The sequence below is a fragment of the Tachypleus tridentatus genome, chromosome 2 (genome assembly GCF_004210375.1).
Source record: "Tachypleus tridentatus isolate NWPU-2018 chromosome 2, ASM421037v1, whole genome shotgun sequence".
In the NCBI taxonomy this organism is placed as follows: Eukaryota; Metazoa; Arthropoda; class Merostomata; order Xiphosura; family Limulidae; genus Tachypleus; species Tachypleus tridentatus.
This window is the reverse complement of record NC_134826.1, coordinates 34,180,258-34,241,205: the sequence shown is the minus strand read 5'-3', so window position 1 is coordinate 34,241,205 and position 60,948 is coordinate 34,180,258. Positions and strand designations below refer to the sequence as shown.

At 30.6% G+C, this 60,948-nt stretch overlaps 2 protein-coding genes across 6 annotated transcripts; one reads left to right on the top strand and one right to left on the bottom strand.

Moving 5' to 3' along the window:
- Positions 1-971: 971 nt before the first annotated feature.
- LOC143240647 (PP2C-like domain-containing protein CG9801) lies at positions 972-30,155 on the top strand. 4 transcript variants are annotated; one of them, XM_076483419.1, is made up of 6 exons: positions 972-1,297; positions 8,954-9,225; positions 13,315-13,488; positions 15,129-15,310; positions 21,353-21,554; positions 25,257-30,155. In XM_076483419.1, the coding sequence occupies exons 1-6, from the start codon at positions 1,167-1,169 to the stop codon at positions 25,952-25,954; spliced, it is 1,659 nt and encodes a 552-aa protein (XP_076339534.1). In that variant the 5' UTR covers positions 972-1,166; the 3' UTR covers positions 25,955-30,155. The 4 variants fall into 4 exon arrangements, with proteins under 4 accessions (XP_076339534.1, XP_076339543.1, XP_076339562.1 ...); XM_076483428.1 differs by lacking the exon at positions 972-1,297 and adding an exon at positions 2,380-2,469; XM_076483447.1 differs by lacking the exon at positions 972-1,297 and adding an exon at positions 2,432-2,566.
- A 3,739-nt stretch (positions 30,156-33,894) lies between these two features.
- Positions 33,895-53,755, bottom strand: LOC143240661 (inactive tyrosine-protein kinase transmembrane receptor ROR1-like). 2 transcript variants are annotated; one of them, XM_076483468.1, is made up of 4 exons: positions 53,629-53,755; positions 50,357-50,823; positions 46,722-46,955; positions 33,895-41,616 (listed from the first exon to the last, which is right to left on the bottom strand). In XM_076483468.1, exons 2-4 carry the CDS (start codon positions 50,778-50,780, stop codon positions 40,427-40,429), a joined length of 1,848 nt encoding a protein of 615 aa, XP_076339583.1. In that variant the 5' UTR covers positions 50,781-50,823; positions 53,629-53,755; the 3' UTR covers positions 33,895-40,426. The 2 variants fall into 2 exon arrangements, with proteins under 2 accessions (XP_076339583.1, XP_076339574.1); XM_076483459.1 differs by lacking the exon at positions 53,629-53,755 and adding an exon at positions 53,034-53,259.
- Positions 53,756-60,948: the final 7,193 nt, after the last annotated feature.

Genomic DNA, 60,948 nt, shown 5'->3' with positions numbered 1-60,948 from the left:
TTGGCTTCATACATAAGTTTTATCCCGATGAAAATATCTAATGTCCTCGTAGCAATACTAAAACCCAAAGTCATTCCACTAAAGTATGCAATGTACTAAATCTATAAACATTCCTGATCAATAATTTTCAGTTTTCCGATTAATAAGCGTTTATCACAGTTATACCTTCCGAGGCTTACAGTATACTGACTGTAACAGACCAACAATATTATTTATCTGTCTCTCGGAGCGTCGATTTATAAATTTTAAAGCGACATTCTTGATAGTTCACTTATCGACAATATTCGTAAATACGCTAGTACTTTTGTAAAACACATTTTGTTGATTCTTAACCTAGATATTCTTCTACAAATTTAGATAACAGGCAAGACATGCGTAATACACATTTAACAATATAAGTTACACACATTTGTAATTATATATTAAAGAGAAATAAACATAAACATCAAAATAAATTGTTGTAGTTTTGTAGTTTTGAATAAAGCACAAAGCTACACAATGAGCTATCTATGCTCTGCCCACCACGGGTATAGAAACGCAGACATACCGCTGAACCACTGAGGGGCTCAAAATAAATATATAATAGTAAATCCATTACACCACCCTCCTTAAAGAATTAAAAACTGGGGTTAGACAATTTTTAACTAAGACATTATACAAATATAGCCACATTGATAAATGTACATTAGATACAAAACTCTGTCAAATAATTATACACTTGCAAAAATCATGATAGTACATAACACAATCAATACAATACCCTTATTATAATAAAATTTCGTATCTCGTAACATGATGTTAATTTTATTATAATTAAATTTCAACAATAATTCGAAACTTATAAAGGAGAATGAAACAAAACATAATTAACAAATAAAATATATTAATGTTTTATTTTTCTTTAAAATAGCGCTAATTACCCTAAGCGATAATAGTATTTAGTTTCGTAAAACCCTACTACGTGGCGCAGTGAAACACTTGTTTTTATTAGTAATTCAAGTATGTTAATCGTGAAATGAGGTTATGATGGTTTAGTAGCAGTGCATGCTTATTTGTGTCTTCTGTAGTACAAGGTTGATCAATAAGGCCAAGGTTTAAGAAATTGGGCCTACTACAACGTTAGTAGGTGCATTTAGAAAATAGCAGCAACATCTTATTTTTAACCAATGCCGACTTTGCGAGAAAAAGTTGCAGAATTTCTAAGGCAAGTTTCTTCAGGCTCAGAAAAAGGATGCGATGCAAATTCAAGTTGTACGTCTCCTACTACAGGAACATTCATTCAAAAATACTTAAATGGGTAAGATGAACATGCTAAATTTCCAAGTAATAGTAATAGTTTTGTATTTCCAACTGTCTAGTTATTTCACCCATATTAATAGCAGTTACTAGATACATTAATATACTATTAATACTAGTATGTTTCTTGATTGCTTAAGTTATACGGAGGGAGAACTGTTTCATCACGTCAAGTTGTACAGATTTTTAACATGCATTGATACAAGGAATTTAGAACAGTAAAGAAATATAAATTTAGTTTAATATTTGTTGTCTGTCAGTTGGCCTTACTATTTTTATTTCTAAAAAAACTTGTGTCGTAGAAGTTTGCTACAGAAGGTAAGAGGTATTTGCATTTGCAAAAAATTATACAAATTGTAATGATTATATTGCAGAAGTGAATCTTCTGCTGGTGTATTTTCCCTAAATTGATTCGTAAAAAGAGATACTTCTGGAGTCATTAAAAAAGATCCTACTCTTGTAAAATGTTAGCTGCTAACAATACTCTTGCATGTACACAATTTCATTTGTTTTTTGGTATGAATTTGAAGATTATCTATTTTTAAATTTACAAGAAATTTAATATCAAGATAGTTATAACATTCTGGCTTGATGTCAGTAAGTGAAACCTGTAATAAAATAGTGTTTACTCTTCAAACCTTTTAAAGATTCAGATAATATTGTGTAAGTATAGTGGGAAAAGAAACAAAATATTTATATAAATAAAAGTAGAGGCTTAAATATGTATGATTAATTAAAACATGAATTTCTATAACTATATAGAAATGTTTAAAGGCTCAATCTGTGCTCATAATTTAAATTTCAGTGTTGATCATAGTAGGTAAGTGGTATCAGTTTTCACTTAAATGCATATAGGTCAGCTTGTTCATTTCTCCATATTGAGTAGTAGCTTTTTACAAAGTTTTTTTTTCTGTATGTGCCAAAAATGTATTAATTAATATTTGACCCATAATTAGTTTTCTATTACAATAAAACTAGGGCAACACATTATATTAAGTAGCTTATTTTCAGTTGAATTATTAATGAGTATTGAATATTTGGTTCAAGGGCTATTAACTTAACTGTAAGATCAGCTTTAGACTAGGACTAGAAAGTGGTAGGTTCAGAATGATGAGGACAAATTGAGATTGGTTTTAGGGTACTAGTCACTGCAGAAGATTTTGATGTAATGGGGTAAGATGGCTAAATGCAGGATATTTTTATTACAGAAAGTTATTTGAAATACAGGTTAATGAGTTGTTTAATAGGAATAGAGTACTAAAAATAGGGGGTAAGTGCCTATATGAAAAATGTCAGTCATGTTCTTTTTAAGTTGGGCATTATGAAGCTAATAGCAATAAGTTAGATTTACATTGATTTCTGTTAGTGGTTATAAGGAAAGAAGGCTTTTAACTGGAATTTATTTATTAAAGCCTACCAGATGAAACTAAAGAGAAATCCAAAAGTAAGTTAAAGAAATCAGTTGCTAATGAGGTTATAATTATGGAATTATTAATTTTTAGGTATACAGATTTGGAAATGCCAGATCCTAATTATAAAAAAAACAGGTTTAAGGAAATATTAAAATGCTTTTTTTTACCAGCTGGTCCAAGAACATACTTGGAACAATTTTATTTTAGATATATATTTAATGTCTGATATAGAATTGATTTATAGGATGAATATAGTACGATAGTTGGGTGAAAATTATCATTCCTTAGTTTGTTTTGATGTTTTATTTTAAAGAATCTCCTATAACAGTAATCTCATGTTTTTCATTTCCATCCCTATCTGTTCCTTTTGTTATTTTTCCCTTCAAAACTTTGGCTGTAAGATGTACAAGTTAAAGGCTGAAATCTATTATTTATTAGTACCTTCTCATCACAATTAAATCCACTACTAATAGTATCATTGGTACTGTTTTTATGTAAATGAAAGACATTATTAGCCACTGTGTACCTTTCATGTGTATGAACTTGATTTTAACGTTAAATCCTTCTGCCATTTCCTGAAGTTTACTTTTCTCTTTATCTGTAATTTATACCTTATTTGTGACAGCTTTACAAACTGTAGCTACAAATTGTACAGTTGTACATATTGCATTTAACAAACTGTGTGATGAAAATTGTCTATTGTCAAGATTAGAATGCTCTTTATAATAAGAAAAAAAGGTGGCTACAAGTGAAAAGAAAATAGTTTTGTGCACAAAAGGTACAAAGGATAAGATTAAATAAAAGTATCATAAGTTTAAGTTTAACTTGACTACTGTGATGAGAATTTAGATAATTATTATAGAACAAGAGTATTGGTCAATAGGAAATTGAGAAAATGATGGATGAAAATTTGTAAAGTAATATTAAGGGTTTCTTTGAATACCTTAAGGATAATTTGAGTGAATTATAGTTTTATTTATGCATGCCAGTTGCTAGTTTTGTTATTTTAATTTATTATATAAAACAATTGTAAAAGATGTATTTAATCAATTATTGAACTTCCATTTGATCTTTTTTAAATAACTACTGACAATAGGTGTTGTAGTTTTGGTTTGACTTCCTTGCACATGCCATCATACCCTCATATCTTATATTTCCACATTCTGTTTATCACTGCTTCCTCCATCATATTGCCCATTGCATTTGACAAGATACACATGACAGGCTTTTAGAAAAAGATCTCTAATTGTGTGGAATAGTTTGACTTACTGGATGTAAAATTGGATGAATGGAAAAAAGTAGAGGGTTGTTTTAAATGGAGTTCGTTTAAATTGGATTAACATCACAAGTGTGGTATGTCAAAGCTCAGTGATAGGACATTTGATAATTTTTATTTACATTGTCATAATTGAAGGAATGGTCAAAAGGTTATTTAAATCTGCTGATTAAGTAATAGCTTTGAGTATTACTGGCTGAAAGGAGGATGCTTCTGCTTTACAATTGGATTTGAATTATCTGTTGAGTTGGGCATATAAATGGCTTTTAAGTATAATAAATGCATGTGGGATATTATTATTTGAAATATGAGAATAAATTTGATAGGAATAACCTTAATGTTATTAAATAAAAAGACCCTGGCATTCTAGTTGATTAGTTTCTTAAGCAATCTGAGCACTGTATTATTATTATTATTATTATTATTATTAGTGACAGGACAACTAGGATTTTAGGTGTTATTATTTGCACAAATATTGAATACAAGTCTAAAGAAGTTGTATCAATGTAGAAATCATTGGTAAGGCCATATTAGTTGTATCATGTTTAATCTTGGATGGCCAAACTTTGGATAAGCATTGAATTTTTGGAAAGGTCTCAGAAGATGGTTACTAAGGAACTCCTGAGATGAAAACATTATCTTACAAAGACAGGTTAACATCTCTGAAGGTGTTTTTAAAGAAACAGTCAGAGGGAACCTGAGATAATTTTATGGGAATAAATAGCATTGATGCACCATCTTTTCTCTGGAAAGAACAGATGGCACAAATACAAACTTTAAGGTTGGAGTCATCTTCAGTTTAGACAGCTCTGTTTTTTAATAGGTTTGTTTGTTTTTGGAATACATTACCTTCAGATGTGATGACTGCTGAAGGGAGCTTAAGGGGAGGTTTGATAAATATTTGAAGAATAAGGGCTGGCTTTGAGTTTTGTTTTTATTTTAAAGTTTAACGAATGGTATGGTATGGCTTCAGTTGACCAACATGCCTCTTGTTATTCTTAAATTTCAAAGATATGTATAGGTAAGTTATTATAATTGTTAAAAATCTTCTACTAGTTGTGGCAGGATATCATCCAATGTTTTATTGAAACATTTTTAATAATGATTCCAATTAATATAGGTCTTATAATTATTAATATATTTAAATGTGTTCAATACGTTTAACAGAGAAAGAGTGGAAATCTTAGTTCACAAAATTATAATCTACATATGTATTGTACTGATACTAAAAATGGATTTAATGCTAATTTTCAGTTTGTTACTATTGGTGTCATGTAGTGAAGATAACTTACATGTACTTGTACACATTATAGTATAATAAGAATACAATGGATGGAGGGTGTTAGTTCAGGAAGTTCAACTTGCATGGGTTTCTGAACAAGACAGCTTAGAAGTAAATTGTGGGTGTTTTACTTAGAAAATGTAGTGAAGAGTAACTTGAGTTTTTTTCATGTTACAAACAAATGAATAAATTAAAGGTGTTTATTTTTAAAGTTTTTGTTGTATTGCAGCAAACAGTGACTTGTAAGCTTGTTTGCAGGGCAGTTTAGTAAAGGTAGAATAGAATGATGTTGCTAGTTTCTGAACACTTTTTTCTGATAAGATCTAGTGAATAGTAAATTTCTGGGCTCTTTCACAAAGCAGTGTAGTGAATGAAACACTTCATTAAAGTGTTTGAGACTTAATTTTTCCCATTTGTAGAGTATAGTGGTAGTATTTTACATTTCTTGTAAAGTTAACAGAAAGATACATTTCATGTAAGGAAAGTAATGATAAAATTAACTAATTTTGGTTAAGAACATTGTATATTTACTTTTTTACCCTCTTTTGTCCACTTTTTGCCTTTTTATAAGCAGTCTGATTGTACTTACAGTTGAAAACAGATTAAGTACATAAATATGAAATAAACACCTTTGTTTTAGTATATCCATTCATTGTTTTGCATCTTTCCACTGATCAAATTATCCAGAATATTAATGTTACATAGTATTAGTGACTTTAAATATTAAGACTAGTAAGCTGTGTAGGCTATTGATCTAAAGAGTGAACAAAATGGATCATTTGAGAATCCCGTTAGTCACAATCTCCTGATTGGAAAAGTAAATTTATCTCCATCATTTACTTTCAACTCTCTAGTAAATTTTCTAGCCACTTAAGTATCTAATTATAAAAGTGATACTATATAAGATGCTTTCTAAAATTTGACATGTGTAACACCAACTAACATGTCATGAACCAAAATAGAAAAAGCAAAATCTGTGACAAGAAACTACTAAATTGGTTATGAAAGCAAACTTTATAAAACCATGCTTAGTATAGTTACTGACAATTTTCGAAATTAATTTCTTCAGATAAATGGTCTGATATATTATATTCCAGTATCTTGGTGTTAATACACCTGCTTATACATTTGAAGAATCTGTTTACAGAGTTGTCAAACAAGAAAGTTATTTTTTATGATAATAAAATGTGTATATGTATATATTTCATTTATATAACTAAAGATAAGTGGCATTTAAAAGTACCAAAAGTATTCCAAAAATAAATACAAGTGAAGTGATTTTTGTATTGGAAGAAAAAATATTACTGTCAAGTAAATGTTAATTGTTATTAAAAAACATAAAACTGAAATAAAGAAAATAGATATTAACATAGTTTTTAAAGTTTGTAGCAAAACATAAAAGGAATGTTTGCAATTCTGCTAAAATTCAGTTTTTTTGCACTGTGATGTAAACACTATTCTGTATATTGAACACTGAGAACCTTAACTATTGATTTTAAATATTTTGTGTTAAATTTCTTTTCTATAGATGGTCACAACTACATTTAAGTATTCTTTTATAGATTGTTTAGGCAGAGTATTCATGATGAAACTTTGTGGAATGGACAGCAACTGCCTGTTGTGGAGACAAGTTTGGAGGATGAAAGGCGGAAGACTTTTGAAACGTCGCCCTCTTCATGTGTGTCCTCACAATAGGCAGTTGCCGTCCATTCTACAAAGTTTCCTATACTTAAGTATTAGTTCTTAAACTTTAAGTATTATGAAACAAATTATATATATATTTTGCATTGTGGCTAATTTTATTGAGATAGTGTGAAATAAAAACATTTCTATAAGACTATATACAATTGTGTGAACTTTAAGTCTGAATTAGAGTAATATAACAAAGCGTTGTGTACAGAATAGTACTTGAATACTTAAACTTTACACATTTAATCAGTAAAATATTGTCTTGTCTATAAAAAATGTTTAATTTTAAAAATATTTTCATTAAAAGAGTATTATTAAATGTACACTTTATCTGTTTTTGATGTTACTTTTTTATGTGCTATACAATACTTACAGTAAAATATATGCTCTTGAGTTATAACCCTTTGGAAAGTTTTAAGTCATGAATGACACCCTTCCACAAATGGATAATAAAGGTCTGCATGTAAAAAGTTTGATACAAAACAAGTAAAGTTGTTTTATAGTGTCTTTAATTAGTTTAAAACATACTTTGCAAGTTATTGACAGTTATTTATAAGTGTAGAAAATAATTCATTGAGCATTGACATTGTGTTGGAATATCATTTTGATTTTTAAACTTAATTTATCAAGTAGCATTATACATGCATGCATTTTCATACATAAACATGTTTAAATAAAACAGATTTCTTGTAAGAAATGTTAGTTTTCAATAGTGAGATTTTTAGAACTATGGAATCAGGTTATACAGCTAACACTTTACATAAAAAATATCTAATTTTCATTTTAACATTATTTCAACAGTAAATTTGTTTGAACTATATCCACCCCTCTGGCCATTTGTATGCCTATAAAGTGGTAGTGTATCTGTGTTTCCCAGTATTACTGAATTAAATTTTAGTTCACGTGAATAATCTATTGTTGAGACTTCCTGTGCATGACATATTTTAAATGTATTATTTTACAACAACAATAAAAAGGAAACAAACTAATAGATCTAACATTGAAAGCAGTTTTTATGTAAAACTACATCTAACATGATCTGTAGTTATTACATACATAGCACATGTATATTTGTGCACCAAATGAGCTCTGTGCATCAAGTAAATATGCTTTGTTTCTTATTACTCATGAGTTGCAAAAGTTGTGTCACTTGGCTATCTTTCGGAAGTTATTGTTCACATTCCAGGAAATGAAACGTAGCCAGTGTAAGCTACATAAAAACCAAGATTAAACTTCAATAATATTTAGGCTAGCTATTACTAATAATAGAAAGAAGTTACTTTTGCTGATTGTAGAACCTGTGTAATAGATAAGAAATTAATAAAAAAATGTACTTTTTGGTATACATAACAAAAAAACTGTCACCATAGTAAAATAAGTTGCATATACTTGTATATGTAAATGCAATTTCTTTTATTATTTTTTCAGTTATAGTAATTCTTAGTGTTTAGATTAATTAGTCCAATTAATTAATTAATCAGTAATTGAATAGTGCCAAATCCTTATGATACAAAATATTTGATTTTAGAATAACTGTTTTTTTTAGTAGATAACATTACAATACTTTTGTCATATGCTTTTACTGTCTGTAATATTGCATGTTTTTAAAAATTTCCAACATAAAATAATATAGAATAATTTTAATTTAATGCACATATGCAAAGATCATTGAGATGTAATTATATTCTTTGTTTTAGATATATTTATTTCAAGGAATACTCACTTGCACATGTACAGTAATAATAATAAAAAAAATGTTTGAAAGTAAACATAAATTTCAAAAATTATTACTTCTCTCAGAGAAAAATAATCTTTCTAAAGGCTTTTTATACAGCACTTAAATTTTACTATGGGAAATTAAATTGTCAATAGCTAGTATTTGCTTACTTACATTATGAACATAAAATTTATAGTAAATTATACTTAGTTGGTTAACAAACATAAAACAATTAATCTAAGTTTAAAAAAGTGAAACTAGTCTGTTTATTTTCTGTTTAGAGAGTCAAGAAAACAACAACCAGAGATCTTCTTTGGAAAATCTTGTTATGAATTACCGGTGAAAGAGATTAGCAAGCTCTCTGATCATGAAATAGCAGCATTCACTGGACCATCAGGGGGCTTGATCAGTGTCAACAGAGTCCAGCGAGCCTTTCAGTCTTTAGAACCTGATGTTGACTTTATTGATGAAGACTCTATGGATAGTTATAATAATATTGAAAATGTGGCCACAGATGATCTAGAGGTTACAACAAATGGAATCCACCCTGATGGTAAGCATATTATCCTCCTTTCTTTTTTGTAAACCTATCTAGCTGTTACAAATTACATAAACTATTCCTTATAATTAATTCAGTTCATTTGTGTTAAATAATGTACTGTGCTAATAAGGAAAATAAGTATTACAATGACTACTACCAAAAAAACATTATAGAAAAACTGTTACAATTGTGCCATGAAAAAATGTCAGTTTGAACAATTTAAAGTTGCACAAAATAATGACTTGTATATATATATATACACAAATGATTTGGCAATATAATATTGTGCATTACATGTTGCACATTTTTACATGAATTTGTGGGAATAAATTAATATTTTATGTGTATATTCCTAAAATATAGTTTTATTTCTAGTGGTTTGTGGCAGAAAGTTTGGAAGAATATATCGACAGGTTTGGTGTGTTTATAGGCAACTCTTTTGCAGCTGTAAAGAAATGAAAATATTAATTTTTTTCTTCACAAATTATACTAAATTAGAGTCAGAATATTAAATATCAATTTTAAAATATTTTTGAATCAAAATTGTTTAAATAATTGGAATTAACATAGTTTTTGACAAAAATAGAACCATAGCTAGAGGAAATCCTGTCTTGAGGTACAATAATTTAGAAGTTATTTTGTTTATGCTAAACTATTGTACATGAAAGCAGGTCATATATGCAAAGTAAAAACCAGAAACAACTTTAAAACATTACAGTTAAAAGCATTCTGTTGGTTTTTTTCTACAGATTTTAATGTTAACTGGTTAAACTACTGAATTTTGTTGATGAAAATGAACATTTTGTGACCTTTGTATATGATGTTAGTGAATTTTATAATCCTAAAAACATAGAAATAAAGTAAGCCCTTTCTCAATGGGTCATGGGTCAAAGGCCATGTCATTGCATTTATTGACTTGAATTCAGAATTTTAATTAACTACAATTTTATGAATTTGTCAATAAGTTTGGAATCACATTGTGGATTATAATTCAAAATTTAATATTATATACAAGTTGTTTTGTTAATTTAAAAGTAAATATTAAAATAACACACCTAAATATAGATTTTAGTAAGTCGCTTGGTATTTTGAATGCAGCACTGTTTAAAATTATATGTTTATGATGTCAAAATACTAAGTATATAGTTTTCTACAAATTAGGAGCTTAGATTACCAATATCAACAAACTATAATATAAATTAAGAACCTCGTATCTTTTTTGCTGAGAAATGGCTTATTATTGAACCAAACATAATGACCCTGTTTACCCCTTTCTGTTTTTGGAAATGGTTTCTTATTTCATTTATAACATGGGAATAACCAGTTGACAGCTTAGAATGTTCCCCTAGTGGTTTTCTCAGCCATTTTAATCTGTGAAAAAGGTACTGCATTCTTTTGAACCAAGATTTGAAGAAGGTAAGTTGTCTTTAGTCTGTTAAAAGTTTTATATTTTTTAAAACCAAAATACATCTTAGTTACTAAGCTTAAAATATTAGTGTAATTCTGTGGTATTAGTATAGTTGATTTTTAGTTATTCAATTGTGTGTATAAAATCTTAAAAATAAAAATATCCTCCATGTGCAAAACTATAAAAGGCTTAGCAATCTCTGCCCAGTAGCAACTAAGTTCAAAAGTCATAGCTAGAAGAGAACTGTTTGCTTTATTTCTTTATTTATTGTTCTACATTTTAAGAAGGGTATGTTTAGTAATTTATTTCTGAATGGTAATTATCTATATCTATATATGTATGTGTATAATAATTGAAATGTGACCATATTACAAAATACTTGTCCACTAAAACCCAGCCAAGATAGGGAAGACAAAAGGGTAGTTTTATATTATGAGATACATACAATGACTTCACATGCACTCCATCAATTCCAGTTATGTAATGTTAGCTAGACATGATTGGAAGGTCAATACAATAACAAATAAAAAATGTATATAAATATACAGCATTATGAAAGTTGGGTACTTAAGACTAAACATTTGTATTTTTGTATTATAATAAGCTCAATATAGCATGAAAAAAGCCTAATTTATATTTCCTAATTTTTTTTAAGATGGCTACAAGGTCAGATGAGACAGACCCAACACAGTAAGAGTGGGAAATAAAACAAACTATAAAGTTAATGAAAACAAACATTTGAAATCTGTTTAGGAGGTTTTAGAAATTTTGCAAATAACATTTGAGATATTTGGGATGAAGAATAGAACATGAAATTACTTTGCACTCAGACTACTAATGAAACTCTTCTTTCACAAACAACTCTAGAAAAATAATTTATTAAAAATCTTATTTTAATCTTCACTAAAAGTCAACCAAATTTTTTGAAGATTCACATGCTGTATCAAAACTTCCAGCAAAAATACTTATGTGCAAATGTGTAGACAAACTCTTGTATATTATACCAAGCCCATTGTGAAGGGGTTTTGGCTATATTGTGAGTTTATTTTCATTGTTGGAAAGAAAACTGTTTTTCAAATTTCAATACTCATGGTGGGTGCAATACAGATAGCTCATTGTGTAGTTTTGTTTAACAAACCAATCAAATAAAAACTTTTGCACATTTAATGCTTTTTGATGTTATTGGTTTTTTATTCACTTAAAAATGTGTAATATTTCATCTGTGTCTATTTTTCATCATTAAATAACATTTATTAATTTCTGAAAGAAAACAAAAAAAGTGTAAGAGTTGGGGATTTCACCCCAACTAAAATCCATGCTACTTGTACAGCATTGCAGAATATAGTTATTAATTTATGAAAGAATGTGTGATGTCTTCTTCCACCCAGCTCTCCTCTACTAGATCCATGCCTGCTTATACAACATTCAAGAATCAATTAATTTCTGAAACACAAAAGGGTAGAGTATTTGGACTTCATAGGTTTCTTCCTCAGAGCTGCACTTGCTCATCCTTCTTTCCATATCTAGGTCAAAGTGTGCAGATCACAAAGTTTAGAGAGATACATTCAAAGTTTGATTTAAGTTACTTTATTATCATTGTGTATAAATAAACTTGGCATTCAAACGTAGTTAATGGATCAACTGTTAATATTATATTCTGCACATGTGTTGTTATTTTGTGTTCTAAATTGAGTATTTGGTATAAATAATATTCAGTAAAATATTAGCAGTAACTGTTCCAAAATGTAAGGTTAATGTTTCTTAAGACTTTGAGTGAAAAAAATATTGGATAATTCAACATTTTGTTTACTGTACCTTAAGCTGTGCATTTGCCAGGTGATAATTCAGGAAAATTAAATGAAAACAAATACAAATGACTATGAGTATGATGTTATACAGTATAATCATTCTAGAACATGCCTCAACAAATATTTTCTTGTAGCTATGTTCAGTATAGAAAAGCTATGGAATATATTTTGAGTCACTTTTGTGATTATGGTATGAGATGTACATTTTTACACATAAAAAATAGACTTTGTCTAAAGGTGAACTTCAATATGTACAATTATTATGATTATATCTATAAGTTAGATAGATTCTTGGATTGAATAAAAGTAAAATAAAAGTTAACACTGAAATCAATAGGTTAAACACATTTTTCAGAATAGGTCTGATCTATTCATCACTAGAGTAGTGTACAATGATAAGCAAAGGGATTTGGTATGCCTAACATATCTTCACTACTGTTTGTATCAGGAAATGGGGGATGTATTTATTTACTTACATGTATGTTCAATTTTGGACTCAAAGAACCTGTAAACAGTGCAAGACTTCCATGAGTTCAGAACTGTTTTACATTTGAGTTCTGGCACAGCATGGCCAGGTGGTTAGAGCACTTGACTTGCAATCTGAAATTTGCAGGCTTGAATATCCATCACACCAAACATGCTCGCCCTTTCAGCTTTGGGTATTATAATGTGACAATTAATCCCACTATTCATTGGTAAAAGAGTATTTGAAGAGTTTGCAGTGGATGTTGATGACTAGTTGCTTTTCCTCTAGTCTTACACTGCTAAATTAGGGACAGCTAGTGCAGATATCCCTCAGTGTAGGTTTTATTTACAAAAATTCCTACAAATGTGAAATGTAAATTTAAATTTAAATATTTTCTGTATTAACTTTTAAACGTTTAGAAAGGATAAAGCATTATGAAGGTAATAACCAAGAAAACACAGTTCAGGAACATGATTTTCCCAATGAAGGAGATTATATAGCTGGTGTGAAGAACTGGAACAAACCTTCCAATGAAGCGTATGGTATTGCTACAACTCTGTATGAATGTCATCCTGTCACAAGAGAAAATGCAGGTACGAGAAAAATTATTAATGGTTATACCAAGTCAAAATATACACATTTATAATGAGAAGGATTGTATTCAAAGCATTAAAGTAAAATTAAAGGAACTAAAATAAAAAATGTAGAAAACAGTTCACTAGAGGAAAAAAATGTTTAGGAAAGTGGTGATAGATGGTGAACTATAAATTAATTCAGAAATGTTCAGGAAAGTAGTGATAAATAGTGAACTATAAATTAATTCAGTAGACTAGAATTTGTTAGAACTTCTGTTAATTCTGCTACTTTGAGAAAAAATAAATTTATTGAATGTACAGTCATGTGAAAAAGTTAGGACACCCTATGAACACCCTATGTTCCTGATAGACAACCCCACAATTATTCCCACTTAAAATGGCTCATCTCACACACAGGTGTATCACACCAGGCGCACATGATTAGAAGATCGTTACCCAGCGTTTTGAATGAGGCTTGCCCTATTTAAACCTCAGACATTTAGTTTGGTGGGCTTGAGGAACATGTGAGTCCATCTGTAAGAAAATTAAAGCTGAAGCAGAACTGCACTCTGCAACATGACAATGACCAAAAACATACCAGTAAATCCACCAAGGACTGGCTGAAAACTAAGAAATTGAGAGTCCTGGAATGGCCGAGTCAAAGCCCATATCTTAATCCCATTGAGATGCTGTGGAGTGACTTGAAATGGGCTGTACATGCAAGAAACCCTTCAAACATCTCACAGCTGAAAGAATTCTGCATTGAGGAGTGGGCCAAACTTTCTTCAGACCAATGTCAGAGACTGGTAGATGGCTACAAGAAGCATCTCACCACAGTTATTTCAGCCAAAGGGGGTAACACCAGCTATTAGGGGGTAGGCTGTCCTAACTTTTTCCTCAGTTAGAATATGCATTTTTGTAGAATTACATTTACAAAAAATCTTGAAAAGTTTTCTTCAGTTTTAATTGTTTAGTTATATTCTTACAATCTCTCAGTAATGTTAAAATTGAGATTAAATATCTATATATCCAAACAAGTTACAAAAATACACAGGCTTTCATAGGGTGTCCTAACTTTTTCACATGACTGTATGTGTATAATAATGGTAATTTCAAGTTAAAACTTGGTTTTAACAAATGTCTGTTGTATCAATGTAGATATTGGTTGTTATTTTTAAGCCTGTCTGTTTATTTTGCAGTACACCTTTGCCCAAGAACAGATTTTGGCAACTAATGTTTAGCGAATTTTTATTAAGCCTCCATATTTAGCAGTTCATTCTATGTGTGTCAGTGAATGACTTTGTGGAAAGTTACTTACAGTTGGGTAGTGTGAAGTTAATTACAGCTTATGAGAAATTTTATTAATATGTTTGTGTACATATATAATTTATAATAAACTGTTTTTGCTTATCATATATATATAATGTTTAAGTGCAAATCATTTGTTTTAATGTTGGAAATCTTTAGATATATTTTACATCCCCAAATAAATTTCATTAGGATATCTCTCCTAATGAAAGAAAAATTGAATTTTTGTTCAGTTGAGTATAATTATATTATCACTGTCTTTAAAATAAACTTAAACACCAGTTGCAAGAACTAGTTTATTTTTTGTTTTAACACTATTAATCATAACTACTTTTATTGCCAAACTACAGGTGAACCAATTGCTGATGCTTTTGGAGTCTGTTTGCGAGAAAACAGTGCCATTTTGGTGTTAGCTGATGGAGTGAACTGGGGAGAGAAATCATGTCTTGCTGCAAGGTGTGCTGTTCATGGCTGCATGGATTACCTTAACAAAGCATTATACCGAGAAGGAGGGAAGATAGAAACTACCTTGGTAATAACTTTTAAAACTTGCATGTGGTACATTTATATTTTTGGTACAAATTATTACATTATACCTTCAAAAAGAAACAAAAAGTGAATGCAAGAGAATTCTAATATGTTCTAAGTAATGTTTATTTTTGTTCTTTTGAATTTGTGTCCATTATTCAATATATTCAAACAAGAATACATTTTATTCACTTTAAAATGTATTTTATTACAAAGCATGTCAGGATTGGGATGAATTTGACTTTGTTATTGTTTGAATTCATCCCATTTACTTCTTGTTAGTAATTAATCTTTTATATTGTTTGAAAAATAAATTGTTAATTAACAAACCTGTTGTTTACAGGATCTTGGTTCCAAGAACAATCATAATCATTTATAAAATTTAAAATGTTATGCTATGTTTTATGCCAATTTTAAAAACATCATAATTATGTATTATTGATATAATATAAATTTGAATCAGTAGCAACAAAAACTTGAAATATTCAGCTTCTTTATATTTTGGTACAAAGATTTTTTTCAAAATAAGAAACTTTTATCTGTGCTACTTCTACGTTTTTCAACTATCATAGGAAAATGAATGAAGCTTTAACCTTCTATAATGCCCTTATTTATATCTACTTTTAGTAAGTTTGCTGCTTATGTTTTGGATATTAAAGACAAAAACAGCATAACATAAATATTTAATAATACTCACATTCTTGTGAAGTACAAGAATCACAGTTATCTTATTCTGAAATGGACTTGCCTCCTCTCACAAAAGATATCTGGATTGTTGTCTGCCCTTTAACCAAATTTGTACCATTTCTGAATGTGATCATATCATGTGACTACTTTCCACCAGTAGCACTTATAACAGGTAACTTCTCTGTCTGGTACATTAGATATTTGTAGGGCTGAGCTAAACTTTGGTTCCTTTTCTTATGTTCCTGATTCTACACTGCTCTGATTTATTCCCATTCAGTCTTAATTTTCTCAATTGGCATGACCCAGCTTAGACATTTAATTTTTTTAGTGACTACAATTTATTCAGCAATTTCTAATTTTCATGTTTGATTTCATTTATTTCCACAAATTTGCAGTCAAAATTTTTCTGTTCCCAAATTCTAGGTGTTTTAGTATCAACTCTTTCACAATGAGCTTGGTAGTATACACAACTTTGTTTGCACATTTGCACATGTTAAGTATTTGCATTATAACTTTTGATACAGCATATGTATCTTCACAAAAGTTGGTATATTTGTACACAAAAAATCAGAATTTTTAATGAAATATTTTTTACTAATGAGTTGTTTGTGAAAATAGTCTTGTTACTACTCTAAGCACAAAGTGATTTCATGTTGTGACTTAGAAAACTATTTTTTGCCCCATAAATCTCAAACATTTGTTTTCAGTAAGACTGTATTTTATTTTCTTTACTCTGTGTGGGGTCTGTTACTTTGCCAACCTTGTAACCATCATAAAACAATTAGGAAATAGATATTTTTTTATGCTAGAATGACTAAATATTATAATGTAAAAATATAAATATTTTTAGTGTAAGTAGCTTAAGTCTCATAATGCTGTATAATATTTATTACATTGTCCTTCTAGTCATGCCTGGCTAATATCACATAACTTGCATTGATGTGGTGCATGTGCATTTGTTGTGTATCCAGTAACATAAAACTGATCTTTAGTCTTCCCTATCTTGGCTGTGTTTTAGTAGGCTAGTATTTTGTAATATAGTCATATTTCAATTATTATATATTATATATCTGTACAGATTATTACTATTTAAAAATAAATTAAATGAATTTTTCTTAAAATATAGAACAATAAATACAGAAGTAAAGCAAACAATTTTTTCTTGCTATAACCTTTGAACTTGATTGCTGCTGGAAATAGGTTGCTAAGCCTTTTAAAATTTTGCATGTTGAGAATAGCAAACATTTTTTTAGGTTTTATTTAAACAGTTGAATCATAAATAACTATACCCAGAATTCCACTCTAATTTATTAAGCTTAATAAATAAGATGTATTTAGATTTAAAAGAATATGAAACTACATGTAGTTTAAACTAAAGCCATTACCTACCTTTTTGAAATCTTGGTTCAAAAGAACGTGAAAGCGTTTTCACAGATTACAATGGCTTAAAACAATACAAAGGGGATATTTTAAGCTGTTAATTGGTTACTCACATTGTATGTTATAGTAAGGGTATATAAGGGATTGACTGTTTCAAAAAATGAAAAAGATTAAACAGGCCACTGCATTTGATTCAGTACACAAGTCGCATCTTAGCAAAATTAAAAATGAAGTTCTTATTTTATATTCTAACTTGTCAGTATTTGTAATTTGAGTTTCTAATTTGTTGGAAGCTGTTGGTTTAGTATTTTGACATCACAAACATCTAATTTCAAACAGTGCCTCATTAAACATACCACATGACTCAATAAAATCTCTAAGCATGTTCTTATAATAATTTTAATTTAGAAATTAACTCATATAACATTAAAGTTTGAATTATAATCTAAATTTGATTCCAAATTTATGGACATAAATTGATAAAGTAGCAGTTCAATAACATTTTGAATGCATGTCAACAAATGTGATGATATGGACTTTGACCTGTGACTCATTGCAAAAGGGTTAACTTGAGATTTTCTGTGTGGTAAAAAAATATTACTGTGGCAAGTGACTGCAGATAATGCAACTACCATGGACATACTGTCAGCTTTATCTACTGAGAAAATGTATGGTTTGGTTCTTGAAGACTTAGTCTTACATTCAGCCAGCACTTTCTTTTAATTTTTAATATAACTGTTTCTCAGGAAGGGGACACTCATTGGGTTGCCACTTTTTCAGACACCTTCTCCCCAGCTGCTGCCACCACATCTTTCAATTTGGAGAGACGTGTTCTTCTCTTCTTTTATTATTTAGCTTGAAGTTCTCTCAGGAGATTTGTGATAAGTTTTCAACATGCATACCTCATACCAGGTTGATACATGCATGGTAGACCTTGTTACAAAGCCTTTTGACCTTTACTCATGAGAGACTTGTGTATTTCACATCCATGCATGGACTTTAAGTTATATCTTCAGGTGTACTCTGCTAGCTATGTTACTTTAATTTAACTGTATGTTTGATATTATTACTTTGTAAGTTTGGAAAGTTTTATCACTGTGTGTTCGTTAATTTTAAATGTTTTGCTACTTTGTTATTGACCAGTACTTTATGTATATTTCAATTGGGTGTTTGTTATATATATCTAAACTATTTGTAACTTCTAATTCTAATTCCTTTTTATTGTATACTTTTCGGCCTGTGTACGTTTAGATAGTGTATCCAATTCATACATATAAGTACTTATGTGTTTAGGGTATGTTAGGTTAGTTTATGTCTTCTGTATCATTACTACACTACTAACAAATATTTTTGTTTTCTTTGAATAATTTTTTCATTGTTATGTATGTACATCTTAATTTTAATAATGTAAAACGTAATTCTGTGTCTTTCTTTAGGTTACTTTCTCTGTCTGGTACCTTAGATATTCATAGGGCTGATTTTATATTTGGTTCCTTTTCCTATGTTCATGATTCTAAACAGCTCTACATGTTTTATTGGGAAATACAAATATTTACCTGTCTTTTCTTCACTCCATGAGTCATACATTCTTCCTTCTCTGATTTGACTGACTCCTGCTTGCTTTCTCCCATTACCTATCCAGAGTCCTCACTCCTCTATTTCTACAAGATGCAGAATGGGTTGGTTTCCTTATGACAAAAAGGAAGTTTGTTCTGACACCCTTTCAATATCCCATTCATTTGGGATATTTGGTTCTTGCCAGCCTTAGTCAAGCTCAGCCTTTTGCTTTGTCTTTGGATTTAGAGTGTGCAGTTCTTGACCTTTCTTATGGGTTGATATGCTCTATCTCTTTAGGAATATTGACTTCCTTAGAAGCTCTCATTCTCAAGGGTTGGTCTCATAGGTGTTCCTTTCAGTGAACACTGAGCAGTAGATTTTCTCTTGGTTTCATGGTTTTGTTCTGTCTATTGTATCAACCCACTGACTGATCCACATTTTGCGTACTTTCTTCTGAATCCATGTAACCTTCTTCCATGTCTCTTTCCCTCTGATGTTGGTATATCTATGACTTTGATCTCTTCATTGTTGTTTCTGTCCTTCCCAACCTTCCTTTCTTCCTTTCTTTCCTATTCTTCACCTAGTAATTTGTCAAAAGCTTGTCTGTGCCTTTCTCTCACAGTCTTTTGTATCTCGTTTCATTTCTTCTGGGTTTTTTCTTACCCAGTCTTTTTCATTCCTTTGCTTTGCCTTGTGGAATCTCAGTGTGGTCTTTTATGCTCTTTCACATTCTACTTTTCAGATTTTAATGTTTTATATATCTTCCCTCCCTCATAATCTAACTCCTTCTTTTCCTTCCATGTGGTTGTCATTGTTCAGATTTTTATACCATTCATGTTACCTCACATCCTTACCATTCCTCTTGTGTCATTCTCTATTCCAGCCTTCTTCCCTACAATGGCACTATTAATTGTATTCTGGCTTTCACACCCATTTCCTTCCCTTCCATTTTCCACCTGTACTTCCATTCCAATATTTATGGGCTTAATTGTGTGGTTTGTTTCTTCAGGTGTTATTTGGCAAGTTTTGCTTCCTTTAGTCTACAGTGTTTTGTATCCTGTTACTCTCATTGGTTAGGTATGTCATCACATCTGGCATACTTGTTTGGACTTGTATGTAGAAGGTTTCTATCTCCATAACATCACTTTGTGCCAAATTTGTCACTTTATTATGTTTTGTGCTGCTTGTCTTTGCCACTCTGTGTAGGAGATCATTCAGTTAGAAAGTAAACTACTCTTAACACCATTATCTATTAGACATGAGTGTCTTCCTCTGACAGACCATTGTCACTCATTATCTGTTAGATATGACTGTTTTTTTTTCTGACAGATATCATTTACTTCCATGGAAATTCTACACACATCAATTTGCCTTTTGCCTGCAGTAACTGTTGTTCCCTCTGTTCATCCTTTGTTTATTCTATTCAGCTTCCCTAAAGTTAGCACCTTTTTATGAATCTTACCTTGTAATGGGTATTGCCTGGTCAGCTATACTTTGTTTCAAACCCACAATAATTGAAGTAATTATTATAATGCTCATGGTTGAGAGGGGATGTTTCTGTAAGACCACTTGGTACTTTCCTGGTGTTGTATATCTGTGTATTATAACTCACTGAAACTATTTTGTGGACTGCAACTCATGAACTTCATGAGTAAAGCAGAGGGGAATTTCTGTCTGTTCTTGCCAATCCTTTGATTTCTTAATTGGGGTTGGTCTGTTTTGGAAAATTGGGAAACAGTCACCCTTTGCACTGTTTCCTGTATGACATTACCCTGAACTCCTCCTGCTTTTTTTGGTCATCTACTCTGGCCTGCTAAATATTTTAATCCTACTTAATATTTTGTCTTTAGTTAGAGAAAGTTGCTATGGATGATTATTTAAAATTCAGTGTAAAACCTTTAAATGCATTGCTGCTTTGTTACCAAACTAAACTAGCTTTCCACTGAGGAGAGTGGTGAGCCAGTATCATATGGAATATATTTAAATGGATATTTTCACGTTTTATTCTACCTTATTTAAGTTTATTATGATATAAATTTGAACTTACTTTGCAACTATTTACACAGATTTATATTCATTGACTATAAGATGCAGACAATTCAACATATTGTGTATCAGACAGAATAAAATATTCTTGCATATTTTAAGATATGTAATCATTAATTTCTATAAACAAAGATACTATTTCTATGTAATTATGATTTTTATTTGTAAATTTTATTAGTGCTTATCATTCTAATGTAAAAAAAAAAAGGTACTTAGATATGTAATACCTAAAGTATACAGAACTTGGTAATTTGCTATTTTTATTGTATTTTATCAGTTATTTCATAAACATGAATGTTATTGTTTTGTGTGTACTAGTGCTATGTGTATCTACTGAACACCATTATTCTAACACTTACCTGTTTCTTAAATACAGGATATTTTCATTTGTCTCTTGCGATCCTTCCATGCTGCTCACAATTTAATTCTTCAGGAGGATGGGATGCTCACAACATTATGTGCTGCTGTTTTATGTCAGATGAAAGATTCCAACAAATTTATTGTTTGCACTTGTAATGTAGGGGATAGTCTTGCCTATGTTTACAGCAAAAAGTATGGTGTAAGAGAAATAACTCAAGGTAAGATGGCATCTGTTTTTAATTATTTTAAGTGTTATTAATAATCAAGGAAGTGGGATAAAATTAATACAGTTTTTTTTTATAATCAAATGTTTGTATGTATTAGCCATTTGTTATCAAAGTACTATAACTACTCTTCAGAAAATGTTTTATATATATATAAATTCTGTCTTGCACATTCTTGTGTTTATTAATTGGAGTGACCTGTGAATTTTGAGACATTAGGTACCATGTCTATGCGAACTCAGATGTTGAATATAAGCATACAAAATTCATGCTAATGTAAAAATGACATTTATACAAGCATATTTTAGCAAATATTATCAATTGTTTGACCAAAACACAAAAAAAATCATCAGTCATCATAATAGGTGTGGATGTGATGGGGGAAATGTTTGCTTGGACAATGGTTAATATGACTATCAGTAGTTAATTGAATTGTTTTGATTAATCAACTTATCTATTATTAAATGTTTTTTGTGATTGATTTCATATCTCTTCCAATTTTATGTGATGCATGATTGAATCGATTTAGTCATTTTAATGAAGAGATCTAGTGAAAAGTTTGCAAATGTGAATGATGCTTACTTTGCTTGTGGCTGACAAATTGCAGAACAAGACTGAGTTACATGACTTTATGTTGTCTAGTTATCGTAGTCAATAGACTGTTTGTAGGGGGTGGTAAAGGTACTTAATTATCATAATACAAAAGTGCACTCTAAAAACTGAACAATGACAGAGTTTTACTTTATACTATGGCTACCACTCACTTTCATTTTTTATTTGTCCAACAGTCCCCAAAACAAGGTAAGAAAACATTGTTAAGATACCAAACTACAAAGTGACCAACTTGTCAAATTGTTCATCTATTTTCTTGTTTCAGTTGAGATAATTCTACAAGTACTTTATTACTAAGATCAGTTTAAACCTAAATCCATTCCATGTTTCTGTGTAGCACATGTCATTGCTTAGTTATAATTACTAGTAGTAATTTTAAAATAAATCATAATTCTAATGTAAATGATATTATTATTATCCCCTGAAGTTAGCTTTTCTTACAGAAACAAATTAAAAAGCTTAAGTACAGGGTGAAACAGGAATTACTAGCCAATAATATTGGAACAGTAAATGACTGTAATGTGTAAAATACTCAATATGTTGTACTCTATAGACCTAGTGTCTTCAGAGAGTCAATCCCTAAATTGAGTGTGAAGTGAAAAAAACAATACATATAATATATTCTATTTTTTACACACTTTTATAGAATACACTACCTTTCAGTCAGGGAAAAACATCACAAACAATAATAAAAAACAGCTATACACAGATCATCCCTATATTCTTGATTACATTCTTTTTGGCACTTCCATTCCTATACCATTTTGCATTTACCATATGCTTTTTGTGACTTGTTTTTATCTTTGTCATTGAGGGTTTATGTTCAAATTTGAATTTGGTTCTTGCAATGTGTACACTGTATTGTATAGCCCAGGTAGCTTATTATGCCTATTTATATCTAACACAGAAACAAAGCAACAAACCTAAAGTGTTTTAGCAAAAGAAGTACAAGAAACTACTGATATCTTTATAATATTTTAATTGAAAATATGAAGATAATGAACTAATAATCTCATTGCTGTTCATTTGGTTTCTTTCTTCTAACTACACTGCACAACAATTTTTTTGAAAAGTTTTTGCTGATTGTGACAGGTACCTGGTGGGTATGCACAAATATAGTTTTGGTTTTGCTTCATCACGTAGGAACTCTGAGAAATAGACATTTAACTGTTTGCAGGCAATAACGTATTTAATTGCGTTTATGTTTCTAATACGCTATTAAGTTCAACGTAATTAAGAGTGTTTTGCTCCAGATTTTCATTTGTATTCAATGTCCGGTGCATCACATTGCAGTGTCCAACAGTAGTCAGCAAGCATTGACAGATTCCAGTTGCCCTGATATTGTTTTTCCATTGTAGCAATGTCCTGGTGAAAACAGATTTTGATGAAACGGTATGTGATGGGCAAATTTGGATGTAATTTTTGTGATCAACAGCCAAGAATCTATAAGGAACACCCAACAGTGTTCAAGAAGCAAAAACTGTTGTGCATTGCTATCAGATCTGACTTTTATACCCAATTTCCATTATTAATAGATGTCATTGTAGGTAAAGACATACTGATATTAAACATGAAACAAATTTGGACAGAATTATTTCCATACCATAGATGGCTTAATCTCTCACCTTCACCTGTAGGAACCAACCTGTTTTAAGGTATATGGGGTTAATTTTTAAAACTCTGTCAGATTCTTTCTGTGCAAACATATAAAGTATAACTTCTTAAAGCTTTTGCACTTTTCAGACAATTCTGAGCTGTGCTAAACATTCATCAATTGTTAACTTCATGCCAAGTTTGAATTTGGATTAGACTGGCTCCAAAGAAAAAAATCAGTTTTAGATATTTTGATAAGTGCTTTTCTCTATTCTGTTTTATTTGTGCATTTTTTTCTACACAGACATTTTTCCTCAGTGTGAAAATGATTAATCTTGGGTCTCGTGCTTCTTTTTACTTAGTTGAGTTGTTAGTCTACATTGTTTCATATAACACAAAACTCTTCTTATTGTTTATAAGATAAAAACAAAACAAAAAACTATCCACTTGGAATTTAAAAGTTGTTTTTTTTCATAGCTTAGGAAGCTAGTGGTTTTCACACTACATACCTTGCCTTGTTATTCTAACTAGGATATTTCCATTATCATGATATACACGTAGAGCATATGTATGCGATTAATGATAAAAAGGGTACTGAATTTTTTAGTCTGACTTCCCCCACCAATAAGAAGTCAAAGGAGCGTGCTTTCTTGATATAATATCTTTAAAACCTAGATATTATGAGACTGAGATACTTGATTTGTTCTTAAAGATTGTCGTCAAGAGTATAGCAAACCAACTGGTCAATCATAAGCCCTACCAATACTTCAAACTCTTCTTTCTTATCCTTACATTTTTCTCACAATTTATGAAAGGCACTAATAACTGTATGGTGCTGACTGCTTCTTTATATACACTGTGTCCTTACTTGCCTTTTTTTTTCAGATTAATACCCTATAACAGGCATCCTTTAATTTGACAGACAGTTTCCAAGGCTGAAATGAAATCTTCCTTTCCCTCTCCACATGCCAATCTTTTGTCTAAGGACAGTATACAATGCAATGGAGAAAACAAGTTTTTTTGCTCTTTTTCTGCAAGTGTTAGTAGCTGATATGACACTAAAATCAGTTTCATTTATAAAACAAAAAGTATATTTCTAAATAAAAATATTAATTTTCTAAATATGTGTATAATAGAATGAAACACTTCACCCATTATAATACATTTTTATGAAATAGTGTTCTTCATATTTCTGCATTTAATCTTTTTTTTTTAATTTATAATCTGTCTCAACCTCTTCAGTAAACATTTTAACACTGTTTGACTCTTAACTTTACTGTTCAAAGAAATGTTAGTCTGAATTTATGATTGAGTTTTATTATTCCTAATGTTTGGTATTGTTTCTAAAGTTTTTTTATGGTTCAGAATGGAATAATCAATATGCCTTACAGTTCTTAGTGGTTTAAAAAATTGTAATGCTATATTTTTGAATGACATTGATTTGTACACCAACCTGGACACTGTTGATTAAAATTAGTTTTTATTTGGTAGGATCTCATGACATTTATTCAATGCGAGACATGAGGGATGCTCTTGGTGCTCTAGGGCCTGTTGATGGACAGAACCCTGAACTCAGCAATCTTACTGTTGCTATGACAGTAGTTGACCCTGGTGATATAGTGTTTTTAACAAGTGATGGAATATCTGATAATTTTGATCCTGTCGTAGGAAAGTTTGCCCTCCCTAAGAAAAGTGAGAGAACTGCACCAAAAGCAACAATAGAGGACACTCCAGAAGAAAGCAAAATCCAGAAACAAGAGATATTACAAAGAGCAAATAGTAATGGAGATGAAAAGCACAGTCATCAAGCTGAAATTACACTGCCAATGGTTGAAGCTCATCAACGACATGAACTTACACTTTTGCGGATGGAAGACCTTCTCACAAATGGAGTAAATGAGGGTGACAAGCCTTGTGAAACTGCACATCAACTGTGTGAGCAGATGATTGATTTTGCTACTAAGCTTACAGTAGCTAAGAGAAGGATCTTGGAGGATCCTGAACTTTACAAGGATAATGCTGCTGCTTTAAATCAACTTGAACAGCGTAGACGTCGACGAAAGGTTGGGGAGAAGCTAGCAATGGTTCCTGGGAAGCTAGACCATGCTACAGTTGTTTCTTGTAAGGCTGGAATCCAAACTTTATCACCTGTTACTGCTCTCTCAAAACTCAGAAATTCTGCTATATAGAAACATTTTAAAGCACTTTGAAGTTAATGTTTAGGTAATCTGTTTTCTCATGCCTCAGCTATTTAATTCATAATTGTACAGTTATTTTATTAGCTGTTTCATTCAAACTTATGAAGTGGTATTCATAACCAGGAGCATTTGTTTTATGTAGCTATAAATGTATAAATATTGAAGATTTTTCAGTCATTTATCTTGTATGCAGCATTCATTCCCAGTTACTCTTCTTTAATTTGAAAGGTAGGTAAAACATCACTGTACATTAATTCCAATATTTGTAAGGTGGGAAGGTTTATTTATACCCTTGAGATTTTTGTTTAGAGTATTTGTTTAGATCATTGATTGCTAGGAGGTATTATACATGGAATAATTTGTCTCATGAATTTTTAGAGTACTTTGAGGTAAAAGTAAATTAAAATACATTTGGCATAGTCTTTCTTACTTAGTTTCGTTGTATGTGGAATAAGAGTACTGGCAGATTTTAACAGCATACAGTTTATAAATCAGTAAGCTTAGTGTTGTTTAGCTTATTGAATTTGTCAAATTGTATACTTTAATTGTAATTTTAAAATATTTTAAAGATAAGTAGTAAAAATAATTTACAAATAAAGAATTACAGAGTCAGTGTTCTGTTTGTCAGCTAACACGATCACAGTAAATGCACTTTAGTTTTCAAAAGAGACAATGTTTTCCTCCTTGTGATAGTTTACAGACTTGTTTTTGCAATTAATATTTATCAAGGTTTCACTTTACATGTAAGCTTATAGACTATAGTAGTTTTGTATTTAATTTTATTTGTCATGCAGTATAAGGTTTTTGTATAGTGTTTTAAATGGTAACTTAAAAATGTAACCTAAGTTTTGATAGTTATATATCTAAAACATTGATAGGAAGGTTTCTACAATTAGCAGAGTAACTTAGCTTTGCCTTTATGCAATTTTACAGAAAATAAGTTGTAATTTTGTTTGTGAAATGCTGTTTGATGGTCTTGTTCATTCATTAGTTGGCATTCTCAAGTTTTTTGCATCTCATAATTAAGTTTATGATGTTTAAATAAAGTGATGAAAATGATTGATTTTAGTAGAGGATTTACTTTTAAGTGAACTGGTATAATCAATAAAATTTCAAACAAATATGTAATATTTTGGGTCACACTTTGTTAGCTACTAAACAAATCATTAGTTTCTTTATTTTTATCCATATATTAAGACACAATTCTGCATACAAGCTGAATTTGTGGATTTGGGGTTTTAAATTTAATTATATTTTAAATTTGTTAACATTTGACAATTTAGATTTTCTGATTTTCTTTTGTAACCATATTTCTCTGTTCTGTTTGAGTAAATTCAGTTTCTTTCATTTCTTACTCTTCATAACTGTATGAACTTCAAAAGGGCTGTGTATGAAGAAAATTTGGCATTATTGTTTGCTGTGTTGAACAATTCAACCAGTCATTGCTTGTATTTAGTATTGCCATTTAGTAATTCTGTTTTGTTTGCATTTCCTGAAACTGATATGCCAAGAAAGGAAGACTTTTTAGAAATTTCATTAAAGTGATTTGTGAATACTTTTTGGCTTCAAACAACATTGCTTGTATGTTTGTGTAGGGGAGGTTTAATTTTCTTTTGAATCTAAACATTTGTTATAACTAAAATATATATATATATATTTGTTTTTTAAACTGCATAATCTACATTATTTGATTTTGAATTTTCTCATTGGTTAATCTTGAAAGTGTTTGAGAAGAAAAAATGGTGACATTTGAAGATTTTTTACTGATATACCATACATTGCATTTGTTATATTGGTAGTTAATGCTTGGATAAAACTACTTCAATGACACTCAGCAAAGAGTGAAATTTAAGTTTTACTTCTTTGTAAATAAACTTGTTAACATGTTATTTCTACTTTTATAAGATATGTAAATGACAACTTAAGTCTCATATTTAAAGTTGGTGTGCATTTACAAATGTGTACGTGTAGTGGTATGTATAGTTAATTTAACCTCTTTTCTGTCTGTTACCTTCACCTCTAGTTATTGTTTTATTTCTTCTCAAATAGTTTAATAATTTGTGAGTTAGATATAAAAGCAAGTTTTCAAATGGACTAATGAATTCTTGCACGTAATTTCATAAACAGAATATTTTCATTATAAAAATAGAAAATATGTACATCATGATTGATAAACATGTTAGAATGTTGTATGTTAAAAGTAAATATATTTGATGTATGTATTTTGTGGTAATTCACAATTGGTGTTTTTCTACACACATATATACAAAACAATGTAAAATATCTGGCAAGACCAGTAATATAATTTTGTGTACTTTAACTGAAAAATTGGGAGAAGCTGTTCAGTAAGCAGTACATTGTTATGGTAAAATAGATCACCATAATATATACACACACACACACAGAGAGAGAGATTACATATATATTTCATTACAAAACTAAAAGATTATTACAAAAACATATGGTGAGAAGTGGTCAGATAGTTAGACTAAAATGAAGAGGCTAATTTATAGTTTCTTTAAATTGTAAAGTTGCTCACACAAACAGGTTTGTTATATATGAAAACTTTTTGATGTGTATAACAATGTTTAGGTGAAATGTACATAAGAGGATAAAAATATTTGGGAGTTTTTTTAACTGATTGGGAAAGTTTCTTTCATTATTTATTTTCATGCTCACAATTTTTTTTATTTTTACTATCTCAGTTTGTAGCACTTTCAAAATAGGCTGGTTCACTATTAGTTGGAGTTCTTTACTTTTGTAGCCACTGCATAGAAAGGCATTAAGCATTTAGAGCTTGTAATTAGTATTAACTTCTGAGTAGAGGAGTTACTGTTTGTGGTCAGTGCAATAATGACTTTAGTTGTTTAAAATGACACTTTTGTGACCAGTAATAATGTTTATACAATAATTTAATACTTGTTTGTTTCAATTTTATTATATAATTAAATGTTCACACCATAGCCATTCCTTCCATCATTTTTATTTATTGTTGTACTCAAAAAAGAACAAAAATAAGTCATTACCTTTGGCCAAAATTAAACTATTTCTTTAGGATTCAGTAGCAAATAATGTCTACTTTAACTTTGATATATTTTTTACATTGGCATTTTACATTACAAAATAATTTGAGAAACCTAGTAATATAGCACTGCCTCAACAAACACATTTGACTAATTAATATAGTTCCTTTATTTTTTACATGTATAGTATCTCTTTATCATTGATATTAACATCAAAGTAGAGACTTATTCCTAGCAGTTGTTTGGATTTTGCAATAGAGCATTTTATCATGTTTAGTGAGATCATGGTTACCATGTTTGGTACAATGTTGTACTGTATATTGTAAGCAACTAAAAGAAAGGATTTTATTATGTACAAGTTAAAGATAGATAACTTGAAGATCAAAAATATCAGTTATAACATTCCCAATCCTTATTTTTAAAGTTGTTGTCAAATCAGGATGACATGTATCAACACAATTTCTTAAATGTTTTGTGTACAAACATTAGTGATATAATAACTAAATAAGCAGACTCATACAGTTGTAAAGTTTGTGCATTGTGGATGATATAGATGTGAATTTCTTCTAACTACTTGTTGAATTACTGTTTTTAACCTTGGTTTTTTTAATAGAAAAGTCATTAAAATAAAAAAAAAACACTTTTCTCTGAATAACAGTTTATTAGCTGGATTTTGTTCTTTTTAGTAGACTTTAAACTATTTTATGGATTCTCCAGTTTTTGACAGAAATATAATTTTTAGTAGCAGTTTGTTAGTTTTTATAATTAGAAGAAATTATACCATTTTAATAAACATATGTATTTTTAAAGTCTTGAATTGATTTATAAAAAAAGTTGTTTCCTGCAAATAAAGTTAAATTCCATGTTGATAATTTTTTTATGTGAAACTTTCAGATTTTGTTTTTAATTCATTTCTAGTTGCTTGGGTTATTTTGGTGTGTATTTGAGATATCTGTGTATAAAAAGTTTTTGTATTTCTGATGTATTTCTTTTTTCACAATTTTATATTTTTATCAGGTATTTGTCACACATGTAGTATTTTAATAACACATGAAAATGCAAAATTCAAGTTTTGTGATACCTTGTTAAGTAGGTGTACATGTTTGTATTTTCTGTAAAATGCTCAGTGACATGAACATAAGTCTTTATTAAAGTTATTTCAAATATTTTTTTTATTACAGTACCAATTATTTACATGTAAATATATTTATTTTAAAATGCTTAAAATCTGCCCATTTTTGTACTTATTTTGATTATATCATTGGCTATTAATTTCATTATACAGCTGATGCTGTTGATAGTATTCTTGTTGCACCCATCACATTCATTTCTTACATAGTGGCATTTCAAACTTGATTATTACTTTGATACTCTTAGAATTCAACTTGTTTATAACTAAGCTAAGCACTTATTCTTTTCCCAGCAAGTGAGTGAATAAATGCATATGATGATTCACTGAGTTAAATACTTTGTAGGTAATCCTGGGAAAGGGAATAAAGAATATTTATACAGTTATACAAAAGATGGTAAGAACTGTGTACACTACTGTTGTTTTTGTTACTTACTCATTTTAATCTTGTATTTGATTTCTAAGTTCATTTTATTTAAATTATATTTCTGTAATTGTTGATAATTACCACATGCACGTTTTAAGAGACGTAAGGGAGTAGCTGTGTATACTTGTTTAGGTATTGACAATGGATACATATGAAGTACACATGAAATTCACTGGGTACTACCAGGACTTTACCTTTTGTGTCTTCATGTAATTCTTTATACACTGTTCACAAAGTCCATCTTATCCAAGTAAAAGATATTGTAGCAGATCAGTAATGTGAGAGAATTCTAAAGAAATATCACTGCACAGTTTAAGTGATATGTTTTACCTTTTCTAGATTGATTAAAAGAGAAGCCAAATAGTAGTTTATCTGAAAGATAAATCATGTAATCAATAAGATAGCTCTTCTGCAAGGTCTGTATTAATGTAAATGAAACATTTTTGTAGTTTGAATACTTTGATTGTTGTGCTGTTGGCTTTTTCTAATTAAGTGATTATGTGTTGTTTGGGCTTTGCACTTTTTTATTTTAACAATCCTTTAGTGGTTAACAGTATTGGGTATTTTCCTTGTTTTATTCTCAGTTCATTTGATATGAATTTTAAGTTTTACATAAATTGAAAAAAAAATGGACCATTCAATCAAAATTCCTTCTGTTGCATATTAATCATAAGGAGAATATACTGAGTGGGCCATGTGCTGGTTTTTGTTTTATATCCTATATGGTACTTCCCACAAAGAATGTAACCAAACCAAATGTAGCTCTTCAAGTTTATTTACAGTGTGCCAACATTCAAATATTAGGCAACTACACATTCCATATCTGCAAGCAATCTATTCTTTGCATTTTTTCACTCTCATATGACATTAATTCTTTGAAGAACATGTCTGCCTCTGGTTAGCTTGTTATTCTAGGTATTTTCTCTTAACTAATCTCATGTACTTCTGTTGCTTTCACCAAAACATGCACAAGTTCGGTAAAAAAATTTGTAAATTTCCAAGACAGGAAAATTTCTTTTGAAAAACCTTATTGAGGTTATTGTGTATTAAATTTGAACTCTCAAGATACTCTTTTAATTGATTAGTCAGTCGACTCCAGCAATCTATTAACAACTAAAGCCAAACAAATATTAATGTAATTCAGTAAATCTCCTGAGTTGTGCATGTTTTTTGTTCTTTTTTGTGATCACAAATTCAGTCGTCAGGAATCTAAAGTCTAGCTTTTTCTGAAAGATAATTATTAACACTCGGCTTTTAAAGTTTTCACTGCAAAGAGCAATTTCACTTTCAAAAATTATCCCTGACTTTATACCAAAATAGTTTTCTTTTAAATAATAAAATAATTTAAGAAATGCTCCACCTTAAGAAACTTGATCTGAAAGGGACTGAATAAAGAATTTACTGTTTCAAAATGAATTTTGATTAGGTAGTGCTTTCTATTAGAAGTTCCTTCCTACCTGAGTAAAGGTGTTCATTAAAGTCTCCTAATTCATGTAAAATATGGGTTTACTGTCATTTAGGATTTAGAGGTAATTCCTAAAATTGTAGACGTGAAGATAAACTGAGAGTCATTTTTAAATTTACGTATTATTGATACAAGCTTCCAAGCAAAATGAAATAACAGTGTATAATAATATGTGAAATTACATGATATAATATTTATCCAGTACTATTCAGGCTGCCTCGGATACAACACACTGTAGTGACTGAGAAGTTTGTATTAACAACTAGCTTGACAACTGTTATGGTATGAAGAAGATTAAAGGTTGTAAAATTTAATTTCTCGGGAGTTTTGTTTATAAATTTGGCAATGCACAAGAATTAGGGTAAGGATTTTTTTAACACTGTCATTTATTTTAAAATTGTATATTATTTTCTTCAATTAGCCTGCTCATTGTGCAGGACTGTAGTAAACTACTCTTCATAAAAGTTATAAAAACTTATTCTTTGAAAGACAACATTTATGCATATAACCACTTTAATGTGGTCCTTTTATTATAGTAAAAGATACCAAACCTTGCATTAGATAGAAGTCCCAATAATGTGGTTAGGCAGTTTAGCACTTGTTGATAAGACTAGTTATGAAAACTTTCCATTAACACTATACTAACAAAACTATATGTGAAGGATCAGTTCATTTTCTAAAAAAAAATCTACAAAAATGTGATGTAATGATGTGTTTTCGTCTTTGCTTAACTAGTTGACTTTTTTTACAATAGGTATTAAAGAATGTACTTACCTCTACCAGTTTTGAAAGAAAGAGGATTTCTAGTAAGGAAACAATAATTTACAGCATCTTTTATCCTGTTCTGCAAGTTGTAAAAATTCCCATCAACACATTCTTTCCATATAAGCATGTTGATCATGTTCTAAAAACACGTAGGTCCAAGAAGTCTTGATAAAAATGAAATAGAAAATAAGTATGTTGAAAATTATAGAAGATTTGCATAAATCCTAAGGATTTATCCAAGTTGATAACAATTCAGTGTACTTAATTTAGACAGCCAATTTTACTTCAAGCTAATGTTAGGTTATAATAGCATGGTAGTCATCCTCAGTGGTTAGTATAATCACCAGATGTCAATATAACAGAGTATTATTTATAGGCACTTTAATCTTTCATTTGCCATTGTATTCCTCTGCAAACAAATGTATAGATAATGTCAAGTTTCAATTTTACCTTCTGGAGTTTATGCAACACCAATTTCAACTATATGCATGTCTTCTTATGGGAAAAGATGTCAAATCCAACATTAGATTAGGGTTTCAGTAAATTATATGATGGAAAACAGGATTAGCACTGAAAGCTCATATTATTAACTCCAATTAGATCCGTAGAAGATAACCAGTTCAAAAACAGAATAAAGTTACAGTTGAAATCACATAATGTAAGTTGTTGTTGCAGTGCCAACCACTAGATACGGGACAGTGGTAGTGTTCTTGTAGTAAAGTTAGGCAATTTTAATTTATTTGGATGGATAAATATTCAAATATCAACGAATATGCTTCATATAAACAAGGCAGATGCAAAAACTTTATGCAACACCAAATTCCAACTACACATACAATGGAAAAGTATTACCGAGATGGTAATACAACAATCTAGTCTGCACGAGGTAAATTACTTCAAGTAACACTAATTCCAGTTACATCTTTTTATGAGAAAGATGTCAAACCCAATATTGGACAGGGGTCCAATAATGTGTTCAGACAGTTTAGCACCTGTTCATAAAGCTAGTAGCAAGTAATTTCCATAAACAATTTCTTTTCAGGTTGCAGTTTACAAAGAAAAAAAAAAAGCTTATCATAATCTAAGTATGTAACAGTAAATAAAATTGACACCATAAACAAATTATTTAATCCAATTATAAATTTTATTCACATATAAAATATAATTGTTCATTATAACTTCAGATCCTTTGGTATATTTTGGACAGACTGACTGGTCACAATCCATAGACCTTTCAGAAAAGTACATGTGCACAAGAATAACAGTAATGAATACACAATGGTAAATATTTACTAATATTCTAAGTACTAAATTATTAAAAAAATTGTCATTTCAAACTATTTAGCAAAAAAAAAAAGCAGTAAGTTTATAGATAATAAAAACAGTTGCATCAGTGAAAATTGAATGTGAATATTTCATTTTCTAAAAAAATTAGATACGTGATGCAAAATATATACTGTTACATTTGAAATACATTATGGCACACACATATATCATGACCTTGACACAGATGTATCAAGTAACATTGCCAAGTGGGTTAATGTTGGATTTTTGTAGTGTTTAGGTGTATAACATTAACATTTATTGAAATGTAAGATATATTCAAATACACTTCCAAGATGTCAAAAAAGTGCTATTTTGTGCAATTTTAATAAGAAAATCAAGAAGTTTCATTCTGATATTTCCAACCTTAATAGCACTTCATATAACACATTTGCTCAGTATCCAGATCAGAGACTCAAAAATCAGGCATAGTCATCTTTAATTTAGAATGACTGACTACAGCTGACAATATCTTTCATATGCATAGATATTTTTAACTGAACTGTATAAATGACTTATAATACAGTTGCATGTGAAAGTGGAAGTATCTTTGGTAACATGCTGCAGGTTCAAACTTTGAATAGTCTGATACATAACCTGTTACAATAATCATTATGCCTTGCCCAACCTATTTGACTTTGAAAAAAAAGTGTTTATCATACCAAGGAAACATTTTAAAATGTTTAAAAAATCATTGGTGGCCTGTATTTTCTTAAATAACTGATTTTTGTATAATAGGTATTAGAAGGTATATTTACCTGTGTTAGAGAAAAATATAGAAATGTACAATATACAAGTAGAAGACATTAAAAAAAAGGCATGCATATATTTAGTGATATTAAATACAATATTCACACACATGTCAACTGTGTATTGAATAATATACACAATTACAATTATTATCAACAAAAGCAACATAAAGACTTGAATAAATTCTGGCAAATGTCATCATATAAATGTTTATTTTTATATTTAAATGTCTTGGAAAACCCTTGAAAATCTAAGTATCTCATTAACCAGTCTTGGTATTACAGTCTAGATGATAAAAACCAAGTACAAGATTATTTGTACGTGTGTTTTTTTTTGTTTACATATTTAAGTTCATTAATTTAAATGTTAATTAATTAAACTTGTTTTATTTGCACATTACAATCAACAGTTCATTAAAATTTTGTGTAAGTATTTACCTGGAATATAAGCAAGAACTGGTATCAAAATACTGGTACTACTAATGGATTAACAAATATACTAACAGAAAGAAAATTACATATTTCCACTGAATGTTGTTTGAACACAGTAAACAACCAGAAAAGTTTTTAGTAACTTGTTCCTAAATGTTTCTACTCCACAACTGTGAATAGTACTTGGTATCAGAAAAATGTACTACAAAACACAAAATGATGCATTTTCAATATGTATGCCTAAATATTATAGTCATTAAAATTCCCAAAAATATAATTGTTTTATAAAAACAGGTTAAAATAGATTATTATATACATTAGATCATATGAAATTATGAATGACTAAGCACCTTACCTCATATAAAAACCTATAACTTACAGTACAACACTTTTAATAAAGACAAAATTTCTGTTATGTTAAAGTCAACCAGATGCTTTATTTCTTCCAAAGGGAATTCCTCATAAGAAAATAAATAATTCACAGTGAACTTTAATGCTGTTCTGTGATGTCAAGTCGCAATGTATAATTTATTTATGTGTGAAAGTCAAAAATAAAACTGCCTTTTTTTCATGAAAATTCAAGAGAAAAAAAGTAGATGAACAATTCAAAATTCTGTAAAATTAAAAAACTTATTTACACTAATCAAGTTTATCTATTCAAATAGTGTCGAAGGAAGTCAAATATACTTCCAACAGTTATTAGAGGGTTTTGGAAATTTATTAAAATGGTTATCTATACATGTATCTTATTTTGTGTCTTTTTTTCACAAAACTAGAGATGCTATTACAATGTGTTCATGTATGTGAAGTATATATTATCAGTGCACTTTCAGGAGTAAACAATTATAGTAAGATTTTTTTTTCCTATTTTGTAATATACAAAAAACAAGTTATAATTAGCATACTATTGATGGTTATATCAATCTTTTAAAAGTATTTTTTTAACTCTGACAAATCATAAGGTTAATATTTTCATTACTGGAAGATGTGTATCTGATAAACACCACAATTAAGCTATCTTTCTCATACATATGCCTTAGGGTTTTGCACATCACACTGTTAAGCATGATGGTAGCAGCAGCATCTAAAGGGAATTGGTTCTCATGAGCAGGAAATGGGAAACTTGCCAGGATTGAGGGGAAGATGGATTGTGCAAAGTACAGCCAAATTCTAGAGGAAAACTTGCTTGAATTAGCCAAGATTCTAAAACTGGGTCAAAATTTAACATATAAGACAGACAATGAGCAGAAGCACAAGACCAAAGCCACACTGGAGAGATTAAAAAAAAATAAATGTTCTGGAATGGCCAAGTCAAAGTCCTGACTTGAATCCAATAGGAAATTTATGGCAAGACTTGAAGATTGAAGTCCATCAATGATCTCCAATGAACTTATCAATTACAGCAATTGGCCAGGAAAAATGGGTAAAAATTGTACTATCCTATTGCAAAAGCTGGTAAAGGCTTATCCAAAAAGACTAACAGCATTAATTGCTGCCAAAGGTGCTTCCACCATAGAGGGTTGAATACTTGTGCAATCACCAAATTTCAATTTATATATTTTCTTTGCAGGTTTTGCTGGCATTCAATCCCTTTCATGCATGATGTTAAGTTTGGTAATTTGATCTTTCAATAAAAACAACTTAATTAAAAAAAATTTACATTATTTGTATGACATAAAAATGTGACATTTTTGATATGGGGTGAATTATTTTGAAAGACAATACCTGTAAAATTAAATTCTAATAATGCAAGAACGTTTTAGCATTCTCTTCAATAGGATGAGTTCCAAAAGCATAACCAGAAGGAAGAATCAAAAACATCCTCCTCATTCTTCCCTCAAAATTAGGGGAAATAATACTTGAAGAAGGAACTGGATTGAAAATTCTGGCTGCATAAGGGAACTCACTACCCTACGTACAATTGCCATCATGCTGCTGTCAGTCAACAAGAAAATATAAGCCACAGTTGACAAAAACATAACCTTTGTGAGGATACTGTTCACTCACACAAGTAGTAGATGGCACAGCATGGCCAGGTAGTTAAGACACTCAATTCATAATGTGAGGGTTGCAGGTTTGAATCCTTGTTACACCAAACATGTTCACCCTTTCAGCTGTGGGAACATTATAATGTGACGGTCAGTCCCATTATATGTTGGTAAAAAGGTAGCCCAAGACTTGGCGGTAAGTGGTGATGACTAGCTGCCTTCCCTCCAGTCCTACACTGCTAAATTAGGGATGACTAGCACAGATAGCCCTCATGTAGCTCTGCATGAAATTCAAAATAAAACAAACAAGTAGTAAACAATGTTACAAGAACTTGTAAGATCATAGTTCCTAAGAAAAGGGAATAAAATTAAGTTTCTAAACAATCACAAATCTCTTTAAATTGAAAAAGAAAAAAAAAAGGTGATGTGTTTAATGCTAAGAAAAGGAATGAATATTTACATGTGCAATTGCATAGAGAGAGTTAGTATGCAAAAAAATATCCCACCTTTCTACTAGTGGAAAGCTTTTCCTGTGTAATGATATCATTATGCAGGAGTAAAATTCACAACAATTCTCAACAAAGTAGCTGGAAATTCACTTAAGGCATATTGGAATGCAAACCTCTAAGTCAGTTGCAAAGAGTTGGTTTTCTAATCCTATTTTCTTTTATTATAAAGTATTTATCCAAAACAGGATGTAGTTCATGATGTTATTGGCTGCAAGGTTCCTATTAACAGAAGTCATGCAAAAAATTCAAACAAATACACCATAAATATTGTAATTAATATCATTACACATTACTGTGAGAATCTCATGTTTTAAATAGAGAATGAGTAATTTAACCAATTTACTGGTCAGTTATTTATATTTAGTCTTTTAATCGATAAGAACATAAAATTATTCCATACAATGTGTAATGTGGATTATATCAGTAGTCCATGGAATAAATATGAGTTGCCCTTTTTAAAATGATTTCATTTTACTTGTATACCACATCAAAATGTTAAATCTCCTTTGACTAAAACTCTTTCCTGATACTATCAGCATGTATTGATATTTTGAAATCAAAGAACAAATGACACTATCCCACAGCACAAAACAAGTTTCTCCTATCCAATGATACATCTACAGTATTCCCTTGGAACAAGGTTAATCTTTAACGATAAAACGCTATCCACCACATTAGAACAACAGAAGCTTGAATGTAAATTTCTGATGAACAATACCCTATAACCATATTTAAGTGAACTACACATCCATATAGAAAGTGTTTACGATTAAATTAATATGTACATTGAATTACTTATACTGCAGTGTCTTCAAGATATTTATCTAGATCATTACATTTTTTTTCCATTAACTTCAAAAGAGCTCCTGACCATTGTCATTTCTACCACCCATAACAAACCACAGTTACTATGAATCACCAAGGTTAAATGACAGTCCATAATGTTATTTTTGCTAAAAGTTATAAATTTTATTTAATTTGTTAATTCCAAAACATAACTTCATGAAGAAGCAACATTACTAATTGCTGATTGTTGGAATCAATAATTCCAGAAAGTGTACATTGTTTCTAGCCACAGATTATTAACTGTACTAACCTGAAACACAAATTTCTATCTAGGGTTTAACCTCAAAACTCCCAAGCATAAATAATATTCATGATTATCTTCAACTAGCAAAAACAAATACATCCAGATCAGTTACTGATATAATAATATAACATGTGTTTGTGATTTAACAACTAGTCACCTTAGATGGTTTCTAGGGATGGGATAACCTCCTGCAGGGTGTTATATAGTAGTTCAGGATTTGAATAAGATTCACTGACCAGAGTTTGAACTTGCTATCACATCTCACAGTAGTGATTTAAAATTGATGCATTGTCAAATGCGCAATCTAAACTAAGTGATAAGCATAAGATAATTTGATATGATCGTCATAATTCTTAACTTAAAATATGTTATGACAGCAATTAGTTTAATCTTAAGTCTAAGAGGCAGTTCTGTGTGTGTGTGTGAATACCTGATATCTTAATAAGTATCTGAATGATAAAATAACATTCCAATTAGAAAAATGTATAAAGGAACTATATGAAATAGGATATTTCATGCTTTAAAAAAGTAACAAATTTTATAAAATAAAATTAAAAACAATACTTCTCACCTTACAAAGGTATCTTTAAAACACTGTCTTGACCAAAGATACACCTAATCTAAAACCAGAGATTCTACAGTTGAAATATCAGTACAGTGCACTAATACAATTGCACTAAAAAGTTCTATCTATAAATAACAATAATGTGTAACATAAAGAAATAATAAATTCAGACATAATAACTGCATACAAGCATTTTATATATAATGCAGTACAACACAAAGAAAAATTCTCACATATCTATAATATTACAAGCTAAAACTCCCACTCTTTATTCAGTTTTATATTTTTGATTTTGGCATACTAAGCAACAATTAGCTTAAAAATACATTTAAGTATTAATTATTTTTGTTTGTTTATAGTTAAGCACAAAGGTACACAACAGGCTATCTATGCTGTACCCACCATGGGTATCAAAACCCAGTTCTTAGCACTGTAAGTCTATAGACTTACTACTGTACCACTCGGGAACATATTAAATAGGCAGTAAATGTGTTCCACAGTTCCAGGAACATGTCAAAAACCATTTACATTTTTGTTTTCAATATTTTATTGTTTCTATAACAATGAAATTATTTAATTTGTTCATTTCTGAAAGTTTAAGGTAATATTTTGTGTCTATTCTTTCAGTATAATGCATATAATGTTTTAACTCCAATATTATATTTAAACAAATGCTTAGGCACACCAGAAAAACTCAATTAGAAAAGCACCATTTATTCTAAAAAATAATAAAGTCCCAATAAACAGCTGTTCAGGTTTATGTGCAAAGTAAGCATTCCCATAGTTTCTGTTTTTGTTCATAAGCAAGAAATGTTATCAACTATTACACTATATATTGCAAGTAGTTTCTTTATCATGATAATAAATGTTGCAATGATGAATCCACTTTACCTAAAAGTATTGATGTGTCAGATCTTGTTAGCTGAACAAATGATAAATGTCCTACAAAAAAACTGAATAATATGGTGATCTCTAGTAGTTCTAAGAAGGTTAATCTTTCAACAATCAGTCAGAGGACCTATCATAGAGTCTCTTAGGCTAGTAGACCCATTCTTATTAACTGAGTCCATATAATCATTGTTACACAGATTCCCTGACTGTTTCACACTTGATGCCTGCATATGCATAGCCTGCCAGGAGCACAAGCGAGCATGTAACTCTTTGAAAGAAGGCCTGCAAAAAGGATTTTCATGCCAGCATTCTATCATCATAGCATAAATATGTGAAGGGCAGTTCTCTGGACATAAAAGAAGCTGCCTTGAGCGGATCATATCAATTACTTCCTGGTTATTATACCCATAGTAAGGCTGCATCCCATAACTGAATGTTTCCCACAAAACCACTCCAAATGACCATACATCACTTTCTGAAGTAAACTTACCATATAAGATAGATTCTGGAGGCATCCATCTAACAGGCAATAAAGATTTGGATTGAACTCTGTAATAATCAGAAGAATATATGTCTCGAGACAAACCAAAATCTGAGATTTTTACCACTAGACCATCCCCAACTAAACAGTTCCTTGCTGCCAGGTCACGATGAACATAATGGTTGTCAGCTAAATATTCCATCCCACCTGCAATCTGCTGAGATATACAGAGAAAGTCTGATAATTCTAGAATTGGATAGGTATGATCTTCATTGCATCCAACATCCGATTGAGGTGAATGTGAGATTAAATACTCATGAAGATCACCCTGAGACATAAATTCAAACAACATGCAGGAGGGTTCTTCTCTTGTGCAAACACCTAGTAAGCAAACAATGTTAGGATGATGTAAATCTGACATCAGATCTGCTTCTCGTTGGAAATCCTGCCTAGTTTTCAGTGATGCATTTTCTTTTAAAGTTTTGATAGCAACAGGTATGTTCTCCTTTCCATTATCACTTATCACCTCCCCATGATAAACCTTTCCAAAAGCTCCTTCTCCTAACTCTTGAAGGAAATGAATAGCTGAGAGAGGAAATTCTCTTGCTCTTACTTTTCCTCTGGGTAATAAAACATTCATTTCTTCTGGCTGGTTACTTACTTTTTCTCTCATTGGCCTAGACAGTGCCCTTGTAGAATTACTAGCTGATAGATTAGGCTTATTTCTCCTCTTCGTACACCAAATTCCAAGTAAAATTCCAATAACTGTAACCACAACAATTGTTGGAAGGAGAATGTACAACCACAGGTAGTCCACTGAAATGAAAAGTAAAGACAAATTGCTATAGTACAAACTGTACTGATAACAGTTTCACAACATTCATGCATCAACTTTTGAAACAACTCAGTTGGGGTTCAAAACTTACATCAAATTATTATGACTGATAACACAAAAACTCAATGTACATGTTCCCTGACTTTCTGCACTGTAGAAACAATAGAGCTTCTGGTTTTCAGCTTAAAACCAATGCATTCCTCTGTACTTTGTGTACAAACTTTTTTACATTAAAGTTGGAATCAGTATACTGAATCAGTATTAATATTTTGGTTAAGCCTGACTGATTTTTAATATCTACTACTAATTAATATTCTTTACTTCAATTTCAATCATAATGGCTATCTTAAATACTGAATATTTTTAATAATTTATCACAAACTTACAGATCTTCTGCTAAATTTACTATAATTCATGTAGGAGTTTTCAGTTTTCTCATGACAGCATGTCTTTCCATCTAAAGCATGTATTATATCCATACAAAAAAGGGCCAATAAAGTAAGTGGTAAACTTTCACTGGCAAAGACATGTCATACAAATCAAATTATATGTATTAAATATTTTAATCTATAGTGCTTCTGATGGCAAAAATATTTGCCTCAGTCAGTTTTATGTTAATTCCTTTAAACTATCTTTACTATTTGTAAACTGAAGGTCTAATTAGTTTAAAGAGCAACATAAGGTTGACTTATGAAAATATTTAGCAATTTACCACTAGTAGTGTACCAACTGCTAGTGAAGAATCTTCCTGTACTACTCCAGCCATGAAATTGCCAACTCATGGTCCAGAATTAAGCTGCTCAGTTCAACATTAACCAATAGATAAATCCACAGAATATGACAAGAAGGTACCACAGGATTCATACTAGACTCAGTTCAAAGTCATTTTAATATTGAACAGATGAACTAATGAACAACTAGCCATCCATCTTACTTCCCATTTCAAAGAGCTAGCTTTTATAACATTAAGTAGCCTTCCATTCATGAGCTGCAACATTCATCTAGTATTGGTAGCTGCCTTATTCAAGTGGTAGGGAGTGTCACATCAGAAGAAAGTATCCAGAGCAAATTTCCAGAACAGGGTATGGAAGAAAGAAGAGGCCCTAGTCAGAAATATAGACGATCTGGAAAGACCTACTTATCTTACCTGGCCACTCTTTGTCAAATGAAGAGCACATTCATTAGCACATGAAAAAACTGTTAGATCCAATAACAGCTGGGGATATGGTAATTTGGATGAAGCAAAGTAGGTGTATATCCTTAAAAAATCTCTGCAATTGGAAATGGAACTATAATCCATTAAAGTTAAAGATAAACATTTAAACACATCATCTTGAAGTTATAGGATCATCAGATCCCATAGTACTGAAAGATGAACTTTCCTAACAATAGTGTACAAGAACTGAAAAATTAATCAGAGAGCTAATTAAACAGAGCAGAGACAAACCACAAGACAAGAGACATTTCAAGTGTAAGTAGGAGGGATATATTACTAGAAGCTGCAGGCAAAGGCCTTTATGATAAGAATTCCTCCCAGAGAATTCTTATGGATGTAGGAAATCTGACCATTACAGCTAAGATTGTTAGGAATAAATAGCTATTAAGTCAAAGAAACAGCTCAACCAAATCAAAAGAACAACAATAAGTTAACAAGAATTAGTTCTATTTGTGATGTGAAGCTTAGCTTGAAATACTGCATCTGCATCAAATCTATAAAGAAGTTCATTATTTGAGTAAAATCATCCACAAGCTTATGGGCTTACTGATAGAAAACACTCATATATGTTGAATGACACTGACTGTATCGCTTCAACTGTTCAACTTGATTTATTAATGAAAGATGGGAACTTGCCTCATGAAATAATAAGTGAAGAGGGATAGACACAAAAAGCTGGTGAATATAAGGTTGGTTCTAGCAAAAGGAAAATTGGAAGTTATGTTTACTCTTGGAAGCTTCTCTATATTTCATGATGTGCGGACAAACACCATTGCAGAAGGGTACATATTTGTATTTCAGAATGGCTAGTATGGATATTAACACTTTTACTGATAAGCAGAGAACAATGTTTCGACCTTCTTATATCATCTCCAGGTTGATGACCAGAAGATAACTTAGGAAGGTCAAAACATTGTTCTCTGCTTATCAATAAAAATGTTAATACCTAAATATCTGCCCTTCTGAAATACATTTTTATCTCAATTGGGTTTCTCATCATCAAGAAGGGTGCACATTTGGAACTGTCTTCATGTACAGAAATGAATGTGAGTTTAGACCAACTTAAATAGCATCACAGTCAGTGACCAGGAAATCCTTGTGAACTACATAAAAATTATCATTCAAGATGTTGAAATTCCAGTGGAAATAGGCATAGTGGTAATTTCATGTCTGAAAAATACAATACTTATATTACAATGTGTTAAGTATAAATTTACTTCTAGTGAATGGGCTATAATAGAACCAGATAGATTAATGGTCTGAATATTTCTCATGGACGTGAAGAACAAAGATGTCGTACATGATTTTACCCGAGGAAATTTTAAATTAGCTTGTGGTAAAATACAAAGGTAGTTATGATGTTATCATTGATAAAAATGGATTTCACTGACATCCTATGGTATAGCTGAACAGTTCGTAGTGCAAGAGAGAACAAACTCAAGAATTTGACAGGTGATAGGAAGAGACATTTACTATAATGAAAAAAATTAATGATGTGGTGTACAGAATTTAACGGGACAGACAATCCATGTCAAAGGTCATCCATTATAATCACTGCTGGAAGAATATTAGTGAAACAATTGTGAGCTGAGTAACTGTCAAGAGAAACTTGGCAGCAGAACCTCTTGTGGTAGAGACCAGAATTCTTATTGAAACTATTTCTGATGGACCATCAAGGACGGCATCACCAGTAACTTCATTCAAACACTCAGGCGAACTCCTCCAACAAAAGGATTGTCAATGACAGGAAACAAAACACTATCCAAGCAGTATATAATTGGCCTAAGAAAAGGAAATCACCAAAAAAACTTGGAGAGTGGACAGTTAAATGTAGTGTTTCAGTTTCTGTATTGAGGCAGTGTTAAAACTATGCTTTTATTGTTGTGACTTAGATGTTAGCTAGAAAGAACTACAGATCGTAATAATAATGTTAAATTAAATCTAAAAAATTCTAAGGCTTTGGCACCAAACTTGAAAATAAATTCTAAGGCAGATTACAGATATGGGTTATTATAAAGAATTTAAAAAAAAGATAGTTGACAAGATATCAGAGTTGTGTCCAGCTAATAGAGTAAATCAGCTAAGTGTGTTTTTGCAATCCAGCTATAAAGTGGTATGTGTAAATTTATTTGTTATGTTAATGTACTGCAGTTAACATCATTTCTAAATATGGTCTACAAGCTTCACCATGTTTAAGCTTGCAAAAACATAAGGGAAGAAATAAATTTGTTATTATTGACATGAACTGCTAGAACTTATTTCAACCAGGTAATATAAAATAACCCACCAACAAAGAACAGTGTTGCAATAATGTTATGTACATAGTCCATGACAAAAAATGTAGTGCCACTTTAGTTTAAAGCACCTAGTTCACACTATTGGTTTATTAATTGAAATCAGCTGAGCTACCAAGCAATCTTTCATTTCAAATATTAAAATATACTTCTTGAATAGCGATAATCTTTACAGTTCTTATGTGAAAAAGAACCTTTTAAACATTACATTTCATATAATAGATGTATGTATATTAAGGACTGGTAACATTTATATAACATAAAAGTTGAAGGACAACAACCTTAATAATTTAAAGTTTAGCTAGTTGAAATGGTGTCTTTCTTCTGTGCACATGCCAAAGTCTAGGTAAGCAGCATGTTCCTAATTAAGAGATGTATAAAGAATGATAAACAATGGAACTTCATATAAATACGTCCACTGAACTAAACGTTAAAATTAAAATAACATACTCAAAGCTGGCCCTTATCATTCAAGTACTTATCAAACCTTTTTTAACTCCCTCAGTTGCATCCATCACACCTGAAACAACCCATTCCAAAAGTCAAACACCCTGTTGAGAAAATAAAGCTGTCTCAACTGAAGATGACTTCTACTGTGCCAAAATTTATATTTATATCCCTTAGTCCTACTATTTTCTATAACAAGTGCAAAAGAAGATAATAAATAAAAACCTATAAATTTCCTTAACAATCTTAAACACCTCAATCTGATCCTCTAACGTTTTTTTCAAGTGGAAAGATATTCAGAGATCTTAACCTATCTTTGTATGTCAATCTTTCCATCACAGGTATCATCATCCTTCTATTCTTCCTCTAAACCTTTTTCAACAAATCATGGTCCTTCCTAAGATAAAGAGCACAAGACTAATATGGTGCTTCAAATATGGTCTAACCAATGACAATAAAATTCCAACCTATTTAGACTTGTATTATCTCTCTCATAACAACATTCCTAGAATTCTCACCAACAAAGATATATATATATATAATAACTTAAACCTTTATCTTTACATTAACACTGCACATAAAGAACATTAATAGTAAGTAACACATAACTATAACAAATTAATTTTTTCTATCATGGTTGCTATAGCCAGTTAACATTCTTTTTACACTGACCATTGGCCTACATTCACAAATAACATTAACAGAAGTTCTGAGGCTAACTGCATATCTATCTTACAAATAAACTTACTTTTGGAATTCTTTATAATCAATCAAATTAATAGATGCAATAACTATCACAACAAACACTGAATTGAATTACTAAATATTCCACTGAATTTTCACTGACTCATTAACAGCTAATTCATTATTTATTAAATAAACTCCATTATCACTGGTTACTCCTATATATATAATCATGTCCTTATTTTTAGACATCTCATGAAGCTTCATCTTTATATCATATTACCTCAACACTGTGCCTAACAGCTTCCTCTAGCAAATATCTAAACTAAAATATTAAAAATGTAGCTTACAACAATGTAAAACACATACCTAATAGTATAAAATTAAAAAGATTAAAGAAGTATAACGATATCTATTTTAAATTAACAATGTATTTACACTTTACCACATTTGGGTATTTCACATATCTCCTTCCGAACCTGTGGATCTGCAACAAAACACCACGGTTGGCTCTCTATACCACCAGGATTACGACAGTAATTGTGGCCACCAATCAGTTCTGGGTAGTCTGAGGTGTGATAAAAAATCTGATGGCTCCAGTACTGGCACTTGTGACCAGAAACAGTCTGAGACACCACCCCTCTATAGTCTTCTCCTGTTCCCACGTAACAAGTATGGTCTACGAAACAAATCAAAATGTTAACTTCCTGAAACAGAAACTTAGAAAGTTACCAGAATAATAAAAGTATATGGAAAAAAAATGTAACAACTACACAACCACTTGACCAATCAAAGTTTGTCTCCACTCACCAAAAAAGAATGAAATTTATGCAGTTTAGAAGAATTAAAATTCACTACATTATAAGACAAACTAACGTAGTCTATCCATTTATAAAACTAATACTAAAATATTAAAAAAAAACAGATTTGTAATCCAAAACTTAAATCTATTTTTTTAATACTTAAGAAAACAATGTCAAACATTTTATTTCAACATTAAAACAGATCAACCAATGAAAAAGTGTTGAAATTTCAACTAACTTTGAATATCTATAAAAATGATGTCTTCTGTGATTCAATACTGCAAAGAAAATAGGTCCAAAACTGTAATAAGAGCTCAGTAAAATTACTTAAATGAGTCAGCAGTCTATTTTTGCCTAACATACTATATTTCCTGTATTGATTAAGGGTACCAAAACTGTATATAATACTCCAAGTGGGGACTTGCAAAAGTCTCATACAAAGTTATATGTTTCCCCTTAAATTCAATATTCAGTCAAATTCAACTAATAACTCGACATGTATTAGTCCTTTTCTATGCACTCAGTAGAGAAATTAAGGATTTATCAACAATCACATTTGTAATTCCTTCTCTTCTAACAACACTAATTCTCCCCTCAAACAAAAGTAACCCATGTTTAAATTTCACATTTCATCACTGACTTTCACTCCTCACACTGTAACTCAGTAAGTTCTTGTTTTGAATAAAAGATGAAATCAGTAAATCAGCTGCTATGCAATGACTATCATAATTGGTAAATCATTTATTATTATTGAAGAATTAGCCATTCTAATCATTGCAAAAAATAATAAACTATACAAGGTAAAATGCAAATCTCTTGAAATTTCTCCTTATCTTGTAATGCAGTTCCAAGTGTAGTGACACTTGCAGATTTGTCACTTTTGTGACATTCCAATATGTCCTCCCATGATGTAATTACAGTAATTAACTGTCAATATAAGCATCATTCTTTCTCACATAATTCGACCACTGCATAAAGTGCACAGTTGCTTAAGATATTATAATATTATGAAGTATGTGTGGCTTTCTCTCAACCATTAACATATCATAAAATTCAAGGACAAAAAAACCATACCATTCTCTAATCTAAACTAAACTTATAACAAACTCAAAGCCAGCCCTTATCATTCAAATATTAATATTTCCTTCCCTTTAACTCTTTTAAATTTAATGCCTCTACTACATATTCTGGTAACTCATTCCAAAGGCCAACAACTTGATTAAAAACTAAAACAGTCTCAGCTGAAGTTTCCTCTACCAAAATTTTAATTTTCATCATTAAGTATGAAACAATATGATACACTGACAATCTTAAACACTTCAGTCAGATCCCCTTTAACTAGTTTTTAAAAAAAAATTTCAGAGCTCTTACCTATCCTCATATTACCATCCCTAGTAGCCCTTCTCTACACATTTTGCAATAATTCAATGTCCTTTCTAGGTGAAAAGTCCAAGACTGAACACAATAATTTAAATATGGCCTAACCAATTACCTATACAATGAAATTATAACTTATTTTAACATAAAATCAATAGTTCTGTAAATACAACATAAATTTCTATTTGCCTTACCACTAGCAACAATGCACTGCTTGAATGGCTTAAGAGACTGATCAATCAGAACAGTGTGAACATTTTCTTCCATACAACTGCTAATGTTATTTCCATCAAAATTATAAATCAAATTATGATTACACATTTATTACGTTACACTTATTATAATTTAAAGCTGTCTGCTATTTATTTGCTCAATTCACTAAATGATCTAAATCCTTTTGTAAAGCAGGAGCATCCTTCTTACAGACGGTAATATCCAAGACTTTAATATCAAATATCATATCACCAGATTACTATGATCAAATCAGGTCAAAGTGGCCTCCATGTACAGCCCCATCTTTTAAACAGTTAGAACAGCACAATCAGACACATATTTATTCAAAATACATGCAGTGAAAAATTAAAGGTTTAGCAATGCTTAGGCTCATTCAGAAGTGTTGTTCCCCATGCTCCATGGACTGAACATAGTCTCAACTAATAGCTATAAAATCCTTTAGGGCAGCAGTGTCAGAAACAGAGATTTATTGGAAATACCAGAGAAATGATAGAAAGAGAAGAGTTGTAAGTCTTATTTCCAACAAACTCTTCTTAGTATTGAGTTAGCTGAATATTCTTATCAATTTCAGTATTTTATTTTTAAGAAAATAATGGTACTATAATTTTGCTACCTTAGGTATTGGTTCAGTCAACATCTGTGAAAATATGTCACTGACTATATGACACCCAAAACTCCACATAGTGTCACATCATCAGTTAAGCCCTGTTAACAGAAAAAGTTATCCAGTGTTTCTGGCTTCTTTATATAAACCAACTAGTTTTGTACTACCAGAGAAGAACAACTAACCAGGACTCAGTTGGCCAGGACACACATTTACTCAAGGAATATAGAGAGGATGTTCTAAAAATGAATTTATTTCCTGCATATGTATGGATTCCTGCTTTTTATGTCTTGTTTCCAGCCTCCAACACTTGATAGCACACCACTGTTAGCAATCTGCCAAAATTTAATCAAGAAAAGTAGGATTATGAGCAGGATTAGCACAGTTTAAAACTGGACACATCCTGTTTGCCTAGACCTTGTAACTAAGTACAGTAAGCTGAAATAAAACTTATAAAAAATTGTATGAATAAAGATATATTCATAAACCTCTGATATAATATGATTTAGATTTTTATTATATTTGTATTTCACACTCACCTGCATTCCTAAACTTTCATTTAAGTTAGATTTGAGTCTACTTTCATCTGTTACACAGTTCACGTGGAAATGAGACAGGAATAATTTTGGTTGGTTAAGTCAACATTTTCCACAGTGAACAATGTACGAATAAGGTAGTTAATACATTTTGGTTACAAATACTTTAAACCGATGAATGATCCTCTTTAATCCTCTTCTGATTATATATCTTTAATCCAACTGATTGGCTGTTTGAGCTACTCATCTCTCTATCAACCTTATACAACATATACCATGGAATTCACATAAAAATTAAAGGGAAATGGATCCATTACAAGTGAGGAGTATGCTGTCTTAATACATTTAGTAACTGTGTGTGTGTTTGCAGATATGATTATTTAAAGTTGGATTTAAACAAATCATAAGTCATACACAACACATATATTAAACAATGTTCTATATTTTATGTGGAAGACATTAAAAGCTACCCTTAAAGTAGAATGGTATAGTCATGATACTCAAAAATTTTGAGATTAATACTTACCATCATTTTTTTGAATAGAATTAGGAACTCCAAGCCTCATGCAAGTTAGACTTGTTTCTGAACCAAATGGAGCCAAATCTTCACAAGCTGGAAGTATATTTTGCTGACCAATAAGAGGATGCCGTTTTGCAATAGAATATTCTAGTCGACAAATACTTTTTTCTAATACTTCACATTCATCACGGCAGACCTCTCGTGGTTTGGGAGTTGATGAATTTTCCTCACACAGAGGAAAAGCATAGTAGCAAAGTGAAGGAATAGCAAACTTATGACACTCTGAAGAAACATCTTGAGAAGAAGCAATCACTGAAAAGGCTGCTGCTAATTTTCCTTCTAAAATTCTCTGGCTGTGAACTGAACTTAAAAAAACTGTTTTGTTAGCCAGTAGCTTTGAACATGCAGCACCACTGTAAACCTGGCACATTCCCACATTATGTTTGCCATTTTCTTTGTCAAGTTCTGAAAAACTGTCACAAATAAGAACAATAAATTAAAGTACAGCCAGATACATGTGGTTCAAAAGAACATATTCTAATTTAAATGTTCAATAGCAAATGCAATTTTTATATTTATTAAACAAGAATAAGAGACTAAAACAATATAATGCATGTTAACCTCAATATTTATTTATTTATTGGTGATTTTATGTAAAAATTCAAAAGTGATTAAGAAAGGTTACTTTGACACTTATAGGTGTAGTGCTTATCATATAGATATTAGTTTCAAAAGAATGTTTTGCTTCTACAGTCACCAACAAATTGCTAAATAGTTTAGTCTTTCATAAGACATGTGAATAGCATTGCATCATCACTGCCTTCGTGATTTATTACTATTGTTTAAATTAAGAATAATAATTACTTGTTTTTAAAGAGCTACAAAGATTCAATGAACTGGATCTCTCTGTGTATTTTATTTCTAATACTTCACGAAACTGACATGACTATTCATTAACCCAAAATTTTCTTACAAACTATTAAACTAACATCTTCTGTTTTATTTATATATTTATTTGTATAGTTTTTCTTACTATGTACATTTGCTTTGTTTTAAATTTTGCACAAAGCCACATGAGGGTTATCTGCACTATCCTTCCCTAATTTAGCAATGTAAGACTAGAGGGGAAGGAAAAGGCAACTATTCATCGCTACCTACTGCCAACTCTTGAGCTACTCTTTTACTAATGAATAGTGGGACTGACTATCACATTATAATACCCTTATGGCTGAAAGGGCGAACATGTTTGATGCGACAGAGATTTGAAACCACGACCCTCAGATTATGAGTCAAGTGCCTTAACCACCTTGCCCTGCTGAGCCTACTATGTACATAAAAAAGCCTATGTATAATTATTACAGGTATTCACTCAAAATATTATATATTATATGTTCTATTTATACAAAAAAACTGTCCATTGGTATGATAATTTGTTTTAAATTACTAGCATTCTCATCCTTTCAAACAAGAAAAATATTTTAAGAAAACTAGTTAGTGATAACAAAAATTTTCATTCACAAATTTTGATTATAACTGGTATGGTAAGTTGTATCATGAAATAGTATGAGGTTTATACAGATTACATTTTCAAATTATTTTATTATTTTTTTAAATTATTAAAAAGATAGTTTGAACTTATATGGTACAAAAGCTTATTTTCTTTACAATAAAAGTGTAAAAGTAATTTAAAAAACCACAAAACATAAACTTAACATATGTATTAATATTAGTTACAACTAGAAAAACAATTTTCATTGAAGAAGTAATATATATAAAAATAAAGCACATACACACACACACACACACACACATATATATATATACTTAACTTAGCATATGATGTCAGTTTTTAACAGTAAACTCTGTATATTAAATATAACTTATACAAACTTGCTCTTTTGGATTATAAATAAGATTAATTTATACTCTGGCTTTTTAAACCAATATTTCTAAATTGATATGCCTTTGATACAAGTTATAACTACTTTATACCATATTAACATTAATTATTAATATTAGTATTCACTCATTTTATTATAACTGTCCAATAAATATGAGCTTCTTATTTTCTTGTTGTTTTTTTTTAAATATATGAAACTTTAGAATAGAAAAAACGACAAAAATATCTCATATCTATTGGCCTGATGTGATATTCTTTTCCATGAGATGCAGTAAATTTCACCAAAATAATATAACAACTAATGTAAAGAAAATGAAACAATTATATTAACAATGCACTTAGTCAGTTACTGCAATAGAAGAAGAAATCAAATATGAATCTGCTTTACATGCACATTAATTTTGCCACTACCCTGTACTTGAACTCCCGATGTATATTTATGCCTATCAATCATTACAGAAGTTGCTCCATTTTCACATCTGGTGAATCTGTTGCACATCTATATAACTCAGTCTACAGATACTCGGGTTGTGGGAAAAAAAATAACTACCAAACTTAGTTAGACTACTCTTTTTATAAATATAATAATGGCATGGTAACTTTAAAATGTGCAAGTATAAAACTGTAAAAGACTAAATCATATACTCAGTTATATGTTAAGTGACGAATTTGCTCTCTCTTTAACGTTTTAACTGAGTTTAATAGATCATGTGTATACTGACTGCACACAATTTCACGTTGAGACCGTTTCAAGCCTGTAAGTAAACATATAAAAAATCAAACCTGTTAGGAATTTTCGATGTCTCGATAGTATTTTCAGTCTGTGCAGTAATTACAACGATGAGAGTTAAAAGTAATGCTACTCTAGTTGCCATGATGCAGACGAATGCGAAAGGACGGAGAAACTGTGCAAAATATTTATGTATTGCAATACCATCGGTTCTCACACATTGAGATAGTCTGAGTAGGAGGTCGTTGCTCTTGGTAACCAGCGAACCGGAAATGCTTACAGTTGGACGCGAACGTGATTATGTTTCACTAAGGCGTTATAATCATATTCCAGAACTAATTTCGTGACCAAGCTTTTCATAACTTAAACAGTTATTTGTGTCAATTCAATGAAAACTCATATATACATATATATAAGCTAAAATAAGAAACACGTCATTTCAAATCCTGCTTGAAGATTTAGGATTCGCTGAGATTAAGGGAAAGTCTCCTTTTACTGCATAAGTAATTATAAATTCCACAATTATTCAATTTTTCCTCTTTTATATTTGCACATATAATACTTTAAACAACACACACACATATATATACATGATATAAAAATATAAAGTGTAACAGATTAACTGTTATACAAGAATTTAAGACCTACTTTTCAGTTTAAGAGTTTTCTTTTTGCAAGTGTCGTATATTGTTGTCTGCGTATTGCGCAAGTTCCGCCTGTTCTCTGAATTTGTAGAATATTCTTGTAAGTAAAAATCGGGATTATTTGTTTAATGAAATATGCGCTAGAACATTGTCGACATTTCTACAAATTCGCGTGATTTTTATAAAAAAGCGGCTAGCCGAGACATGGGATAAAAATATTATTGGACAGTCAGTGTGCTATAGCTTTATGAAATTATAGTTGTGATTAACGACTATTAATGGGAAAACAACAAAATTTGACTGGGAACGTTTATAGATTTCGAACATTACAAACCGTTCAACTTCAGCGAATTACTTCGGACGTTAGAATTTTACGAGGATATTAAATATCGTCATCAGTAAAAGTCATCGGTGTGAGGTCAATTACACTGGATATAAAACTGGGTATTGTCTATCAGTTTGTAAAACTGTTGTATATGAATTATTATTTGTAATAACTATTAGTAATAATCGTTATTATAAATTGCATTATTTTTGTTTGTATATTAAATATATTTGTGTCAAAAACGAAAAGTGTGTACATCAATCTTGTTGGCAAATACCATAAATTTGATACATATTAACAGTTAATTAACTTCCAATATCAAATTTCCGGTTATTTGAAATAGTAATACAGTATGCAGCATACATAACATAGTTAATCGGAGACTCTTCCAAAACAAATTATAACAAGTAACAAAAGTCAAAGTGTTCAACAATAATTCAAGTATAATCTGTTCTATAAACTCGTTAAAAGTCGTCTAAATATCAGATCAATACAAAAGCCTTACAAAAATAAAGAATAAAACCAGTAGTACAAAGAGATGTAGCTAAAAGACGTTTATAGCAGTCTGTGAAACGAACGAAAGGTAAATTATTTCAAAGTAAAGTAAACGTAAAGTTGTAATGAAGGCAAACTTAGTTGAAATGCATAAATGTCTGAATATGTGTTTCTAAAGTTATAAGCATACGTTTTGAACGACGTATGCATGTATATTTTAAACCTAAATTAGTCAAGAAAGCCTATAAATTGTATTCAGTGTAGTATTCATTTTTTTAAGAAAATTACATACTGATTTGGTGTTGTTAATGTGAAATGCTTTGCAAATAAAAACTAAAGCTGAAATCGAAGCCGATATTGTGCTAATATGTGCCATATACGATGCCCTAAAAGTTTGACTAAGCAAAAAACAGGTAAAGTAACTCTGAATTCAAAGGCCAACGTGTAACCTGTACTCCTAGGATTAATGTCTTACTCGCAATATGATGTTAATAATTCAATCGTGAAATTTACGAGAAAAAGTCCAGACAGATAAAAGCAAGCGTATTATTTATGTGGACAGTCACTGTGTATTTTTGTTTCTTTTTGATCGGTCACTTTCAAAATTCTCATCTTTTAATCGTTTTTGACCATCTAGTTATGCGGTGAACCGACTATAGGCTATAATAGCAAAAGGTAAAACACCACCGATTAAAATGTTATACATTTTACCTCGTTATCAGACGTGTATTTCTATAATTTATTCCTTAACCCACAGTTAAATTATAATCTCTTTAAAGTATAATACTTATTTTAATCTCCTAAGTTAAGCAAACGACGTCTATTTTTCTGGGGATTCCTGGCCTATTTTTTTAACATTATGAAAAATCTCTATGACCTATGAAGTAAAAAGGAAGTTCTCTAGAAAATAGTAATGGTGAAACAGATCGAAACGAAGTGCTATGAATATTAACATCTAAATGGAGAAAAAGTATTTTATATTTTGATTAGTATCAAAGTAGTAATTTGAAGTTACATTGTTTTCATCAGAATAAATTAATACAGAAAGTATGTATACTTCAAGAGTAGTGTAATAAACAGCTCTTGTTTTCATTTAAAGGAATTTGATTATTGTTACACATATATGTTCATAGGTATTTACAGTTTTCTTTTTATTTAAGATATTCGAATCTGCAGTTGATGTGTGAGTGTTTTCTTTTCGCAAAGCCATATCGGGCTATCTTCTGAGCCCACTGAGGGGAATCGAATCCCTGATTTTAGCGGTATAAATTCGTAGACTTACCGCTGTACTAGCGGGTGGCTGCAGCTGATAAAACTGAATTAACATATGTATACATGTTCTTGGAGTGGACCAGTTAACTCGATAAGGATAAATTTGAATTTTTGTTACGGATCTATTAAAAATTTCGAATCCATACATATTGTCCATTAATTTTATTAGTAGCTGTAACTAACACAGTGTAGAACGATAATGAAACAGTAACAAACAAAAAACTTAAACATCTTCGTATAATTTTATATTAAGTTTTCATTTTAGTTAATTTGATAAAAACTGACATTCTGCTTTCATTACGTTCTACACTTTCTACAGTTCTGTCGTAGGAACTGTTTATTTATTTGACCACTTTACCTAATTACAAATATAATGGTTTTGAAAATATCATATGAATAAAGTCAGATTACTTACAGTTAGAAAAGGCACTGTTTATATATTATACAACACAGGCGTCTCTAAGTGCTAGAAAGATTCAGGATTTGGACCAAAAGGCACACAAAAATTAAATTTACAAAACTAGTTGCAGATAGAAAAGTAAAAGTATCCTAAAACACTCATGTGTGTTGTTGACGCTTAATAAACATAATGTTTTAAAGTGATGGTTCAAGTATAAAGAAAATTACATTAAAAAGCAGGTCCAACTGCATTTATTTTGCTTATTATTGATGTTGAGGTGTTCTTAACTATTGAAACTATTAAGTGTTGTTTCGAAATTAAATCTCCTTTTTTAAGGTAGTTTTTACTCTAACATTGTACTAGAGTTTTTAGTAAATTCCTGTTCAATTCGATCTCTATACCTATTTTGAATCACAAGCCAGAAGAAGACAGACCAATGTTTTATTTCACCATAAGTATCACTCTTCCTTATGTTAATGCACGTCACATGTTGTCAATAAACGAAGGTATTACATGGTAATGTTTTGTAGCTACAGCTATTATGTAAGTAATTGTTTTTATGAGATTAATATTCTACACATTTTAATGAATTTCTAATAGTTGTATTTGTTGACAAATAAGTAGAATCTTACTGTGGACGCAAAACCTGGACTTAGTGTAACGACGATGAATGATTTGCAGTTCAAGTAACAGCAGGAGCCAGAGAAGTATGACAAGGTATGCCTCATGCTGAACGCCATGACATTCAGAAGACACATCCAACACTATGCCAAATCGCAGTAGATGTCTGGTTATGTGGATTGGGAGCTAGCTCTTATAATAGTAAAACTGTCTCTGACTCACGGTAATTAGTTTATAAAGTTATTGGGACGCGCAATAGCTTGCTTCTTTACTGATACCATAATAGTTAACAATCGAATTGGAAGAATTCTACTCTCATAAAAACTAGGTTGTATGTCTCACCATGGTGGATAAAACAAGTCATAAACATGAGTACACGCATAATTCTTGGTTATCAACTCTACAATGAGAAGCCTCTAATAGCCTTTTTGTTTCGCCCTAGTAATGGATAGAAAGTGTACGTGATTACAAGTGCTTGCCATGTATTTTTTTAGACTGGAAGGGCAAGGTATCATTAATAGCCCAGGTTTTGTTTTGTTTGTTTTTTGAATTTCGCGCAAAGTTACACGAAGGCTATTTGCGCTAGCCGTCCCTAATTTAGCAGTGTAAGACTAGAGAGAAGGTAGCTAGTCATCATTATCCACCGCCAACTCTTGGGCTACTCTTTTACCAATGAATAGTGGGACTGACCGTCACATTACAATGCTCCCACGGCTGAAAGGGCGAGCACATTTGGTGTGACGGGGATTCAAACCCATGACCCTCAAATTACAAGTCCCACGCCTTAACCCACCTGGCCATGCCAGGTCAGCCCAGAAGGCCCCTAACAGCGGACTATATTTCATACCTAGCCTAAGTACAAAAACAAGCAGGTAACAAACTCTCCTCCAAGCATCATCAATTTCAAACAAGCAGCAGTTTTGTAACCAAAATTCTACACATTATGCATGAATGTTGTAATCTTAGGCTTCATAGCTGCTTAGCAACATTCATGGACAAAACCCGAAAGATGTGACTTTCAAAATAATGAGTGTTTCCGCGAAACAACTTTATATATGTATATATAATACTTATGCATACCTAGCAATAGAAAAAACGGAGAACATTTTGATATTGAAGCATGAAACTGTTTCTTTTTTCTTATCCACTTTATAGATAAACCTCAACACTCGTAACATCAGGAGCAAAGGTTATTATGCTACTCTTGATGAAAAGAAAATGCCAGGTGACAGTAAAGTTTATGCTGCAAGACAGACAGTACTTGAAACTGCTGAAAATGATGAATGGCAAACCATTGTAGATGCAAACGGTCAATAATGCTATGAATGTAATGACAAATTAGTACATGTATCACATATTTCACTTTGTATTATAAATGTTTTACAATGCCAAATATATTTATATTTACATAGATGAATGTGTATTGTATCTAAATTACGACCAGAAATAATTCAGGTTATATCAGTAATACCATTTGTGGAGAGAGGTGATTTGGTTTCGTATTGGCTATTTCTGCACACTAGTTATGACAAAATGTATAGACTAAAAATATTTGGTTTAAAATTTTAAACTTCTTACAGGTGACAAGAACAATAATCCCATTGCATGCCAATTTAGGTATTTTTCCAGATGTATCTTGGAACAATGAAGGCAGTGAAACTGGAGGCATGATCAAACAAGATGAAAATGGTCTCGTGTCCAGTTCTATTGCGAACATCTGTAATAGTGCCTTTATTGTTTGCTGATGTCAAGGATATTGTCTTATACCGTACATATCTATTCTCAAAGTTTGGTCAACTCTTTGAGAATTTGACGGTAGTTACTGACGGATGAATTATCAACAATAGCTATACTGAAACTCACCTTTGGCACCTACAAGTAGAGCTTAGTTACTGACTGTGTACAATTCAGTTGGATTTAACATCTCTTTAAATTCGAGAATAGTGGTGACCTACTGATGCCTTAAACATGAACGGTCAAGGTTATCAGAGCCTTTGAGAAGTGTGTTAGATAAACCATCAATATTGCATGTCCATGTGTTTTGTTTTCCACAGTCATTTTAATGCGTCTATTTCCTCTCCTAAGCAGGGATTTGTAGAATACAAAAGGTTGATCTAAAATGCTAATTTTATACACTTCTCATTTTGGATACGAAATTTCCAAATTAAAAGGACAATGTGTGAAAAACATTTGCAGTTTATAAGATATTTATCAACATTTTTGGCCTGTTGGTTTTTAATGCTTCGCTAGTTTTGGCATATAAAACTGCAATTGTACACTTAAACTTGTAAGAAAGATAAATATGTTTCATGGTGAAAAATGAGGTTGTGGCCAGTATGAAAAAAATACAAAAAATTTAAGAACAAAATTAAGTATTTTCGATTAAACTTTTAAAAAACAGAAAGCGAAAACTAGTATGAAATCATGGGAGAGAATATTGCTGAGGTTTTGTTTACTATTACAACCGAAGATAAATAATGAATTGTATTTTTCAAAGATCCATTATTTAAGATAGTTTGGGCTACAAAGAAAAAAAAACCAGGCAGTTTTAATATTGTAGAAGAGACTTAAAATGATGACAGTGTGGTTTTTATTTTGCAAGTCAGCTCAAGAGATATTAGAATGACGTGCTATAACAGTTCAAGATATATTAGAATGGCGTGCGATAACAGTTCAAGATATATTAGAATGACGTGCTATAACATTACTATGTATACCGTTCTAATTTTATCAGCAAATGACACATATAATATTGTTAACATTCAAATAGAAATTAAAATACACATTCTTTTGATGCCATTTTGGGTGTTCTGCACGCTAAGTATACTGTCTCTAACGCGTATTGAAATGGTGTAGGACAACTAGTTAACTTCGAAAATATCTGACAGAATAATCATGTCAGATTGTTCACTCCATATTTGAATGATTATAATAATAAGAGAATTATTTCGAGCACACTGATTTTCATCCCATGCTTCTTGTCTCTCTCTCCTTTTGTGTGTGTGGTGTGTTTTAAAAATAAATTTAGAAACCGCCGTTATCATAAGAAAATCTTTAACAGTAATGTTTTGAAGCTTGTTAAACTGCATGCGTTTTACGTAACTAGATGGTAGTTGAAAACGCAAACGTTATTCTGGTTATTAAACTTCTTTCATAATCTTGTTTCGTTCGAATTTTCTTATTACTGTAGACATAGTTGAGATAAATTATTATGGGATGCTCATGGAAGTACTCGCTTAGAATTTCATATCTCTCTCACCACATGGAGCGATGTCGGAATTCTCCGTGACATTTTTTACAGCTCCCGGTAGCTATAAATAGCATGTCTAGTTCTTGTTCTCCAAAAATGCCTGAACACTCCTAAACAAATTGTACTGTTTAATGGGAATTATAATTAATGTTCTTTCAGATGCGCTTGTTTTTCAACTGAGAAAGAACTCATGCGATTTCTTTTATGTAATAAATTAAAATTAAACAACGAATATAAACAAATCTTTTCAAATGTCATGGCTATTTAGAGATAATTAATTATTCGATTACGAATCAAGCCTAGTATATTCAGAATAACTTTGTTCATTACAAAGAATTTCAATAAACTGTTACAAATCTGTTTTTATACCAGTATTAAAGTACTTTCTACGTAAACAAGCATTTCTGCCGGTTCGGCATGGCCAGATGGGTAGGGCGCTTGACTCGTAATCTGAGGATTGCGAGTTCTTATACCCGTCACACCAAACATGCTCGCCCTTTCAGCCGTGAGGGCGTTATAATGTTATGGTTAATCCAGTTAAATAGTAAAATAAGGAATAAATACCTAAGGTACATCTCTATCTATATACAAGTATATTTTACAGAAAGTGACTTTTTAAAGTTAAGTCCCGTCATAGTATTCCCCTCTATCCCAATCTACTGTTGTTAGCTTTATCTTCTTGAGGACGTCACGGGTGTTGGAGTAATTTTTACGAAATTCTATCACATAGGGCCTAATCAAAGCGACACTGGGCGGTACATTTAAGTAAAATACAAGTATTGATTTCTTATAAAAAGGAAGTAGTAGTTAAACAATAGTGTAAGAAAGAGATCATGTTAATACGTCAGATAGAAATTTTGTAGTCCTTGTGTAGTCCTTTTGTCTCGTGCATATTTCTGTAAATACATTTAGTTGGTACCTGACATATCTGATAAGTAATGACTAATGAATAATTACCCAT

Excerpts from the sequence above, each read along its gene's own strand:
- LOC143240647 (XM_076483419.1), top strand. The coding sequence starts at position 1,167 with ATGCCGACTTTGCGAGAAAAAGTTGCAGAATTTCTAAGGCAAGTTTCT. Across the intron at positions 15,311-21,352 it reads GGAAGATAGAAACTACCTTG|GATATTTTCATTTGTCTCTT; the intron begins GTAATAACTTTT and ends TCTTAAATACAG. Across the intron at positions 21,555-25,256 it reads TGTAAGAGAAATAACTCAAG|GATCTCATGACATTTATTCA; the intron begins GTAAGATGGCAT and ends TTTATTTGGTAG.
- LOC143240661 (XM_076483459.1), bottom strand. The coding sequence starts at position 53,125 with ATGGCAACTAGAGTAGCATTACTTTTAACTCTCATCGTTGTAATTACT. Across the intron at positions 50,824-53,033 it reads ACATCGAAAATTCCTAACAG|TTTTTCAGAACTTGACAAAG; the intron begins GTTTGATTTTTT and ends TATTTGTGACAG. Across the intron at positions 41,617-46,721 it reads ATGTGAAATACCCAAATGTG|TGGACTACCTGTGGTTGTAC; the intron begins GTAAAGTGTAAA and ends TTTTCATTTCAG.